Genomic DNA, 71,345 nt, shown 5'->3' on the forward strand with positions numbered 1-71,345 from the left:
CAGCAGTGGTCTGTGCTTCTGCTACCTTTCCTGAAGCTCCACCAGATGCCTGAGCGTGTCACTTTGCTCCTGCATTAGCCTCAGCATTGCATCCTGCCTCTTCTCAGTGTGCTCCTCCCTCCTCTCATCACGTTCATTTAATGCTTTCCTGGACTCTGCCATTGTTTGCCTCCATGCATTCTGCTGAGCTCTTTCAGTGCAGGAGGACTGCATGAGCTCTGAGAATATTTCATCACAACTGTGTTTTTTCCTCTTCTAATCTGCACTAGCTTCTGGGACGGAGATGATAGGGGGAGCATAGAAACATTTGCAGCTGCGGGAGGAAAAAAAGGGAGAGTAGTATTTAAAAAGATACATTTTAGAGAACAAAGAGAAGACTATTTCACACTGAATCAAGCGATTCACATTACATAGCACATGTGCTTTTGGTACAAGGTTGCATTTTGCCTCTTATATTGAGTGCCTGCCAGTTTAGTGTGAGACATCACACATGCTCGGCTGGGCAACAGAATTCAACTTGCAGGCAGCCATGGTAAGGCAAAGGGTTTCAGCTTCTTTAACCTTCATAACATGTGGGAACAGTTTCAAACAGCAGCACCCTCCTTTCCCATACCAAGCAAAGCCCATTGGGTTGGCCATTTAAAAGGAGGGGCTGTGGTTTTAGGGTGAATGTACAGCACAACCCAACCCCCCCACACCCCAATTCTCTGGGATGATCACTTCACACACACACCACATGGCTAGTATCAGGGAAGATCCCTGTCAGCCAAACACAAACAGCTCAGCATGAACGGGCCTCCCCCTACCACGTGGCTAAAACAGCAGGGATGATTTCTTTTCAGCCAAAGGCAAACAGCCCAGCAGGAACAGGCACCTCTGAATGTCCCCTTAAACAAATTTCCCATATTTGAATGAGGTGACCATGAATGATGTCACTCTCCTGAGGCTAACACAAAGAGATAAAGAACAGATGTTGCTTGAATGCCACCAGAGCCCAGGCCCATTTGCTGCAATGCTTTGTTCTACAACGATTCCAGACTACTTGCTACTGGCTTGGTGTGTCCTACCATGGAGGACTGAATAAGGCTTACCTCCCCAGAAACCTTCTGCAAAGGCTTTTGGAGTACCTCCAGGGGAGCTTCATGGAGATGTCCCTGGAGGATTTCTGCTCCATCCCCAGATACATTAACAGACTTTTCCAGTAGCTATACTGGCCACGAATGCATCCCAAGTCTTCAGGGCATATTAATCATTAAACATGCTCGCTTTTAAACCCTGTATTATATTTACAAAGGTACACTCACCAGAGGTGCCTTCTCTGGCTTCATGGTCCTGGAGCCCGCCTTGGGAGGGTTGGGAGGGTTCATCCAGGGTGATGAACAGTTCCTGGCTGCCGGGGAGAAGGGATTCTCCACTTGCCTGCTGTGTGCTATCCTCAACCTCCTCCTCATCTTCCTCATCCGCAAAATCCTCATCCCTGTTGCGTGAGACTCCCCCCTTGCAGGTGTCCACAGACAGTAGTGGAGAAGTGGTAAGGATGCTCCCTAGAATTGCATACAGCTCATCATGGAAGTGGCAGGTATGGTGCTCTGACCTGGAGTGACTGTTTGCATCCTTTGTTTTTTGGTAGGCTTGCCTCAGCTCCTTAACTTTCACTCGGCACTGCTGTGTGTCCCTGTTGTAGCCTCTGTCCATCATGCCCATGGAGATTTTGGCAAATATATTGGCATTTCATCTTTTGGAACGGAGTTCTGATAGTGTGGATTAATCTCCCCATACAGTGATCAGATCCAGTGTCTCCCGTTCGGTCCATGCTGGAGCTCTTTTGCGATTCTGGGACTCCATGGTCACCTCTGCTGATCAGCTCGCCACGCTGGCCAAACAGGAAATGAAATTCAAAAGTTCCCAGGGCTTTTCCTGTCTACCTGGCCAGTACATCTGAGTTGAGAGTGCTGTCCCGAGCGGTCACCATGGAGCACTCTGGGATAGCTCCCCAAGGCCCATACCATCAAATTGCATCCACACTACCCCCAAATTCGACCTAGTGAGGTCAATTTTAGCGCTACTCCCCTCGCCCAGGAGGAGTACAGAAATTGATTTTAAGAGCCCTTTAAGTCAATAAAACAGGCTTAGTTGTGTGGACGGGTGCATGATTAAATCGACCTAACACTGCTAAATTCTACCTAAACACAATCAGCACAATGGCTGACCCCGGATTTGGTACCATCCTTCCACCAAAATCTGTCTCTCTCTACTTCTCTGCAAGGATCAGGCCCCTTTCTCTCTGCCTGGACCCGGTGAAAGTCAGTGAGCGGGAAGCTCTGCTCTTTAGCTACAACTGGAATCCAAAAGAGGGTGTGACTGTGAGTGACTCCTAGAGCCAAGCAACATTAACTTGTCTCTCTGTCTCTGGGCATGGCTACACTTGCAGCTGTAGAGCGCTTTGAGTTAAACCAGCCTTCAGAGAGTGCAGCAGGGAAAGAGCTGCAGTCTGTCCACACTGACAGCTACAGGTGCACTGGTGAGGCCACATCTGCGGCACTTGCCACAGTATTGGGAGCGGTGCATTATGGGAAGCTATCCCACAGAGCACCTCTTTCCATTCTGGCACTGTGGCTTGTGGGAAGGGGGTGGGAGTGTGGGGCATTCTGGGTCCTGTCCCAATGCCCCGTGATGCATTGGTTCATATCCCAGCAATCCCTGTGCTTCCATCCACATTTGGAACCATCTTTCAATGTGTTTTTGTACTGCATGCTCTGTCTTCCCTTTTGGTCTGCAGGAATGGAGCCCGAACTGCTGAGGAGAATGCTGACGAGTCTCGCCAGCACATCACGTTTGGCGGTCGGGTTACTCCTTAAGTTCCAGACTGACAGTGAGGACTCCGCCGATGAGATCGACTCAAGTAACACGTACAACACGAGATTGCTTGAGGTATTCAAGGACATGCTCACCACCGTGGAATGCTGCTTTGGGGCTTGGGAAACAAGCACTGAGTGGTGGGATCACATCGTCATGCAAGTCTGGGATGACGAGCAGTGGCTGCAGAACTTTCGGATGAGAAAAGCCACTTTCATGGGACTGTGTGATGAGCCTGCACCCACCCTGCAGCACAAGGACACAAGATTGAGAGCAGCCCTGCCAGTGGAGAAGCGGGTGGCTATTGCAATCTGGAAGCTGGCAACTCCAGACAGCTACCGATTGGTCGCTAGCCAGTTTGGAGTGGGGAAGTCAACCGTTAGAATTGTGTTGTTGCAAGTTTTCAGGGCCATTAATCGCATCCTGCTCAGAAGAACCATGATTCTGGGTAACGTGCAGGACATTGTGGCTGGCTTTTCACAAATGGGTTTCCCTAACTGCAGAGGGGCGATTGATGGGACGCATATTCCAATTCTGGCACCAGCCTACCTAGCCTCAAAGTACATTAATCGTAAGGGCTATTTCTCTATGGTTCCCCAGGCACTTGTGGATCAACAGGGGCATTTCATTGATATTAACACAGGCTGGCCCAGAACGGTGCATGACGCACACATCTTTCAGAACACTGGCCTGTTCAGCAAGCTGCAAGCTGGGACTTTTTTCCTAGACCAGAAGATCACCGTAGGGGAAGTTGAAATGCCCATTGTGATCCTTGAAGACCCTACTTACCCTTTAATGCCATGGCTCATGAAACCCTATACAGGGAGCCTTGACAGCAGCAAGGAGAGGTTCAACAACAGGCTGAGCCAGTGCAGAATGACTGTGGAGTGTGCTTTTGGCTGTTTAAAGGGCCGCTGGTGCTCTCTGTATGGGACGCTGGACCTGGTCGATGACAGCATCCCCGTGGTTATAGCCACGTGCTGTACCCTCCATAACATTTGTGAAGGGAAGGGTGAGAGATTCACTCAGGCATGGAACTCGGAGGTTCAACACCTGGAGGCTGAATTTGAACAGCCAGAGAGCAGGGCTATTAGAGGGGCTCAGTGTGGGGCTGCAAGGATTAGGGATGCCTTGAGGGAGCAATTTCAGGATGAAAGCCACCAATAATGTCTGGTGCCCTGCATGGGAGTGAAGTGCAGTGGTTCCAATGTTACTAGGAATCTGTGTTTGCTACGCTGACTTGCAGTGCCTGTAGCTTTCCTGGGCTAAGGTATCTTTTACATTATGCAATAATAAAGAATGTTTTCAAAGCCAAAAAATCCATTTATTGAAAAGAAAATTCATTTATTGAAAAGAAACACAACTGCTTGGGAAACAGAAAGTGCAAGGGTGTGGGGTGGGGAATGGTACAATCACAGATTTGCGTATGGCCTATCTGGAGTGCTGAACAATGCGAGCTGCACTTCAGGATGGCTATACTGCATGGTGATGGGGGTTGAGTGCAGTGGGTAAGGGTCGTAGTTTTCAGGGCTGGGTGGTGAAGTTACAGCTGCTGGAAGCAGCTGGTGGTGATAAGAACCCAAATGTTGGGGAAAGTTGGTTGGAGGCAGGGCTGAAAGTAAGTTAGAGGACTTACCGGTATGTCGGAGTCCTGAGCAGGGGGCGTGGCCTCAACCGGAAGAGGCAGGGCCTTAAATCCTCGGGCCCTTTAAATCTTGATTTAAAGAGCCAGGGCTCCAGCTGCGGTAGTGGCGGATGGGAGCCCGGGGCCCTTTAAATCACTCCCCGAGCGACCAGCTACAGAGGAGGCTGGGAACCCCGGGGCTCAGGGGCGATTGAAAGGGCCCCGGGCTCCAGCTGCCGCTACCGCAGCAGAGCCCTGGGCCCTTTAAATCACTGAGGAGCCCTGGGGGCTTCTGGCTGCCACCACTACCCCGGGTCTCTGGGCTCTGGCAGAGCTTTAAAGGGCCTGGGGCTCTGCTGTGGTAGCAGCTGCTGGAGCCCCGAGCCCTTTAAATCCCCGCCGGAGCCCTGCTGCCCAAGCCCTGGGGTAGTGGCAACCGGGCTCCGTCGGGGATTTAAAGGGCGCCAGGGCTCCAGCTGCCCCTACCGCCCCGGCCCTTTAAATCCCCTCCGGAGCTCCGCGGCCGCTACCCCAGGGCTTGGGCAGCAGGGCTCCGGCGGGGATTTAAAGGGCTCCGGGAGGGTAGCGGGGGCTGAAGCTCCAGGGCCCTTTAAATCCCCGCCAGAGCCCCGCCACCGCTACCCCAGGGCTCAGGCAGCAGGGCTCAGGCTGGGATTTAAAGGGCCCCGGGGGGGGGGGTAGCAATGGCTGGAGCTCTGGGGCCCTTTAAATCCCCGCCGCAGCCCCGCCGCCACTACCCCGGGGCTTTAAATTGCCCTCTCGGAAAGCCGGTCCTGGTACAGCTCTTACTGCCGGGTCACTGCCGGGGCGTACCGGGGCGTACCGGCTTACTTTCACCTCTGGTTGGAGGTGACATGGGGGCACAAGAGAAAGAGTTTTGGGGCAAGGGAGGGAGAGAGAGGGTGGGCACAGTAGTGCTCCACCTGCATGGCTACGACTGCCTGGATCAAGTCCGCTTGGTGCTTCATGATGCTTATCAGCTGATCTGGGCTTTGCTACCGGAGCTTCGTACTTTTGTGCCGGTGCTCCTCTTTCTGCTGGTGGATCCTCCTTTCACTCTCCCTCCACTCCTGAGCTTTTAGATTCTCATTAAGGCACTGCTGCATTACTTCATGCAGCATGTCTTCGTTGCTTCCATGTGGCCTCTTGTGAATTCCTTGGAGTCTTTTGGCCAGTGATAACACGAACAGCTGAGTTCTCAAGGTTGCATCTGTAAAGGCAAAATGCAACACTTAACAGAGGCAGCATTGTTCACACCAGACAGAGTAATGGTTCCCCCATACTCAAGGGCAAGCACAGTGTACACAATAGCATAATCTGCCCATCCCAAAGCAAGCACGCACAACCCATGGGAGCCCCAAAATGGTGAGTAAGCACAGGGTCAAGGGGAACTGATTGTTTCACGGCCGTACTGTCCTCTGGGTTTCTGTGCCTTGGGGAGAGCCAATAGCTGCAGGGGGCCCCTATGCTGAACACTGTCCCCACATTTTCCACAGAAGTTCGTCCTGGGAGAGATCTCGCTGTTGATGGTGACCTGGGAAGCAAGGGCGGGTCTTCTACTACAATGCAGCTTCCACCCTGGCCCATATGCAGCTTGCCTGTGTGCAGCAATGGTCCCCCCACCACTCACAGCACAATGGTGTGGACATGTTAGCCTGACTGGGACAAGGACCACACTGGCTCTCCCGAGAAACCTGAGCAAGCGCATTGCCCAGGTTCTGGATGAGACCTTTGAAGAGATCACTGAGGCCGATTACCGTGATGTGAGAGAGAACATCAATGCCCTATTCCGCATCAAGGCATGCATGCAGCCCTAATCCTCCTCGCCCCAAGACCCCGCACTGAATAACTTCCTTCCCAAAATAAAAGCCACTTACCGGGCACCTCCTCTGGTGTTTGTCCTTCCCCAAGCACCAGCCACCGTGACTGGCTACCTTCCTCCTGGCTGAAGAACAGCTCCTGGCTGCATGCATCTAGGGATGCCAGGGTGTCTCCTGCCTCCTCAGCACCCTCACTCCCGCTTTCCTCCTCCTGCTCCTCCTGCCTTGTTGAACTGGGCTCTAAAGTGTCCATGGTGGTCCTTGGAGTGTAGATGGGGTCGCCCCCAAGTATTGCATCCAGCTCTTTGTAGAAATGGCAGGTAGCAGGGGCAGCACCAGAGCCGTTGTTTGCCTCGCAAGCTTTGCATTAGGCACTCCGCAGCTCCTTCACTTTAACCCTGCACTGCTGTGCATCCCGGTCATGGCCCCTTTCCATCATGTCCCCTGATATCTGCCCAAAGGAATGGTAATTCCTATGGCTGGAGCACAGCTGGGGCTGGACAGCTTCCTCCCCCAAAACACTGATGAGGTCCAACACCTCACCATTGTTTCATACTGGGGATCGCCTGGCATGTGCAGGCATGGTCACCTGTAAAGATGCACTGAGAGCACTCCACGCCTGGCTGAGCCAACAGGAAGGGGACTTTCAAAATTCCCAGAAAATTTAAAGGGCAGGTCTGACGGTTGGTCACCTGAGGACAGGGCAGTAGAGTTCAAAGTGATGACCAGAGTGGCTAGAACAGGCATTGCGGGACACTTCTGGAGGCCCATCAGAGCGCATTAATAGACCAGGGCGTCCACACTGGTGCCGCGGCACTCCAGCCGGGGCACAGCAAGCATTATACCATTCGCCGAGGTGGAGTACCAGAAGCGCCGTAGCCGCGAAGTCAGTGCACTCTAAGTGCCTGGCCAGTGTGGACGCGTTGTGAGTTAGGGTGCCCGGATCTGCTTTAATGCACTCTAACTCACAAGTGTAGCAAAGCCCTTACTCTGTTCTTTAACTGAGTCTCCAAACCGCCTCCCCATGTCCGGGAGGAGGAAGTCCCAGAGGGGTCAGAGAGAGTTACTTGAGAGGAGGTCCTCAAGGAATCCATTTTGAAGCACTTGGAGGAGGGGAAAGTGATCAGGAACAGTCAACATGGATTCACCATGCCTGTCCAACCTGATTGCCTTCTATGATAAGATAACTGGCTCTGTGGATATGGGGAGAGTGGAGGACGTTATATACCTTGACTTTAGCAAAGCTTTCGATACCGTCTTTCACAGTATTCTTGCCAGCAAGTTAAAGAAGTATGGGCTGGATGAATGCACTATAAGGTGGATGGAAAGCTGGCTAGATCATCGGGCTCAACAGGCAGTAATCAACAGCTCAATGTCTAGTTGGCAGCTGGTATCAAGCAGAGTGCCCCAGGGGTTGGTCCTGGGGCTAACTTTGTTCAACATCTTTATTAATGACCTGGAGGATGGTGTGGATTTCACCCTTAGCAAGTTCACAACTGACACTAAGCTGGGGGGAGAGGTAGATACACTGGAGGGTAGGGATAGAATCCCATGCGTGGTTACAGGCTGGGGACCGACTATCTAAGCAGCAGTTCTGCAGAAAAGGACCTGGGGATTACAGTGGATGAGAAGCTGGATATGAGTCAGCAGTGTGCCCTTGTTGCCAAGAAGGCTAACAGCACATTGGGCTGCGTTAGTAGGGACATTGCCAGCAGATCGAGGGACGGGATCGTTCCCCTCTATTCGGCACTGGTGAGGCCACATCTGGAGTACTGTGTCCAGTTTTGGGCCCCCCGCTACAGAAGGGATGTGGACAAATTGGAAAGAGTCCAGCGGAGGGCAACGAAAATGGTGAGGGGGCTGGAGCACATGACTTACGAGGAGAGGCTGAGGGGACTGGGATTGTTTAGTCTGCAGAAGAGAAGAGTGAGGGGTGTGGCAAAATACCTTGTTCGCCTCAGTAGGCTCAGTCCTTTTTAGCCTTGGAGACTCAGGTTTGGGGCAAGGTGAATCCTTATAGGTGGCACAGGGTCCTACTATTCCTCTCCTCAGTCAGTCCCTTGGGCTTGTTTTCCTTCCCTTCTGGGGAGCGAGCGCAGCCTCCCTACTGGGAAGGTCTGGTGTCTTGCTCCAAACAGCCTACTGCCAGCTTCCCTGCTCCTCTCACTCCCTCACTCTCTCCCTCCTACCACCCAGAGGAGGGTTTAAAAGGTCCCAAGTAGTTGGAGTCAGCTGAACCTAATTGGTTCCCTAGCAACCCCTTTTCCAGCTGAACCTTACTGCCCTGTGGTTCTCTCTCCTCAGTGGGTAGGGAGGGGCCTTTTAATCCCCTGGGACTAATCACTACCCCTCCTTTTGTAGCTGTTTGTCCTGGGTTTACCACATATTCCACCCCCCGCTCAACACTATAGGGTTGAGCTACTTGGGTCGGCAAACAGTGCACTCTCGACAGGCCATCCGCATTGCCATGTTGGATTCCAGTCCTATGTTGTACTCTGAAGTGGAAGGGTTGAAGCTACAGGAACCATCTCGTCACTCTGGCATTTTTGTCTTTATTTTGCTGCATCCACTGCAGAGGGGCACGGTGGGTGACAAGGGTAAACCTCCACCCCAGTAGATAGTAGCGGAGGCTTTCTACGGCCCATTTTACCACCAGGCATTCTTTTTCGACAATGGCGTATTTCCGTTCCCTAGGCAGGAGCTTCCTACTGAGGAAGAGGACGGGGTGTTCGTCGTCCCCAACCATTTGTGAAAGTACCGCCCCCAACCCTACATCAGAGGCATCAGTTTGTAGGATAAACTCCTTCCCCCAGTCTGGGGCCATGAGTATGGGCTCAGTGCAGAGGGCTGTCCGTAGATCATAGAATCATAGAATCATAGAATATAAGAGTTGGAAGGGACCCCAGAAGGTCATCTAGTCCAACCCCCTGCTCGAAGCAGGACCAATTCCCAGTTAAATCATCCCAGCCAGGGCTTTGTCAAGCCTGACCTTAAAAACCTCTAAGGAAGGAGATTCTACCACCTCGCTAGGTAACGCATTCCAGTGTTTCACCACCCTCTTAGTGAAAAAGTTTTTCCTAATATCCAATCTAAACCTCCCCCACTGCAGCTTGAGACCATTACTCCTCGTTCTGTCATCTGATACCATTGAGAACAGTCTAGAGCCATCCTCTTTGGAACCCCCTTTCAGGTAGTTGAAAGCAGCTATCAAATCCCCCCTCATTCTTCTCTTCTGCAGGCTAAACAATCCCAGCTCCCTCAGCCTCTCCTCATAACTCAAATCAGATCCGAAAAAGCATCTTCAGCTGCGGTCATCCATCTTACTATATCTGGGCCCTGAGCTTTCATTAGGTCCGTTAATGGGCATGCCCTGGTGGCAAAGTGGGGAATGAACCGTCTATAGTACCTCACTAGTCCCAGGAATGCCCTGACCTGTTTTTTTCAGAGTGGTCGGGGCCACTTCTGTATAGCTTCTAACTTGTTGAGTTGGGGCCTCACCGCACCCCTCCCCACTATATACCCGAGGTATTTGGCTTCAACTAGCCCGAGCGAACACTTGGAGGGGTTTGCCGTCAACCCCGCCTTCCTCAGGGTATCCAGCACTGCCTCCAACTTCTCCAAGTGTGTCTCCCAGTCGGGGCTATATATGATAATGTTGTCCAGATCGGCTGCTGCGTACTTGCCATGTGGTCGCAACAGTTTGTCCATGAGCCTTTGGAAAGTAGCGGGCGCCCCATATAACCCAAAGGGGAGGACTGTGTACTGATGTAGTCCCTCTGGAGTTGCAAAGGCCGTCTTCTCTTTGTCGGCCTTGGCCAGGGGGATCTGCCAATAGCCCTTGGTCAGGTCAAGGGTAGACATAAACCGTGCTTTTCCCAATCAGTCAATTAGCTCATCTATCCGGGGTATAGTTTACGCATCAAACTGGGACACCTCATTCAGCTTTTGGAAGTCATTGCAGAACCTCACGCTGCCATCCGGCTTAGGCACTGAAACCACTGGGCTTGACCATTGGCTGTGAGAGTCTTCAATGACTCTTAAGGCCAGCATTTTCCTGACCTCTGTCCTGATCTCCTCTCTTTTTGCCTCCGGGATCCGGTAGGGCTTGACGTTCACCTTCACTCCAGGCCCTGTGAGGATGTGATGGTGAACCTCAGTCGTCCTGCCTGGCTTTTCTGAGAACACATCCTGGTTGCGTTTAATCAGGCTGATCACTTCAGATCGTTGCTCTGGAGTCACCTCCGGGGATATTCCCACTCGGTCGGGCTGGTCGCTTTTAGGGGATGGTGCCCCTAGTGCAACCACATGCGCTTCTCTATCCTGCCATGGCTTCAGCAGGTTTATACGGTAGATCTGCTCCAGCTTCCGGCGACCCGGCTGTCGGACCTTATAGTCGACTTCTCCTATGGCTTCTATTATCTCATATGGCCCCTGCCATCTGGCCAGGAGCTTGCTCTCTGCCGTGGGTATGAGCACCATTACCCGGTCTCCCACTTAGAATCATAGAATCATAGAATCATAGAATATAAGGGTTGGAAGGGACCCCAGAAGGTCATCTAGTCCAACCCCCTGCTCGAAGCAGGACCAATTCCCAGTTAAATCATCCCAGAGAGGACTTTGTCAAGCCTGACCTTAAAAACCTCTAAGGAAGGAGATTCTACCACCTCGCTAGGTAACGCATTCCAGTGTTTCACCACCCTCTTAGTGAAAAAGTTTTTCCTAATATCCAATCTAAACCTCCCCCACTGCAGCTTGAGACCATTACTCCTCGTTCTGTCATCTGATACCATTGAGAACAGTCTAGAGCCATCCTCTTTGGAACCCCCTTTCAGGTAGTTGAAAGCAGCTATCAAATCCCCCCTCATTCTTCTCTTCTGCAGGCTAAACAATCCCAGCTCCCTCAGCCTCTCCTCATAACTCATGTGTTCCAGACCCCTAATCATTTTTGTTGCCCTTCGCTGGACTCTCTCCAATTTATCCACATCCTTCTTGAAGTGTGGGGCCCAAAACTGGACACAGTACTCCAGATGAGGCCTCACCAATGTCCAATAGAGGGGGACGATCACGTCCCTCGATCTGCTCGCTATGCCCCTACTTATACATCCCAAAATGCCATTGGCCTTCTTGGCAACAAGGGCACACTGCTGACTCATATCCAGCTTCTCGTCCACTGTCACCCCTAGGTCCTTTTCCGCAGAACTGCTGCCTAGCCATTTGGTCCCTAGTCTGTAGCTGTGCATTGGGTTCTTCCATCCTAAGTGCAGGACCCTGCACTTATCCTTATTGAACCTCATCAGATTTCTTTTGGCCCAATCCTCCAATTTGTCTAGGTCTTTCTGTATCCTATCCCTCCCCTCCAGCGTATCTACCACTCATCCCAGTTTAGTATCATCCGCAAATTTGCAGAGAGTGCAATCCACACCATCCTCCAGATCATTTATGAAGATATTGAACAAAACCGGCCCCAGGACCGACCCTTGGGGTACTCCACTTGATACCGGCTGCCAACTAGATATGGAGCCATTGATCACTACCCGCTGAGCCCGACAATCTAGCCAGCTTTCTACCCACCTTGTAGTGCATTCATCCAGTCCATACTTCCTTAACTTGCTGACAAGAATACTGTGGGAGACCGTGTCAAAAGCTTTGCTAAAGTCAAGAAACAATACATCCACTGCTTTCCCTTCATCCACAGAACCAGTAATCTCATCATAAAAGGCGATTAGATTAGTCAGGCATGACCTTCCCTTGGTGAATCCATGCTGGCTGTTCCTGATCACTTTCCTCTCATGCAAGTGCTTCAGGATTGATTCTTTGAGGACCTGCTCCATGATTTTTCCAGGGACTGAAGTGAGGCTGACTGGCCTGTAGTTCCCAGGATCCTCCTTCTTCCCTTTTTTAAAGATTGGCACTACATTAGCCTTTTTCCAGTCATCCGGGACTTCCTCGGTTCGCCACGAGTTTTCAAAGATAATGGCCAATGGCTCTGCAATCACAGCCGCCAATTCCTTCAGCACTCTCGGATGCAACTCGTCCGGCCCCATGGACTTGTGCACGTCCAGCTTTTCTAAATAGTCCCTAACCACCTCTATCTCCACAGAGGGCTGGCCATCTCTTCCCCATTTTGTGATGCCCAGCGTAGCAGTCTGGGAGCTGACCTTGTTAGTGAAAACAGAGGCAAAAAAAGCATTGAGTACATTAGCTTTTTCCACATCCTCTGTCACTAGTTTGCCTCCCTCATTCAGTAAGGGGCCCACACATTCCTTGGCTTTCTTCTTGTTGCCAACATACCTGAAGAAACCTTTCTTGTTACTCTTGACATCTCTGGCTAGCTGCAGCTCCAGGTGCGATTTGGCCCTCCTGATAACATTCCTACATGCCCGAGCAATATTTTTATACTCTTCCCTGGTCATATGTCCAACCTTCCACTTCTTGTAAGTTTCTTTTTTATGTTTAAGATCCGCTAAGATTTCACCATTAAGCCAATCTGGTCGTCTGCCATATTTACTATTCTTTCGACTCATCGGGATGGTTTGTCCCTGTAACCTCAACAGGGATTCCTTGAAATACAGCCAGCTCTCCTGGACTCCTTTCCCCTTCAAGTTAGTCTCCCAGGGGATCCTGGCCATCCGTTCCCTGAGGGAGTCGAAGTCTGCTTTCCTGAAGTCCAGGGTCCGTATCGTGCTGCTTACCTTTCTTCCCTGTGTCAGGATCCTGAACTCAACCAACTCATGGTCACTGCCTCCCAGATTCCCATCCACTTTTGCTTCCCCCACTAATTCTACCCGGTTTGTGAGCAGCAGGTCAAGAAAAGCGCCCCCCCTAGTTGGCTCCTCTAGCACTTGCACCAGGAAATTGTCCCCTACGCTTTCCAAAAACTTCCTGGATTGTCTATGCACCGCTGTATTGCTCTCCCAGCAGATATCAGGAAAATTAAAGTCACCCATGAGAATCAGGGCATGCGATCCAGTAGCTTCCGTGAGCTGCCGGAAGAAAGCCTCATCTACCTCATCCCCCTGGTCCGGTGGTCTATAGCAGACTCCCACCACTACATCACTGCTGTTGCTCACACTTCTAAACTTAATCCAGAGACACTCAGGTTTTTCTGCAGTTTCGTACCGGAGCTCTGAGCAGTCATACTGCTCCCTTACATACAGTGCTACTCCTCCACCTTTTCTGCCCTGCCTGTCCTTCCTGAACAGTTTATAACCATCCATGACAGTACTCCAGTCATGTGAGTTATCCCACCAAGTCTCTGTTATTCCGATCACGTCATAGTTCTTTGACATCACCAGGACCTCCAGTTCTCCCTGCTTGTTTCCAAGGCTTTGTGCATTTGTATATAAGCACTTGAGATAACCTGCTGATCGCCCCTCATTCCCAGTATGAGGCAGGAGCCCTCCCCTCACAGACATTCCTGCCTGTGCTTCCTCCCGGTATCCCGCTTTCCCACTTACCTCAGGGCTTTGGTCTCCTTCCCCCGGTGAACCTAGTTTAAAGCCCTCCTCACTAGGTTAGCCAGCCTAGTGAGGACTTGGTACTTCTGGGTCATTGCTTGGCGATCATAGTATGCCTGTTGGGCCCCTTGGGCCTTCTCCAGGTGTTCGCGCACAAGGGGAGCGATTTGGGCTATCCTGTCTTTCATTTGCAATACATATTCAACGATGTTTCTTCCGGGGTTCGGCTGTTCGTCCCAGCCCTCTTTGGCCATGTCCAGTATGCCCCTGGGGTGGCGACCATATAACAGCTCGAATGGGGAGAATCCACTGGAAGCTTGGGGAACCTCCCGTACAGCAAACAGCAAGTAAGGCAGCAGGGCGTCCCAGTCTTTCCCGTCGCAACTAACTACTTTCCATAGCATGTTCTTCAATGTTCTATTGAAGCGTTCAACAAGACCATCAGTCTGGGGATGACAGACTGACGTCCTGAGGGTCCGTATATGGAGCATTGTACATAGCTCCTTCATTAACTTAGACACAAAGGGGGTCCCTTGGTCCATCAGGATCTCTTTAGGTATCCCTACTCTGGAAAAAACCCGGACTAATTCTTTGGCTATGGTCTTGGACATGGTGTTCCGTACGGGTATGGACTCAGCATATCAGGTGGTATAATCTAGTACTACCAGAATGTACTGATGACCCCGGGCTGACTTCTCCAGTGGCCCTACTATATCCATTTGCTCGTATGGGATTTCAGTAATTGGTAGAGGTACCAAAGGGGCCCTTAGGTGAGGTCGGGGCCCATGTAACTGACATTCTGGACAGGAGGTACAATATCGCTGGTCCACCACATAAATGCCAGGCCAAAAAAACCTCTGCAGAATCCGATCAAGGGTCTTATCTACCCCTAGATGGCCCCCAAACAGATGGCTGTGGGCCAGATCCATCATGCGCCTCTGATGCTTCTGTGGGACCAAGAGTTGTTCTACGACTTGCTCTTGGACCTGGACTACTCTGTATAGCAGATCACCCTTAATCACATCATATGGCCCTGGGCCCTTGACTCTCTCCTCCACAGGGATCCCGTTTACCTCGACTACTTTTTTATGAATATTGCTGTATATTGGATCATTGGCCTGATCCTGACCAAAATTCCAGAATGAGGTCCCTATTTGTCCAAACTCAGGGGGATCTACCTCTGTCTCCCCCTCGGGGAAAACCCCCGGGGAACAAGGTCTGGCTATTGGGTCATTGATCTCCTGCCCTGTCCCGCTGTCCATTGAGCCACCTCTTTCCCCTACAAGCATAGATTTCTGGTACTGGGTCAAGATCCTCGTTCCCCTCCTTTTATCCGCCCTCCATTCCCTCCGAGTCTTCCGGGGCTTTCCCGGCGGGGAGAACAAATCCTGGCCAAATTTTATGGGAGGCCGGGGGGGGGTTATCTATCTGGGCTGCCCCCTGGGTCCCGGGTTCATTATTTTCTTTCACCTTCTCCCCAGGGAGTAGGCTTTCAAATCCTGGGAAGCCTCGTCCGATAAGGGCTGGGTAGGGGAGTTTCTGAACTACTCCAACCATCACCTTAGTGGGGTTTCTGAGAACTTCTATTTTTATGAGGATGGTCAGGTAGTAACTGACATCCCCATGCACACAGGATATTCTTGAGCATTTGGCCTGGGATAGTTGGTCCTGCCCGACCAGCTTTCCCGAGACCAGCGTGATTGTACTTCCAGAGTCTACTAACGCGGTGGTCTCTATACCATTCATCTTAATGGGTTTAGTGTATTTATGAGGGACCATTGCAACCCCTACTAGACTTATTAGATCACATGGTCCCCCTATATCTTCCAGTTCACATTGCACGGGCTCTTCTAGATTTGGGCATTGGGCAGCGATATGCCCCAATTTGCCACATGCATAACATCGGTACCCTGCTCGGGCTACTGGGCTTTATCCCCCAAGCCTTTCTCCCCCAGTCCTCAAACCTCTCGGGGACCTCTGGCTTCTCTTCAGCCTCCTTCCGCCCCTCCATAGTCCAGCCTGGTGCTAGGGCAAACCGGGGCCTTGGCGCAGAGACTTGTCTCCGATTCTGGCGCCTTCCCTGATGGTCTGCGAAAGTTCTTGGGCTGCTAGGTGTCTCTCTACGAGGGCAACTAGTTCATCATAGGAGGAGGGATCATTTTGCTGGACCTACCCCCATATGTCCAGCGGCAACCCCCTCATGTACCTGTCCAATACAAGGATTTCCACTTTCTTCTCTGGCCCATGGGTCTCAGGGAGGAGCCACTTCCGGGCAAGGTGGATTAAATCAAATAGCTGGGACCTCGGCGGTTTGCTGTCCCAGTATTTCCACTCATGGAAGTGCTGGGCCCATATGGCTGATGTCACACCTGACCTTGCCAGGATTTCCGCCTTCAGCTGGGGGTAATCCATAGCCGTCTCTGTGGTCATGTCGAAATAGGCCTTCTGGGGCTCCCCACACAAAAGTGGAGCCAGGATACCTGCCCACTGGTCTTGGGGCCAGGCCTCCCGCAGTGCCGTCCTCTCGAAGGCGAGGAGATATGCCTCTATATCATCATCTGTAGTCATATTCTGTAAATAGTTGCTTGCCCGCAGTGGCCAGATCCCCTGGGGCCCGTGCATCAGCATGGTCAGGGCTTTTAACTAGTTCACTACTTCATTCAGGGTGGCTCGATCTTGGGCCGCCTGGTTCATCAGTAATTGGTTGGTCTCCTATTGAACGCGTACTGACTCTTCCTGGGCAGCCATCTGCACCCTGGTAGCCTCTTGTTGGGCCGCACTGGCCTGTACCAACGCCTTCACTACATCCTCCATTTTATTTTATTTTGTGTGTGTGTGATTAACCCTGCCCTGAGATGGCTTGCCACAGAGCCTTACTCACTCACCACATCCCACTGCTAACACCAAGTGTGGCAAAATACCTTGTTCGCCTCAGCAGGCTCAGCCTTGGAGACTCAGGTTTGGGGCAAGGCGAATCCTTATAGGTGGCACAGGGTCCTGCTACTCCTCTCCTCAGTCAGTCCCTTGGGCTTGTTTTCCTTCCCTTCTGGGGAGCGAGTGCAGCCTCCCAACTGGGAAGGTCTGGTGTCTTGCTCCAAACAGCCTACTGCCAGCTTCCCTGCTCCTCTCACTCCCTCACTCTCCCCCTCCTACCACCCAGGGGAGGGTTTAAAAAGGTCCCAAGTAGTTGGAGTCAGCTGAACCTAATTGATTCCCTAGTAACCCCTTTTCCAGCTGAACCTTATTGCCCTGTGGTTCTCTCTCCTCAGTGGATAGGGAGGGGCCTTTTAATCCCTTGGTTCTAATTACTATCCCCCCTTTTGTAGCTGTTTGTCCTGGGTTTACCACAAGGGGGATTTGATAGCAGCCTTCAACTACTTGAAGGGGGGTTCCAAAGAGGTGGCAGATGATGGAACGAGGAGCAATGGTCTCAAGTTGCAGTGGGAGAGGTCTAGGTTGGATATTAGGGAACACTATTTCAGTAGGAAGGTGGTGAAGCACTGGAATGGGTTACCTAGGGAGGTGGTGGAATCTCCATCCTTAGAGGTTTTTAAGGCCTGGCTTGACAAAGCCCTGGCTGGGATAATTTAGTTAGGGTTGGTCCTGCCTTGAGCAGGGGGTGGGACTAGATGCCTCCTGAGGTCCCTTCCAACCCTGATATTCTGTGATTCTGTGGAAATTCATTGGTCAAATGCAAAGGACGGGAGTTATCAGACTGCAGTGAGACCTTACCAGTTACGACTCAATATGCGCTATGGGGTGGCGGGTGGGGAGGGAGGAGAAATCAATTGGAAGTCGCTGCTATAAGGTTTATCTGTCTGACCGTCTATCGACCCCCCATCATATAAACTTTGAAGTATCTGGGAATATTGTGGTTACCTTCCTGGTTTCACCTTTAAACCTGCTTCATCTTTTTTTTTCTGAATTTGGTTGCCTTATAATACTGCCAAAGAGTCCAACTTTCTCATACTGAAGGAACAGCCAATCCCTGTATGGTGCGGTAAGAAAGGGGAGTTTACTAGTACCTTTTTTAAAAGACTAGGCTATTTTACACTGTTTGCCTACAGGATGTAACTGCTGAAATACTACGGTTCTGGCGGACATTATAAAACTGATGATAGATAGATGGGTATGTATGGAGAAGGATGAATGGGTATGTATGGGGCGGATGGACAGATAGATGGGTATGTATGGGGTGGATGGATAGATAGATTGGTATGTATGGAGAAGGAAGGATGGGTATGTATGGGGACGGATGCATAGATAGATGGGTATATATGGAGAAGGAAGAATAGATAGATGGGAATATGGGGAAGGATGAATAGATAACTGGGTAGGATAAACCAAGGAGGATCCACGTGACAGGGACGCTCACAGTGTGACCCAAACCACATTGACGTCAATATGAGTCCGTCTTTTGAGTTAAACTATTTCTGGCTCAGGCCCTAAATTTGGATTTTCCAAGGAGCCTGGGGGAGTTAGGTGCCCAAATGCCACTGAACTGCATCTGTCTCAGGACTTCTTTAGAACCCACCCCGCTTATATGTTCTCTTCCTCCTTTCTGGCTTCTTAGTTTGCCCTTCTCCTCTCTCTTCCAGTACCCCCTTGTCTCCCTCCCCACGGACACACACTAGCACCCAGCTCCTGAGTAGGGGATTTCTTGTAGGGGGGCTGCCCCTGGCTATCCCACTGTGTCTCTCCGAGCACAGTAATACACCGCTGCGTCTGCCAGCCTCAGCCTGCGCAGGGCGAAGGTGCTGTTTCTTTATCCTTGGAGATGTGCAAAATTCCCTCTGGGTCGGGGCTGTGAGCGGTTTCCCTGAATCCAGTCACTATAAATTCGGGTCCTCGGTTCGGAAACTGCCAGTACCAGGCTATATTATCACGGCTGGCTGAGGGGTGAGAGCAGGTGAGGTTCAATTCAGCTCCCTCCAAAGCTTCTGCTGAAACCAGCTGCTGGATTTTAGCTCTGCCTGGGGCACCTGGGAAGGAAGACCAGACAGGGAATTAAGTAAGTGAGAATTAAATGTCTAAGGAACTTTAGGGGGTAAATTCCCGCACCACAAACCCCATCCTTCCTGGGACTGCCATGCCTGTTTAATGACAGGTTTCAGAGTAACAGCTGTGTTAGTCTGTATTCGCAAAAAGAAAAGGAGGACTTGTGGCACCTTAGAGACTAACCAATTTATTTGACCATAAACTTTTGTGAGCTTATGCTCAAATAAATTGGTTAGTCTCTAAGGTGCCACAGGTATGCCTGTTTAAGACAGCTAGAAAGAGAGTATGCAGTAATGGGGGAGGGGGGAGACAGGGGTGTATTGGGTTAGATGGATGGGTGGATATTGGAAACACGAGATCTTACTCAAAACAAGGACCAGCACAATCGCTGAGCCCCTGATTGTTCCCATCCTCGGAGAAATCTAAGTGTCTCTACTCTTCTGCAAAGATCAGCCCCTTGTCTCTCTCTCCAGCCCCGAAGACAGTCGCTGGGACAGAAGCTCGCTCCTTTTTCCTGCAGCTGCAAACCAAAGAGAGTCGCAGGCAGTGATGCCAACCACATAAACCTCTCGCTCGCTCGCTCGCTCTCTCCTTGGCAACTGCCCTTCAGCTGAGCGGCCAGGCCGCAGAGTGCCTCGCTCTGTCCGCCAGGAGGCGGGCTCGGAGCGGTGACAGGACAGCATGGAAAGGCCAAGGGGTGAAATGGACCCAGGGTCACCATTTCCACACGGAGCGCTCCTGCTTGTACCGCAGCGCCCTCTGCCGGCCAATGTCAGAAGTGTTCAACAGAAAACCTCTCCGGTTCCCCAGCTTTCCCACGGGAGTTCGTCCCTGCAGCATGGGCGGATGGTTTGCAAAAGGCGGGTCTTGTTAGCCAGTCCCAGTGCAGTACTTATTGACGCTGAATCCGCGCTGAATCTTGAGACATTAACAAAGTAGAATGGGATTTACTAACTAATTAGTCAGTTGTTTTTTTTACAGTAATATTTTTGGCCAGTTGCACGGTAAAGGAGGGTATAGTAGTGTCTATCGATCTTTCAGGACATTGTTCTTGCAGCTGCAGTGGGACGGGATTTGTTTGTTGGTTTGCGCCACGGTTTTACCGTTTTACTGGGCTTCAGATTTCTCTCCGAAGCGGATTTTCTTAGACCTTTGCCAAAGTATCAGATCTCACCAGTCGCCTCGGTTAATAATTAGGCGCACAGAGAGACCTTTGTAGATTTGGCCCTAATTGTTTTATTAATTTATTTTTTCTTCTCTGGCCACCTTTGCTTCCCACCCTCCACCCCCCGCCCCGGAAACACACCCCACATCCCCACATCCCCCCCTCCACCTCCCTCCCAGTGCGATACTTATTGCACGGGGGCCGCTCCTGGCTCTCACACTGTGTCTCTCAGAGCGCAGTAATACACCGCTGCGTCTGCCAGCCGCACCCTGCGCAGGGCCAAGGCGCTGGATTTTCTGTTTTCCGGAATGTGCAAAGCTCCCTCTGGGTCGCTGCTGTTAACGATTCCCTGGTATCCCGAGACTATGAACTGGGGCCCTCGGTTCGGGAGCTGCCGGTACCAAACTATAGTTTCAGTGGTGATGGAACCGTGAGAGCAGGTGAAGTTCAGTTCCGCTCCCTCCAAGGCTTCCGCGGAGCCCGGCTGCCGGATCTCGGCTCTGACCGGGGCGCCTAGGGGAGAGAACGCCGCAGAGAATTAATCTAGTGGGCACGAAACTTCTAGAGGTGTTATGTCGCCAAACCCCATCCTTTCCCTGTGACTGCCAGGTGTGGTTAGAAGAGCTCAGAAGGGAGAACGCGCAAGGGGAGAGAGAGACTGGAAAATTTGTAATCTTACTCACTGGAAACAAAAATCAGCACAAGCGCTGAGCCCAGCATTGGTACCATGGTCACAGGAGAATCTCGGTGTCTCTGCTCCTCCCCAGGGATCAGTCGCTGGTCTCGCTGCCTTGCCCCTGTGGAAATGGGCGAGAGGGAAGAGTTGCCCATTTCCTATAGCGGTGAGGACTAAATAACAGGCAAAGATGCTCCTGCCGGAGCTGGAGGTGTGAGTGAGGGGGGAGGGCGGAGGGGAGTAACCGTATAAACACCCTCCCCATCTGCTTTGCTGGGTAACTGCCTTTCTACCAGTGTGATATATGCCATCATATGCCAGCAATGCCCCTCTGCCATGTACATTGGCCAAACTGGACAGTCTCTACGTAAAAGAATAAATGGACACAAATCAGATGCCAAGAATTATAACATTCAAAAACCAGTTGGAGAACACTTCAATCTCTCTGGTCACGCAATTACAGACATGAAAGTTGCTATATTACAACAAAAAGACTTCTAAAACTGACTCCAACGAGAAACTGCTGAATTGGAATTAATTTGCAAACTGGATACAATTAACGTAGGCTTGAATAGAGACTGGGAGTGGATGGGTCATTACACAAAGTAAAACTATTTCCCCATGTTTATTCCCCCCCCCCCCCCCGTTCCTCAAGCATTCTTATCAACTGCTGGAAATGGCCCACCTTGATTATCACTACAAAAGGTTTTCTACACCCCCCCCCCCCGCTCTCCTGCTGGTATTAGCTCATCTTAAGTGATCACTCTCCTTACAGTGTGTATGGTAACGCCCATTTTTTCATGTTCTGTGTGTATATAAATCTCCTCACTGTATTTTCCACTGAATGCATCCGATGAAGTGAGCTGTAGCTCACGAAAGCTTATGCTCAAATAAATTGGTTAGTCTCTAAAGTGCCATTAGTACTCCTCTTCTTTTTGCCTTTCCTTTGAGCCTCCAAAACTGCATCCCTGTGTCTGGCAGGAGGCGGGCTCAGGATGGGGACAGTACAGGAGAACCCGACTTCATGAAAAGCCAGGTGAAGGAGTAGAGTCCGAGGTGTCATTGTGTCTAAATAGGGACCATTTATGCTTGTATTGCAGCGACCCCTGGTGGGAGACGGCCTGAGTTCCCAGCAAATGAAACCAGAAAACTGTCCCCATCACATTCCCCAAAGGAGTTCGTCTCTGCAGAATTCACCGGCAGCTTGCGAAAGTGAGGAAGAAGTTATCAGGCTCTGCAGTGAAATCTTACAAATTAATTCCGAATTCGTGCTACATGGTGGGAAATTATTAAATCACATTCTGCTTTATGAGCCAATCAGTGGGTAAATCGTCTTTTCCAGTAACACAGAATCATAGAATATCAGGGTTGGAAGGAACCTCAGGAGGTCATCTAGTCCAACCCCCTACTCAAAGCAGGACCAACCCCAGCTAAATCATCCCAGCCAGGGCTTTGTCAAGCCGGGCCTTAAAAACCTCTAAGGATGGAGATTCTACCACCTCCTTAGGTAATCCATTCCAGTGCTTCACCACCCTCCTAGTGAAATAGTGTTCCCTAATATCCAACCTAAACCTCCCCCACTGCAACTTGAGACCATTGCTTCTCGTTCTGTCATCTGCCACCACTGAAAACAGCTGAGCTCCAATCTCTTTGGAACCCCCCCTTCAGGGAGTTGAAAGCAGCTATCAAATCCCCCCTCATTCTTCTCTTCCGCAGACAAAATAATGCCAGTTCCCTCAGCCTCTCCTCATAAGTCATGTGTTCCAGTCCCCTAATCATTTTGTTGCCCTCCGCTGGACTCTCTCCAATTTTTCCACATCCTTCTTGTAGTGTGGGGCCCAAAACTGGACACAGTACTCCAGATGAGGCCTCACCAATGTCGAATAGAGGGGAATGATCACATCCCTCGATCTGCCAGAAATACCCCTACTTATACATCCCAAAATGCCATTGGCCTTTGTCATAAATATAAAGGGAAGGGTAAACCCCTTTAAAATCCCTCCTGGCCAGAGGAAAAATCCTCTTACCTATAAAGGGTTAAGAAGCTAAAGGTAACCTCGCTGGTACCTGACCAAAATGACCAATGAGGAGACAAGATACTTTCAAAAGCTGGGAGGAGGGAGAAAAACAAAGGGTCTCTGTCTGTCTGGGTGATGCTTTTGCCGGGGACAGAACAGGAATGGAGTCTTAGAACTTTTAGTAAGTAATCTAGCTAGGTATGTGTTAGATTATGATTTCTTTAAATGGCTGAGAAAATAGCTGTGCTGAATAGAATGAATATTCCTGTCTGTGTGTCTTTTTTGTAACTTAAGGTTTTGCCTAGAGGGATTCTCTATGTTTTGAATCTAATTACCCTGTAAGGTATTTACCATCCTGATTTTACAGAGGTGATTCTTTTTTACTTCTATTAAAAGTCTTCTTGTAAGAAAACTGAATGCTTTTTCATTGTTCTAAGATCCAAGGGTTTGGGTCTGTGGTCACCTATGCAAATTGGTGAGGATTTTTACCAAATCTTCCCCAGGAAGTGGGGTACAAGGGTTGGGAGGATTTTTGGGGGAAAATCGTTTCCAAACTACGTTTTCTCAGGAACCCAGATAAAGTTTGATGGTGGCAGTGGAAGTCCAAGGGCAAAGGGTAAAATAGTTTGTACCTTGGGGAAGTTTTAACCTAAGCTGGTAAAAGTAAGCTTAGGAGGTTTTCATGCAGGTCCCCAAATCTGTACCCTAGAGTTCAGAATGGGAAAGGAACCTTGACAGCCTTCTTGGCAACGAGGGCACACTGTTGACTCATATCCAGCTTCTCGTCCACTGTAACCCCTAGGTCCTTTTCTGCAGAACTGCTGCCAAGCCATTCGGTCCCTAGTCTGGAGCGGTGCACGGGATTCTTCAGTCCTAAGTGCAGGACTCTGCACTTGTCCTTGTTGAACCTCATCAGATTTCTTTTGGCCCAATCCTCTAATTTGTCTAGGGCCCTCTGTATCCTATCCCTAACCTCCAGCGTATCTACCACTCCTCCCAGTTTAGTGTCATCTGCAAACTTGCTGATACTGGCAAGAATTCTGTGGAAGACCGTGTCAAAAGGTTTGCTAAAGTCAAGGAGCAACACATCCACTGCTTTCCCCTCATCCACAGAGCCAGTTATCTCATCATAGAAGGCAATTAGATTAGTCAGGCATGACTTGCCCTGGTGAATCCATGCTGACTGTTCCTGATCACTTTCCTCTCCTCTAAGTGCTTCAGAATTGATTCCTTGAGGACCTGCTCCATGATTTTTCCAGGGACTGAGGCGAGGCTGACTGAGGTGAGGCCTGTAGTTCCCAGGATCCTCCTTCTTCCCTTTTTTAAAGATGGGCACTACATTAGCCTTTTTCCAGTCATCTGGGACCTCCCCCAATCACCATGAGTTTTCAAAGATAATGACCAATGGCTCTGCAATCACATCCGCCAACTCCTTTAGCGCTCTCGGATGCAGCGCATCAGGCCCCATGGACTTGTGCTCATCCAGCTTTTCTAAATAGTCCCGAACCACTTCTTTCTCCACAGAGGGCTGGTCACCTCCTCCCCATGCTGTGCTGCCCAGTGCAGTAGTCTGGGAGCTGACCTTGTTCGTGAAGACAGAGGCAAAAAAAGCATTGAGTACATTAGCTTTTTCCACATCCTCTGTCACTAGGTTGCCTCCCTCATTCAGTAAGGGGCCCACACTTTACTTGACTTTCTTCTTGTTGCTAACATACCTGAAGAAACCCTTCTTGTTGCTCTTAACATCTCTTGCTACCTCCACCTCCAGGTGTGATTTGGCCTTCCTGATTTCACTCCTGTATGCCCGAGCAATATTTTTATACTCTTCCCTGGTCATTTGTCCAATCTTCAACTTCTTGTAAGCTTCTTTTTTGTGTTTAAGATCAGCAAGGATTTCACTGTTAAGCCAAGCTGGTCGCCTGCCATATATACTATTCTTTCTACACATTGGGATGGTTTGTCCCTGTCGAGGTTCCTTCCCCACTCTGAACTCTAGGGTACAGATGTGGGGACCTGCATGAAAAAAAACCCTAAGCTTATTTTCACCAGCTTAGGTTAAAACTTCCCCAAGGTACAAACTATTTTTTCTTTTGTCCCTGGACTTTATTGCTCCCACCACCAAGCGTCTAACAAATATAACAGGAAAAGAGCCCACTTGGAAAAGTTTTTCCCCCCAAAATCTCCCCAAGCCCTACACCCCCTTTCCTGGGGAAGGCTTGACAAAAATCCTCACCAATTTGCATAGGTGACCACAGACCGAAACCCTTGGATATTAAGAACACGGAAAAAGCAATCAGGTTCTTAAAAGAAGAATTTTAATCGAAGAAAAAGTAAAAGAATCACTTCTGTAAAATCAGGATGGTAAATACCTTACAGGGTAATCAGATTCAAAACATAGAGAATCCCTCTAGGCAAAACCTTAAGTTACAAAAAGACACAAAAACAGGAATATGCATTCCATTCAGTACAGCTTATTTTATCAGCCATTTAAACAAAACAGAATCTAACGCATATCTAACTAGATTGCTTATTAACCCTTTACAGGAGTTCTGACCTGCATTCCTGCTCTGGTCCCGGCAAAAGCAACACACAGACGGACAGAGAGAACCCTTTGTTTCCCCCCACCCCGCCCTGCCCTCCAGCTTTGAAAGTATCTTGTCTCCTCATTGGTCATTTTGGTCAGGTGCCAGCGAGGTTATCTTTAGCTTCTTAACCCTTTACAGGTGAAAGGGTTTTTCCTCTGGCCAGGAGAGATTTAAAGGTGGTTAGCCTTCCCTTTATATTTATGACAGTCCCTGTAACCTCAATAAGGATTCTTTAAAATACAGCCAGCTCTCCTGGACTCCTTTCCCCCTCATGTTATTCTCCCAGGGGATCCTGCCCATCAGTTCCCTGAGGGAGTCAAAGTCTGCTTTTCTGAAGTCCAGGGTCCGTATTCTGCTGCTCTCCTTTCTTCCTTGTGTCAGGATCCTGAACTCGACCGTCTCATGGTCACTGCCTCCCAGGTTCCCATCCACTTTTGCTTCCCCTACTAATTCTTCCCGGTTTGTGAGCAGCAGGTCAAGAAGAGCTCTGCCCCTAGTTGGTTCCTCCAGCACTTGCACCAGGAAATTGTCCCCTACACTTTCCAAAAACTTCCTGGATTGTCTGTGCATCACTGTATTGCTCTCCCAGCAGATATCAGGATGATTGAAGTCTCCCATGAGAACCAGGACCTTTGATCTAGTAACTTCTGTGAGTTGCCGGAAGAAAGCCTCGTCCACCTCATCCCCCTGGTCCGGTGGTCTATAGCAGACTCCCACCACGACGTCACCCTTGTTGCTCACACTTATAAGCTTAATCCAGAGTCTCTCAGGTTTTTCTGCAGTTTCATACTTGAGCTCTGAGCAGTCACACTGCTCCCTTACATACAGTGCAACTCCCCCACCTCCTCTGCCCTGCCTGTCCTTCCTGAACAGTTTATATCCATCCATGACAGTGCTCCAGTCATGTGAGTTATCCCACCAAGTCTCTGTTATTCCAATCACATCATAATTCCTTGACTGTGCCAGGACTTCCAGTTCTCCCTGCTTCTTTCCCAGGCTTCTTGCATTTGTGTATAGGCACTTGAGATAACTCGCTGATGGTCCCTCTTTCTCAGTATGAGGCAGGAGCCCTCCCCTCTCACGCACTCCTGCTCATGCTTCCTCCCGGTATCCCACGTCCCCACTTACCTCAGGGCTTTGGTCTCCTTGCCCTGGTGAACCTAGTTTAAAGCCCTCCTCACTAAGTTAGCCAGCCTGCTTGTGAAGATGCTCTTCCCTCTCTTCATTAGGTGGAGCCCGTCTCTTCCTAGCACTCCTCCTTCTTGGAACACCATCCCATGGTCAAAGAATCCAAAGCCTTCTTTCTGACACCACCTGCGTAGCCATTCGTTGACTTCCACGATTCAACGGTCCCTACCCAGGCCTTTTCCTTCTACAGGGAAAATGGACGAAAACACCACTTGTGCCTCAAACTCCTGTATCCTTCTTCCCAGAGCCACGTAGTCTGCAGTGATCCGCTCAAGGTCATTCTTGGCAGTATCATTGGTGCCCACGTGAAGAAGCAGGAAGGGGCAGCGATCCGAGGGCTTGATGAGTCTCGGCAGTCTCTCCGTCACATCATGAATCCTAGCTCCTGGCAAGCAGCAGACTTCTCAGTTTTCCCATCGGGGCGTCAGATAGATGACTCAGTCCCCCTGAGGAGAGAGTCCCCGACCACCCCACCCGCCTTCTCCTCTTGGGAGCGGTGGTCGTGGAACCCCCAACCCTAGGACTGTGCATCTCATGCCTTCCAATTGGCGGAGTCTCCTTCTGCTCCCTTCCCTCAGATCTATCATCTAGTCCACTCTCCGCATTAGTACCTGTGGAGAGAACATGAAAACGGTTACTTACCTGTATCTGCCCTGCTGGTACATGGACGCTCCCATTTCTTCTTCTGGAGGTCACATGCTGCCAAATTTCTTCACCGTCCTCCTGTCCCTGCTGCGCAGCCTGCTCTGAATCTTCAGAACCTTGTGCCCGTAGAAGCATATCCTGACGTCTGTCCAGGAAATCTTCAGTTTCTCTTACGCAACGCAAGGTCGATACTTGTTTCTCCAGACCTTGAACCTTCTCTTCCAGTATGGAGACCAGCTTGCACTTTGTACAGACAAAGTCACTTCTGTCCTGTGGAAGAAAGACAAACATGGCACATCCAGTGCAGGTCATAACAGCTGAACACTCCCCATCCATATTACCTTCCTTCTACGAGCTTCCTCAGGAGTTGTAGAAACTACTCAGAGAAGCCGGCAAGATGTAAGCCTCAGTAGCCTCTCCCTGGGCAAACTCCCAGGCAAACTCCCTCTGTTAGCCTCTCTACCGTTCGCCGCTCAGCTGACTGGCTTTTTATAACAGTCAGGCCCACTCAAGGCTCACCTGGAACAAAGCACTCCCAATTCACACTTTTCAAACAACCAATCAAGCACATGGTCAAACTGTCCACACAACAGACACTCAGATACTCACCAACACAGCCTCCCTAATGCAGCCCTTAGCGTACCTCCTCTCAGGGATATCCAAGGCAAACTCCCTCTGTTAGCCTCTCTGCTGTTCACCACAACCCCTCAGATCCAAGACAAGGATGGTGTTGACTTGATAGATAGATGGATGGAGAGATAGATAGATGGGTGCATATGGGGATGGGTAGATAGATAAGAACATAAGAACAGCCACACTGGGTCAGACCAAAGGTCCATCTATTCTGTCTTCCGACAGTGGCCAATGCTAGATGCTTCAGAGGAAATGAACAGAACAGGGCAATAATCCAGTGATCCATCCCCTGTCATTCAGTCCCTGGCAAACAGAGGCTAGGGACAACATCCCTGCCCATCCTGGCTGATAGCCATCGATGGACCTATCCTCCATGAATTTATCTAGTTCTTTTTTGAACCCTGTTATAGTCTTGGCCTTCACAACATCCTCTGGCAAAGGCTGATGGTGCGTTGTGTGAAGAAATACTTCCTTGTGTTTGTTTTGTCTGCTTCCTATTAATTAATAGATAGATAGATAGATAGATAGATAGATAGATAGATAGATAGATAGATAGATAGATAGATAGATGGGTCCATAGGGGAGGAGGAGGGGGAGAGAGAAAGAGAGAGAGAGATGGCGGCATATGGTGATAGATAGTTGGCTAGATAGATAACTTATCTATCTATCTAGATAACGTGCTTGCGGATATCTTGGAAGGGTTTATTTACTTCCATGGTTTTACCCTTCCTTTACTGTTCTTCTTAATTCCCTCTTAAGGGGGACTTTCTTAGAAATTTTCCAAAGTATCAAATCTCACTAGTTGAATGTGTAAATAATTAGGCACATAGAGACATTTTTGTAAATTTGGCCCTAAGTGTTATTGTCACGGAGTCCCTGCGCGATGCTGTGGAACTGCTCCCTATGAAGCCAGGCAGGACTCTGGGGAAGTCACCTTTCTGTGAGCAGACTGTCTGCATGACATACAGCTCACACAGCTTCCACTTTCCTGGGTCTGACCTCGGAGCATTCAGCATCCTCTGCCCCTCCCTGCGCTTCCCCCAGCGAGTCCACTCAGGCGGGGCTCCTGGGGAAGCCAGAGGGTCCTGCCCCCAACTCCGCAGTCAGACATGACTCTCAGCCAGCCAGTAAAACAGAAGGTTTATTAGACGACAGGAACATGGTCTAACACAGAGCTTGTAGGTGCAGAGAACATGACCCCTCAGCTGGGTCCATTTTGGGGGGCAGTGAGCCAGACAACCACGTCTGCACTTCACTCCATGTCCCAGCCAGTCCCAAACTGAAACTCCCTCCAGCCCCTCCTCCTCTGGGCTTTGTCCCTTTCCCGGGCCAGGTCACCTAATTCCTTTGTTCTCCAACCCTTTAGCTCTCACCTTGCAGGGAGGAAGGGCCCAGGCCATCAGTTGCCAGGAAACAGGGTGTTGGCCATTCTCTGTGTCCAGACCCCTGCACACACCTGCCCTCTAGGGCTCTGCAGTGATCCTACACCCTTACCCCACCACCTAGATACTTAAGAACTGCATAGGGGAAACTGAGGCACCCCCACACTATTCAGAGGAAACATTAAGAACAGTCCCACTTCGTCACAGTTATATTCCTCTCTTTTTGTTCTCCCTGGTCGCCCCTCTCCCCTGCACCCACGGAAGCCCCATGTTCTGCTCCTCTCCCCTCCCCAGCCCCAGAGTAGGGGTGGGATATTTATTGCACTAGGCCCCTCCCTAGCTATCACACCTTGTTGCTCCGAGCACAGAAATACACTGCAGCATCTGCCAGCCTCACCCTGTGCAGGGCCAGGGTGCCGGACTTTCTGTCGGCAAAGATATACAGAAGGGATTTCCCTACACCCCCCGTATGGGGGGTGTTTATTCCCTCCCCCTGAATTTCCCCAACACCCCCCCCCCCAGTTTTATGAACTAGTTACATGCAGTGTTGCCAATTTAGTGATTGTTTGGAAATTTGAATTGAAATTGAAACATTAATACACACTTTAAAAGCATATGCAGTGTATGATAAAATACATGTATCTGAAAAAGTATAATAGATTTGAAAAGTATGAACATAGACTAGCTTCCTTACACAGCTGTTGGTTTTATTACCATCAGTGCATTCATTTTGGTGATGTTGGCCAACCTAATAATTTCAAATGATGATTTGTAAGCAAAGTCTTGTTGGGAACACTGGGGCATGGCCACTAGGTACCTCGAGGGGATGGAAGACCACAAGTGTCGATGAAGCCCCCTCGCACTAGGCCCCGGTGTCCTTGGCCCCCCTCCTCCTGCCTGGAGGCACTCGCAGCAGCTCTGCGTGCTAGGCCCAAGTGTCCTTGGCCCCCCCGCCTGGAGGCACACACAGCAGTTATGCTGAGAATCTGCAACAGTATGTTGCAGAGTCAGACTGCCTGAAACTAAGCAAGGCCAAACAGGGGAGATATGGAAGAACAATGCTGAATAAAGCAGCTTTATGTATAGTTTAACAAATGATACAGAGAATCAGGGAACTAGCTGGGAACTGGATTGGCTAGCTATATGGATACTTGGAGCAGCTTGCTATTGGATAAGTATGCTGGGAAAAAGGATGTATAAAAGCCTGTGTAACTTCCTGCTCTGGTGTGCAGGATTTGAGATTTTATTCTCCCTGTACCTTTTTGCAGCTGCAAATAAACTTTTCTGCTTCTCCACCCCGTTGTGATTATTGGGTGTAGCACACCGGGTAACGAACCAACTCAAGCTGTTGTTCAGCCTCTCGGCACTGGGTGCCGGCAACAGCTTTTGGCGTCCCTGGGTGGGCGACGAGGCTGCAATTTAGCCTTGCCCGGACCCCTCCTGGAGGTCGAGGATTGCGGCGAGAACCGACGCCCAGCGCGCACCGGTGAGTTCATCGGGGGCCTCGGAGGAGACGCGATTTGATCGACCCCAGAGGGCACAATGGTGCAACGCACTCATATAGTGGAGAAGCTGTTGTGGATGGCGGTGAAGAACCGGTCCCTTAGACATGGGGGAGGAGCAGCTGCAGGCCACGGTGAAGAACCGGTCCCTTGGATAAGGTAGGAACCTTTTAAAATCCGGATTATATGCTCTGTTGGAACCTGGGGACGCCCAGAGTTACCCTGTAGGTATGGGACAGGGACAGAGCTCAGAGGTTAGGGCACGGTGTACGCCCCTAGAGTGCATTTTAGCAAACTGGAAGGTATTTGGTGCGGATCCGATGACTAAGAGCCAATTAAAACGATTCTGTACAGTTGACTGGCCTCAATATCAACTAGAGGACCAGGAGTGGTGGCCACCAGGAGGGTCAATTAATTACAACACGATCCTTCAGTTACTCCTGTTCTGTCAGAGAACAAGGAAATGGAATGAACATATGTATGCGCATTTGTTTCTGACATTATGTACTCGACCAGATATTTTACAGCACTGTATTTTGACTCCGACTGGTTCGGTAGCAGCTAATGTTAGTCCCCAGACCCCCACCCCCACTGTAATGGCAGAGCCGGTGTCCCCTTCGGCCCCTACACCCACACCCACACCTTGTAAGTCCCCCATGGTTGGCCTATACCCCTTAATCACCGAAACTAAAGTCGCCCGGTCTGGATCAGACAGGCGTCCTGCCACAACTATGCAGGTTTATACTCATGTGCCCTTTAATCCTGTGGATTTGGCTGCTTTCAAAGCACAGGCAGGAGAGTTTTCCACCAACCCAAGCAGGTTTATATCAGTCTTTGAGGGGTGCCTTAGTAGTCACAAGCCGGACTGGGATGATTGTAACGTCCTCCTGCGAACCCTATTGTCTGAGGTTGAAAGACAACAGGTTGTGTCCAAGGCAAGGGAGGAGGCGCAGAGACGGTACGACCGGGATCATATCAATGTCCCTGACCCGGATGCACAAGTCCCCCGAGCAGACCCCAGGTGGGATCCAAATGATCATGGGGATATGACCCGCCTTACCTCCTATAAGGAGTTGCTTTTACATGGACTCCGTCACTCGGCTGTCCGACATAATAATTGGGCAAAGCCATATGAAGTAATGCAGGATTTAAAAGAAAGCCCAGGGGCCTTTCTACAGCGTATTCGGGACACCATTCGACAGAACACTAATGCAGATCCCGATGATCAGGCAACTGAGTCAATTATTAAGGGAATTTTTACGAGCAGAGCAGCCCCTGATATTAAGAGAAAGTTACAAAAAAAGGAAGATTTAATGGGTATGACCATGGCACAAATTTTAGAGACTGCAAACCGAGCTTATAGTCTGAGAGAGACAGAGAAGGAGAGAAAGCAAGTGAGATTGATGGTAGCAGCGGTACAGGCCGGCACTAAGAGAAGTGGCCGGGGAGGAAGGGGCCGTGGACGCGACCGTCCGGGCCTGCAGGAGAGACGACTGGGTCGCAACCAGTGTGCCCTGTGTCGACAGGAGGGACACTGGAAAAATGAGTGCCCAAAGAGGAAAGAACAGGGAGGTGCCCCTATGATGGCGATGGTGGAGCAGGAATAGGGGTGTCAGGGGAGACGGACCACCCTACCCCCGGAACCCCGAGTAAAGATGCGGGTGGGAAGCTCAGAAATAGATTTTTTAGTGGACTCTGGAGCGGCCCGAACTGCCGTAAATCAGCCTCTTCAGTTGCCAGTAGCAGATTCCCTTACTGTGGTGGGAGCCACAGGCAGGGACACCAAGTGCCCAGTGTATGCCCCAGCGGAATGTGCTTTGGGAAACAGGACTATATCCCACAAGCTGGTATACCTCCCTGAGTGTCCAACACCTCTGCTGGGACGGGATCTACTTTGTCGCCTCGGTGCCACCCTGCATTTTACTGAGGACGAAATAACCCTTACCTTACCCCCTGAGAATGCCTGGATCATGACCCTTGCAGTTGAGCCCTCAGCCATGCAAGCCCCAGAATGGAGTCCGTGGGAAGACCAGGTGTACCCCCTCGTGTGGGCATCAGGGATTCCAGGAAAGGCCACCCACCAGACCCCTATTACTATTCAGCTCATACCAGGGAAAGGCCCAGTGCAAGTAAAACAGTATCCAATCAAGAGGGAAGCCAGAGAAGGTTTACAGGAAACTATAGATCGATTCCTAATGTATGGTATTCTCCGGGAATGTCAGTCAGCCTGGAACACTCCCATTCTACCCGTACAGAAGCCTGATGGCACGTATCGGCTGGTACAGGACCTAAGGGCAGTCAATGAACGGGTTAAGACTCTGCACCCTCTTGTCCCTAACCCGTACACCTTATTGGCTTCTATAGGGGGACAGTATACCCATTTTTCAGTCCTTGATCTGAAAGATGCTTTCTTTACCATCCCAGTTGCCACCCCATCACAGGAGATCTTCTCCTTCGAGTGGGAGGACCGAAAAAGGGTTAAAAAGCAACTTTGCTGGACAGTGTTGGCCCAGGGATTTAAAAACTCTCCCACCCTTTTTGGCCAGGCTCTGGCCAGGGACCTACAGGAGTGGGATAATGAGGAGGCTCTCCTTCTGCAGTATGTAGATGATTTGTTAATTGCCACTGTGGGCCAAAAACCCTGCCTTAAAGCCACCGTGAGCCTCCTGAATTTTATTGGACTCCGGGGATATCGTGTAGCACAGAGTAAGGCTCAAATTGCCCTCCCAGAGGTACGGTACCTCGGGTTTCACATACGGCAAGGGGAGCATCAGCTTTCAAGCGAAAGAAAGGAAGCTATCTGTCAAGTTCCTACCCCAAGTAACCGTAAGCGGCTCAGGGCATTTCTGGGTATGGCAGGCTTTTGCAGGATATGGATCCCAGAGTTTGGACTGTGGGCTAAACCCCTGTATGACTGTGTAAAAGGAGCGGATCATGACCCCTTCTATTGGACCCCAGAGGCTGACAGGGCATTTAAAATTCTGAAAAGAAAATTGATGGAAGCCTCAAATTGATGGGCCTGCCAGATCTCTCTAAGCCGTTTCAGTTGTATGTACATGAACGAAGGGGGGTGGCCCTAGGAGTGCTTACACAGCTGTTAGGAGCATGGAGACGTCCCGTGGCTTATTTTTCTAAGCAATTGGATCAGGTTGCAAAGGGTTGGCCGGCATGTTTACCGGCGGTCGCAGCTACTGCCCTATTGCTTGAGGAAGCCGAGAAGCTAACATTGGGAGGGGTTATGCAAATCTATACTCCCCATATGGTCCGAGCCTTATTGGATGCAAAGGGAGGGCTTTGGCTCACCCAGGCTCGGATTGCTCAGTACCAGGCGAAGCTGTTAGAGAACTCTGAAGTCACCCTACAGCCTTGCCCCTCCCTTAACCCAGCCACTCTCTTGCCAGAAACAGAGGAACAGAAACATGACTGTTTAGAGATCATAGATGTCCAGTACTCCAGCCGTCCGGATTTAAAGGATGTACCTCTCCCAAATGCAGATCATGAGTGGTACACTGATGGTAGCAGTACTGTAATAGATGGGCAAAGGAGGGCGGGTTATGCTGTTGTGACCCTCCATGACACTGTGGAAGCTGAAGGTTTGCCTGCTGGGACCTCTGCCCAGCTTGCCGAACTAATAGCCCTGACCCGTGCACTTGAACTGTCAAAAGGAAAGCGGGTCAACATTTTTACTGATTCAAAGTATGCTTTTGGTGTGCTGCATGCTCATGCTGGCCTATGGAAGCAAAGGGGAATGCTGACAGCCCAAGGCTCCCCAGTCAAGTACGGGCCCCAAATCCTCCGGCTCCTAGAAGCCGTACAACTCCCCTCGGAAGTGGCGGTGGTACATTGTAAAGCCCATCAAAGGGAGGATCAAGATGTGGCCAGAGGTAACGCCCGGGCAGATAGAGAGGCTAAGCATGCTGCCACCCTGCCATCCCCTCAGGCTGAGAACGCCCATATACATGCCCTTATCCCATCAGTAGGGGAGCTTCCAACCCCTCAGTACTCTGCGGAGGAGAGACAGCTAACTGACAAACTCAGTCTCCGGGAAAAGGAGGGATGGCTCCATTCCCCAGAAGGGAAGGTCCTCTTACCAAAGGGCCCAATCCGGCCAGTGCTTCAGAAACTACATCAAACCACTCATGCTGGCAGGGAAGCACTTATCCAGCTAATGGGAAAATACTTTATCACTTCCGGACTCCGACCCCTGGCTGCCCAGGTACAAGCAGACTGCTTAGTCTGCCAAAAGAATAACCCCCGACTGGGACATCCTGTGCCACCAGCTGCCCTAGAACCCACTCCGGGCCCCGGACAAGTGTGGCAAATAGACTTTACTGAGTTTCCCCGGACCCAAGGGTTCAAATATCTCCTTGTTATAGTGGATCGGTTCAGCGGATGGCCAGAAGCCTTCCCATGCCGTAACTGCACTGCCAGGACAGTGGCCCTCAAGTTTGTTAAGGAGCTCATTCCTCGCTTTGGACTCCCCCTGTGGATGGAATCTGACAATGGGACACACTTCACGTCAAAAATCATTCAAAGCATCTCACATGCCTTACAGATCCCCTGGAAACTCCATACGCCCTGGAGACTGCAAGCCAGTGGTGTAGTGGAGCATACCAATCAGACCCTTAAACGGCATCTCTCAAAAGTGTGCCAAGAAGCCTCACTGCGATGGCCTGATGCTTTGGCCCTTGTCCTACTCCGTATCCGCGTTCTCCCAAAGGGTAGATTAGGGCTCAGTCCCTTTGAAATTATGTTTGGAAGGGCATGGCCTATGAATGGCACCCCGGTTCTGTCAGGGGAATGGGAGTTGGGTAATGGCTTTTTGTCACAGTATATGTGTTCCCTGTCTGCTGTTCTCTTGTCTTTTCACAGGTATACCAAGGATTCCCAGCCTCTCCCCTTGGACTCTCCCGTTCACTCCTTACAGCCTGGTGACTCTGTGCTTGTTCGCACCTGGAAAGACGAGCCTCTCTAGGAAAAGTGGAAAGGACCCTATACCGTCCTGCTGATCTCCCACACAGCGGCAAAGATCGAGGGACACAAGAACTGGATCCATCACTCTCGTCTGAAGGCAGTAACCGCCCCCTCGTCAGCAGGACAGTGGACCATCCAACCTGCTGACTCCTCATCTAGTGACGATCTCGGGCTAAAGCTACTGTTTAAAAGACACAAATAGCGGGCACCTTAATGCTAAAATGGGCCCACCCAGGTACTGGAGACCCTGGGTTGGGAAGACTCTGGTAATAATTAATTGGGTAACATTGTTATTCTCTGTATTGGTATTTCCAAACTGTGCATATCGGGAGCATAACTCCTTTGTTTTGCTTGCGCACCATGTTGCTAATTTAACAAACCAGACTGATTGCTGGGTATGTGCTCCAACTCCACTATCCCCCAAGACGGGAATGCCCCTTGACATGCTGCCCTTGACCCTAGCAGAATTAGCCACCACCAAAGAGCAGGAAAGAACGGACTCACCGTTCTGGAACAAGACCTCTTTACAGCAGGCCACCTATCAAGACCAGGAGTATTCAGTTTCAGTACTCACTGAGGGAGTGTTATGTTTTACCCGAAACCAATCTGATCCCTATGGGCATCCTGTGGGAAAGAGCTCCTGTGTTATTACACAGTGGGCTGATGGGTATTGGATAAAAACCAACAGGGGAGGCCAACAGTGTGGGTGTAGTGGTTCCTCCCCTTTTAGGGAGACACTTACAAATAATCTTACCACAAAAAAGGGGTTTGGAAATGTAACTTGCCATCCAGTTAATATCTCCAATGTAGCAAGCCAATGGTGGGTTTGTAGTGGTCCCTATGGCGAGTGTAATTTAAATGGCACAATTAGAAATGCCCCCACTTGTACCCAATCAGGAGGATGGGATGCCCCCCTAGGGGCATATGACCTGTTTGGAAAAGCAGCCTTAAATATCCCAGGAATCCCCTTAAGAAACAGTCCTTACTGGGCCCTACAGGGTCACTATTTTGTATGTGGCCGAAAGGCTTACAAGGTGCTGCCAGCCAACTGGACAGGTAGCTGTTATATAGCTCATGGAGTTCCTCATCTTTCCATAACTGTCACACTGCCCAAAGGAAAGATTAGAAATGCCCGAGACACCTCTGTTGAGTCACGAGAAAAGACCCTGCGGCGACTGACTATGGCATTAGAGGGCAATATGAAGAATCCCCTCACAACCGAGAAGCTGGTAGGGTGCTCTGTACTGGGAATAGCGCCACTGTTTACCGGGCCAGCCCTGGCATGCATAGGCCGCTATACTGTAAGGCTGCAGATGGTACTTGAGAAAGTGGCCTTAGAGTTAGAGGACTCGGTTAGTGATTTAGGGTCAGCAGTAAAAACATTAAATAAAGAGGTACAGCAGCTCAGGACGTTTTCCCTCCAAAACAGGCTGGCTTTGGACTATCTCTTGGCATCCCAAGGAGGGGTGTGTGCCCTCATCGGGCCCCGATGTTGTGTATATGTAAATGATAGCAGTTATGAGATCTATGAAAAGGTGGTACAGGCTGAGGCCCATGCCCGAGCCGGAGCACAGGTTGCCTATACTGCCCCAGAAAACAATTGGTTGCAAACCTTGTTTTCAGGCTGGGGTTTGTCGTCTTGGCTTGGTGGTTTATTTAGCCTGCTATTGAAATTTTTCTTTCCTGTATTGCTTGTATTACTGGTATTATGCTGTGCGGTATCATGTGTTAGGGCCCTTTTGCAAAAGTTAATAAGTCATTCTCTTCAGGGCTATCACAAAGTGCTTATGCAAAGTCATATTGTAAAGAAATAAGTAGCCCAAGTGAGAAAACTCAGAGCCAAGGCTGTTGAGTGTTCTCAAAGGGGGGAGTTGTTGGGAACACTGGGGCATGGCCACTAGGTAACTCGAGGGGATGGAAGACCACAAGTGTCGATGAAGCCCCCTCGCACTAGGCCCCGGTGTCCTTGGCCCCCCTCCTCCTGCCTGGAGGCACTCGCAGCAGCTCTGCGTGCTAGGCCCAAGTGTCCTTGGCCCCCCCGCCTGGAGGCACACACAGCAGTTATGCTGAGAATCTGCAACAGTATGTTGCAGAGTCAGACTGCCTGAAACTAAGCAAGGCCAAACAGGGGAGATATGGAAGAACAATGCTGAATAAAGCAGCTTTATGTATAGTTTAACAAATGATACAGAGAATCAGGGAACTAGCTGGGAACTGGATTGGCTAGCTATATGGATACTTGGAGCAGCTTGCTATTGGATAAGTATGCTGGGAAAAAGGATGTATAAAAGCTTGTGTAACTTCCTGCTCTGGTGTGCAGGATTTGAGATTTTATTCTCCCTGTACCTTTTTGCAGCTGCAAATAAACTTTTCTGCTTCTCCACCCCGTTGTGATTATTGGGTGTAGCACACCGGGTAACGAACCAACTCAAGCTGTTGTTCAGCCTCTCGGCACTGGGTGCCGGCAACAGTCTAAATGAGCTCTCCCTGACAGCTAGTGATGAGCTGGGGGTGGGGGAAAAGGCTTCAGGACCAGATTGTATTTACAGTCACACCTAATCTACCTAGGTATCCAGCAAAGAGAGCTGTGTTGCCCAAGTGATAGATTTTGGCTGGGGTTGGGTTACAAATCCCTTGAATGCGGGGTGGGGGGGGGGGAATGAAATGTTGTTATTCTTATTGTCTGAGTAAAGGGCAGTAGAACTGCCCTTAGCCTGTGCTGATTGAGGGCATGGCGAGGGGAGGCGGTACAGTTGTTTTCCTTGATGGTCTGCCTGAGTCACAAGTACTATTAGACCTGCCCCTCTCCACTCTTTAAAGACAGAGCTGATTAGGCTCCATAGATAGTCTTTGTTTTGTTAAGTGACCGCTACAGCTGAAATCACTGATAATCAGGTCTAAGTGCTTAGACCTGCTGTGGGACAGTGTTTCTGTGGAAGAGACGGCCCAGTCTGCACTAGCAGCGAGGTTCCCCCACTGACAGCTCAGCTGAAATCACGGAGAGCCGGTGGAACCTCAAGAGACCCACTCGCAGAGGTCACAGTGGAGGTGGCAGCCGAAGGTGACGGCTCAGGGCCATTGACAACAGAGCGAAGGAGTGAAAGGTGGCACAGCGAACAACAGTGTCCAGAGCGAACAGTGAGCAGCTGGAGGAACAAGCAAGGTGCCTTCTTGCCCCCACCTGGGAGGTGAACTCATGTGAAAGCAGCTCTGAACTGTTGTGGTTCAAATAAAAGACAGCACAAAGCTTTTAGCAAGCAAACAGGCTGGTCTGCCAACGGACTTCTCCCTGTCAGCTTTCCACCCTCTCCTTTATTCTTTCTCTCCCCACGCTCATTACATTCTCCAACAGATAAAAGGAATACACTGGCTTTGTTTAACATTCTTATTTACCAATTTCTATCTACCGCATTCCTTGCTCTCAGGCCTTGAGCCCAGTCCTGGGAGGCTTCCCATGGTTCATGTCATCTGGGCGAGATTCCAAGGTTCATGCCCTTGAGAGGAGCTGTGTGTGCACAGCTCCTGCACAACACTCCGGGTGTGCCCTGAATGTTGCCGAGTGCCTGAACCTTGTATGAATCCTACATCCCCTCCTTTTTTGTTTATTTGTGCTCGGCCATCTCATGGTAGCCATCAATTTGCTTTTGCAAGCCAATTAACTCCCGGATAGACAAGGTCATAACTCGTGGAGCCTGCCAGGGTGGGTCTTGACAAAGCCTTAACAAAAAGGAAATACATTGCACACAGCAATAGCAAAAAATAAGCTTAAGAAGGTAAAGTGTAATTGGCCGGGCCCCAATTAGCCATGCTAGAGTACTGGGAAGAGAGGTTCGCGTAAGCAGCGAGCATCATCTCATTCCCAATTTCCTCAGGGTGATGACATACTGGAATAAGGCACATACCTAACAATTCTTCAGCTGCTACAAAATCAGATAAACAGAAGTGGGTAACATTTGCTATTGAAGCCAATCTTTCCCACAGGTTATATGTCATTCGGGCCCGTAACAGAGGAAGCACTCCCGAGCCAACCCCTACAGGGAATAGCAGGCACAAAAGGCATACAATCAATACAGAATTAGCAGTAATTTGGGTGAGAATTGCCACAAAGTCTCAGGAGTCTCTAGCTGTTGATTTGCTGCCAGTCTTCGCTGAGCCATGGCGACCAATGCTTTTACTTCTCCCCATGTCACGGGCTGGCTTGGGACGCTACGCCTCGTCCGTTTCCGTCCCGCCATTGTCGACCCAGGAGGCACTGCGTTCTCCTCCAAGGTCAGCTGAAACTCCGGTATGGGGTTCGATATCCCCTGGTGCCACGCCATGCTGCTTCAGTGCCGGTCGCACACACCGGGCCGGAACCCACAACGGTCCTGTAGGGAGAGACACAGCAGCATATCCCCGACCCCAAGTGATTAGAGGTACTGGGCCCAGTCATTGTGGATCAGGCAGCTGACGGTAATAGACACGCGGTCTTTCCAGTACCTCGGACTTATGAAAATGCCAATCCGTGGGGGTCTGCTGATCTGCGTTCAGCATTAAATTATTTAAAGTAAACAAAAGGATATGCATTTGTTGCTGAATGTCTCCTAAGGTTCGGAGACGCAGCTCCCCTTGTTTTAATTGTTTGTTGAGCAAGGTTTTTAGCGTGCGATTTGCACGTTCAACAATAGCTTGGCCTGTGGAATTATAAGGGAACCCGTGTTTGAGACGGACGTCCCATTGGGCACAAAAGGTGGAGAGGGCTGTGGAGCAATAGGCTGGGGCATTATCCGTTTTTATCTGGCTCGGGCGACCCATAACAGCAAAACAGGCTAGCAAATGGTGACTAACTTTGGGAGTGGCTTCCCCACGCTGTGGGGTCACCCAGAGGAATCCCGAATAGGTATCAATGGAAACATGTAAAAACGAATAGGGGCGGAATTGTGGCACGTGAGTGACATCCATTTGCCACAGCTGATTCGCTGCGGTACCTCTGGGGTTAACGGCATAAGAAAAGGTAGGGGCAGCAGCGGCACAGTGGGGGCAGGAACGAACAATGGAACGGGCATGATCAGCAGGAATGTAAAACTGTCGGGCCAAAACAGAGGCAGACTGATGAAAAAAGAAATGGCTTTCAGTGGAGTCAGAAAAAAGGGAATTTACCTGACCACGTAAAGCGTGATCAGCGCGCGCATTGCCTTCAGTGAGTAGCCCAGGCAGACGGGTATGACTGCGAATATGAGCAACAAAATAAGGGAAATTACGAGTGGTGAGGAGATACTGTAAAGACAAAAACAGGCGAAGAAGGTCCACATCAACCTGAGGAGTGATGAGGGCAAGGGGTAAATGATCAATTACCTGATAAACATAATGCGTGTCCACGATCAAATTAAAGGGACAGTCAGCAAAAAGTTGAAAGGCCAAAATAACAGCAGCTAGTTCCAAGGACTAGTGGAGCTCTCCAAGCGCTGTGCGTGCAAATGTTGTTGTACAAGTGAATGAAGCGCTTTCAGCTTTTCTAGGGGGAGGGGCCACTGGTCAATCCATACGGGCTCTAAGGATTGCCATACCAATGGTAATGCGGATGGCAAGGTGGATGAGGGAGGATTTTGGGCCATTATATACTAATATCGAGGGTGGTGTCCAGCTTTACAAGTAAGTCGCGGCCCCAAATATTGAGGTGGACAGGGAGTACAAAAGGGCGGATTGTAGCAAGGGCACGGCCTCCTGGTTTAGAGACCGTGACTGTCAAGGTTCCTCCCCCACTCTGAACTCTAGGGTACAGATGTGGGGACCTGCATGAAAAACCTCCTAAGCTTATCTTTACCAGCTTAGGTCAAAACTTCCCCAAGGTACAAAATATTCCACCCTTTGTCCTTGGACTGGCCGCTACCACCACCAAACTAATACTGGTTACTGGGGAAGAGCTGTTTGGACATGTCTTTCCCCCCAAAATACTTCCCAAAACCTTGCACCCCACTTCCTGGACAAGGTTTGGTAAAAAGCCTCACCAATTTGCCTAGGTGACTACAGACCCAGACCCTTGGATCTTAAGAACAATGAACAATCCTCCCAACACTTGCACCCCCCCTTTCCAGGGAAATGTTGGATAAAAAGCCTCACCAATTTGCATAGGTGACCACAGACCCAAACCCTTGAATCTGAGAACAATGAAAAAGCATTCAGTTTTCTTACAAGAAGACTTTTAATAAAAATAGAAGTAAATAGAAATAAAGAAATCCCCCCTGTAAAATCAGGATGGTAGATACCTTACAGGGTAATTAGATTCAAAACATAGAGAACCCCTCTAGGCAAAACCTTAAGTTACAAAAAAGATACACAGACAGAAATAGTTATTCTATTCAGCACAGTTCTTTTCTCAGCCATTTAAAGAAATCATAATCTAACACGTACCTAGCTAGATTACTTACTAAAAGTTCTAAAACTCCATTCGTGGTCTATCCCCGGCAAAGACAGAATATAGACAGACACACAGACCCTTTGTTTCTCTCCCTCCTCCCAGCTTTTGAAAATATCTTGTCTCCTCATTGGTCATTTTGGTCAGGTGCCAGAGAGGTTACCTTTAGCTTCTTAACCCTTTACAGGTGAGAGGAGCTTTCCCCTGGCCAGGAGGGATTTCAAAGGGGTTTACCCTTCCCTTTATATTTATGACAGTGACCCAAGACAAACTTTGGCACCCGGGTTTGCTACCCCCGATCCCCCACAACTCTTTAGAAGGAACTGTTGGCCAACCGACCGGCGACTCCGGATCACGAATCACCATAACGTCAGCTCCAGTGTCCACCAGCCCTGTAAAAGGAACATTATTTAAGAGAAGTGTTAACTGAGGTTTCGAGGGGCGGACCGACATTGTTAGAGCAACAAGTGGAGAGGACGTGTCGTGAGAAGGCAACTGAGACAGCGTCGATCCAAAGCCGTTCCTGCCCCGGGCTCGATCCTCTGCGGCTGGCACCTGATAGGGGACTAAAATCAATTGCGCAATTGACCGTCCACGCGGGAGCGACTGCGGAAGATGGGTCCACACCTGAACCTTAATAACGCCGGTGTAATCGGCGTCAATGACCCCTGGGATAACAAAAAAACCCTGTTTCCCAGCGTGTGAGCGAGGGAGAACCAGACCCACAAATCCGGCAGGGAGAGGTCCCGTCACCTGTGTAGGTATGGTGCAAACCTCCCCCGGCAACTGAAAATCAGCATCCTCCTGCATAATCAAATCAAGACCTGCACTTCCAGCAGTCGCTGCCCTCATGGAGTCTATGGATTTTAAGGCAGAGGAACAGTTGTCTGAGTGGGAAACACCCCCGTTTGGCCCTGGGTTCGGGGGAGACCCGTCGTGCGGTTTCCCGACCCGCTACGACACTGATTAGCCCAGTGATAGCCCTTCCGACACTTGGGGCACTTCTTTGAGGGGCGGGCGGGCGCCGTCGATGAGCGGCACTCCCGCTGAAAGTGACCCTCCTTACCACAGCGGTAACAACGCTTCCCCTCCTTCCCGCTTTTCCGCAGGGCGGCGGCCAGAACTCCAGCCTTATGGGCTTGGGTGCCGATGTTTTGGCACGCCCGCAGCATGTCCGACAGCTCTAGAACGCCAGTGGCTTGTGCCGCCTGGAGAGCATGGCGGCAATCCTCATTCGCATTTTGAACCGCCATTTTTAACAGGATCTCCTGAGCTGCCGCAGGGTTATCCACCTGTCGGAGGATAGCCTCCTGCAATCTGTTGGTAAAATCCATAAAGGACTCTGACGCACCCTGACGGATACTGGCAAAGCTTTTGGTAGGCTTGCCTGAATCCGGGACCTTCCAGAAAGCATGCTGGGCGCAGGTGGAAATAATGGGGAAGGGAGTTGAGACTGCATCTGAACGGTAGCAAACTGGCCCTCCCCTGCCAAGTGCTCATAAATGATACCTTGCTCTCTATATACCTGGGCTTGGCGTTCCGCCATCTGCCGATACTCACTAAGCCAAATAACATACTGACTGGGCGTCAGCATCATGCGCAACAGCGCCTTCCAGTCTTCAGGGACCAGGGTGTACCCAGTACCTAGCCCTTCAATGAGACCACGTACATACGTGCTAATCAGGCCGAACTCGCGAATCACTTTCTTTACCTCTCGGATCACCGAGTAAGGCAAACTGACCCAGTTTGCAACCTGGTTGCCCTGGCCATCATCCTGCCAGGTCACCGGACAAACTGAGACCAGATCAGCTAGCTCCTCTGCTGTAATATCTGAGCGAGTCTTCGCTGCGTGAACCATTTGTTGCACCAGAGAAAGCCCCTGAGCAGACGCGGACGACCCCCCGGGGGGCCCCGGAGCATGGGGCCCCACGAGGGGATGGCGATCACACACCGGCTCCAGTGGGGAAGGCCAGGGAGGCGGTGGTAATAGAGGCACTAGGGGCGAAGCAGGGGGAGGGATGGTTGCAGGAGCGGACGGGGGTGTCAGGATCGGCAGCCCCTCTGTTGGCGCGGGAGAGGGTCTTTCCGAGGCGACACGTTGTGTCTCATCGCCAGGAGGGGGGATGGCTGCAGGAGCGGACGGGAGTGGCGAGAGCACCAGCCCCGCGAGGGAGGGCCTGTCCGAGGCGACACGCTGTATCACGTCGCGGCAGAGGTGCCAGGCATGTAGAGCCTGCACGGGCGCCCGAGGCTCTTTGTGCAATGTCTGGCCCAACCACTCCCAGTCTGCTAGCTTAAGGGTTCCGGCTTCAGGGTACCACGGGCATTGGGCACTCACCTCCTGCAGCAGGAGAGTGAGTTCTCGAGTGGGGCAGTCATGCTGAGCCTTACGCAGCAAATACTGCATCTCATTGCGGTGTTGCACTTGCAAAGCAGAGAGGGAGCTTCCCATACTTACCACAATGAAAAATACTCACCGGGATCCGCGAAGCGGATGAGTGACGCGTCTGAAACCCTTGCCAGGCGAGGTGAGTGCTGAGGGCCCCACGTTTGGGCTCCAGTTGTTGCGGTTCAAATACAAGACAGCACAAAGCTTTTAGCAAGCAAACAGGCTGGTCTGCCAATGGACTGGTCCTGTCAGCTTTCCACCCTCTCCTTTATTCTTTCTCTCCCCCCGCGCATTACATTCTCCAACAGATAAAAGGAATACACTGGCTTTGTTTAACATTCTTATTTACCAATTTCTATCTACCGCATTCCTTGCTCTCAGGCCTTGAGCCCAGTCCTGGGAGGCTTCCCACGGTTCGTGTCATCTGGGCGAGATTCCAAGTTTCATGCCCTTGAGAGGAGCCGTGTGTGCACAGCTCCTGCACAACACTCCGGGTGTGCCCTGAATGTTGCCGAGTGCCTGAACCTTGCATGAATCCTACACTGAACTCTGAGTCTCCAGTCACCAAGGACAACACCGGTGAGTGTTAATGAGGCTGTTAAGAATGTTGGAGACACAACACAGTTTATGCGAACAAACATGGCTGTGGCATCCTACTTTCTATTTAAGCAAGAGATACCACACACTACAGACTGGAGGCCAATGTTAAGTGCATTGTCACTTGTTCATCCTGAAGTTGACCACTGTTTCTGAACAAGACCAGCAAATGCTCACTGTCTTTCTGCAAGAAACTCAAGTGACTGGCTAGACGCATGCGGTGCAACAGTGAAAGACTCAACAGTTGAAAAAGTGAAGAACTCTCTCATCACATTCAAAAAAATTGCATACATGGCTGATGAATGCACCAATGCAAATGGTCATCAAGTATTAAGTCACTGTGTATGTTATCTTGATGTCAGTGGTAGGCCAATAGATGCATTTCTAGATGTTCAAGTTATAGAAGACACATCGGCTGCATCTGTGACAACCCACATCTTAGAAGAGTTAAATGCTTGTCAGTGGGACCCCAAACACATGGCTGCTTGTGCATTTGATGGAGCTGCAAACTTCTCTGGAAGACATGGTGGAGCACAAGCTTTGCTCAGAGAAAAGTGTAACCCTGATCTCTCCTATACACACTGCAGAGGCCACCTACGCCAACTAGCGCTAGGACGAGCTGCAGAATCTTCAAAAGACATTAAAAAAGCTGTACATTTAATGTCTTCATTATATTCTTTTTTCAGCAAGAGTCCAAAAAGACTGAATATCCTGGAAAATAGACGATACACTGGGACTGAAGCTCAAATTACTCCAACCTGGGAAAACCCTCTGGCTTTCTCACGAGCGATCCTTGGCTATTGTCTTAAAATTTCTCCAGCCATTATTACTGGCTTTAGAAAATATCTACCAAGATGGGATGGATCTAAGTAGTGAGGCTTGTGGATTACTTTTGCTACTACATTTAGAGAAGACTATTGCCATTCTCTCTCTTGTGAGTCTACTGTTGAAATCACTTGGGTCATTAAACAATGTCATCCAGGTATCTGCTAGGACAGTAGTAGATCTTTGTCCAGCAATAGAGGCTACATTTGGATCAGAGAGCTATCCATTGAAAAAGTACTGGAAGAAGCAAAGACTTCAGTCCAGAAGTTGACTAATGAAGGCATTTATATAGAATCCTTAAGTGAAGAGGACAAGAAGTGTTTGTTAAGACAACTGAAAAAATACACAGACTTGATTCTTAAAAATCTATAACAGAGACTTCTAGATTCTACTCAACCACCATGTAGCTTTTACAGATGCCTGTCTTATAAAACACTGGCAGTTGAGTGGAGTGAGGCACGACCAGCAATGGGGCTGCCATGTGCGCAGGACAGAATAGAGAATTTGAACACAGAGTGGAATATCATACGACAAATGAATGAAGATTTGACTTCAACTTCTTTTTTATCATCACTAGTGGCTCGACTGGATCTTTGTGCTCTGTTTCCTGGGCTGAAAGAAGCAGGAATTCATCTCTTGCTACTCCCAGTCACAACAGCTACAGTTGAGCGTTCTTTTTCATCATTGAATAGAATTTTGTGTTTTGAAAGAAGTCACCTTCTGCCTGATCCTGTGAATGAACTAATGAGCATATCAACTGAAGGAATGGAAGTACCAGACACCCGAGAAGCCACCAAAGATGAATGCATTGCATTCAAGAAGTTCATTAACAGAGTTGTGCAAAACTATAACAAGAAACCAAAAAGTGAACAAGGTTCAAAAAGTGCTTCATAGATGGCTTGAGTAGCCAACTTTAATTTGTGTGATGATTTTAAAATCTAATAAAATGGTCATGAAACATTTTTCAGTTTTTACTATGGTGCCATACAGCCCACCTTCACCCTCATGATCTCACCCCTCATAGGCCCTGACCCTCCCTCCCCCAAGTAAATTTGAACACCCCCCCTAATTTGAATTCCTGGGGAAAACACTGCAAGCTCCCTTTGGCTCAGGGCTCTTGGCAGTTTCTTTGTATCTGGTAACTATAAAACGGGGTCCCCTGGTTTGCAAGCTGCCGGTACCAGACTGTGCTGTCACTCGCCTTGGTGGCGGGGTGAGAGCAGGTGAGGTTCAGTTCGTCTCCCTCCAAAACTTCTGTGGAGCCCAGCTGCTGGATCTTGGCTCTGCCCGGGGCCACTAGGAGTGAAAACCAGCAAGAGAATTGATTCAGTGAGCATGAAACTTCAGAGGGACCCTAGGGATAAATTGCCTTTCGCTGGCCCCCATCCACTGACTGCCCCCAGTGTTTCCAAGGGCCAGGGAGTGAAAGAATGTAGGGGGAAGGAGAAAGCGGTGCGGACGGATTGAGAGAGAAGAGGAGTGTCTGATAGAGATTGTGTGTATTTGTGAGATGGAGGGTGCGGAAGAGGAGAAGGGGTGTCAGGGTGAGATGGAAGGTGGGGAAGAGGAGAAGGGGTGTCAGGGTGAGATGCACGGTGGGGTAGAGGAGGGAGGTGTCAGGGTGAAATGGAGGGTGGGGAAGAGGAGAAGGGGTGTCAGGGTGAGATGCACGGTGGGGTAGAGGAGGGAGGTGTCAGGGTGAAATGGAAGGTGGGGAAGAGGAGAAGGGGTGTCAGGGTGAGATGCACGGTGGGGTAGAGGAGGGAGGTGTTAGGGTGAAATGGAGGGTAGGGAAGAGGAGAAGGGGTGTCAGGGTGAGATGCACGGTGGGGTAGAGGAGGGAGGTGTCAGGGTGAGATGGAGGGTGGGGAAGAGGAGAAGGGGTGTCAGGGTGAGATGCACGGTGGGGTAGAGGAGGGAGGTGTCAGGGTGAAATGGAAGGTGGGGAAGAGGAGAAGGGGTGTCAGGGTGAGATGCACGGTGGGGTAGAGGAGGGAGGTGTTAGGGTGAAATGGAGGGTGGGGAAGAGGAGAAGGGGTGTCAGGGTGAGATGCACGGTGGGGTAGAGGAGGGAGGTGTCAGGGTGAGATGGAGGGTGGGGAAGAGGAGAAGGGGTGTCAGGGTGAGATGCAGGGGGTAGAGGATTAATAGTAACATCAAGGAAGAAGAATTCTGGTTGGGTGGGTGATGGTGCTGGATAGAAGAGGGTCACTCTAAGTTGTGTTATTCTTGTGATGGAAAGGCGCTTTCTGAGAGCCATGAACGGAAGGATGGGGTGAAACTGGGCCATCGCTCACAGCCATGTAGTATCTCCAGAGTCACCCCGATGCAGTAACAGACCTACATCACTGCAGGTGGAACTACGCCCTTGGGGATTTGGGGCACAATTTTCAACAGTGCCTTCATGACTTAAAGGCTCAGTACTTGTTCAAACTGATGTGTGAACATGCCCTTCACTTAAGAGAGTTGTAAGAAACGCTTAAGGGATCACACCTAAAATAAAGCCTAGTAGAGTCTGCTCAAGTTGGGGTGGGGTGGTTCCAGTGGGTATTGTAAATAGATGGGGATTCGGGGGGGTCATTTGCTATGGGACAATTGTCCCCATAACCTTGGCTTGCCTCCTCCCAGACTTTTCCTAGGTGCTCCACTTCCTCCCCATTTCCCCAGTTTTGCAGGATATAATATAATTACATCTAATGTTTTGTATGCTCACACAGCTTCCCCCTGCCCCCGATTTTTCTGAAATGATTCCTGAGGGGGAGAGGAAGGGGAGGCAAGAACACAGAGAAACTGAAAACAGACAGGAACAGAGAGGACGCCGAAAGCCAAGCAGCAGCCTGGGTGGTGTGTGCATAGCGGGTCCCTGGGGAAAGCCAGCGAGAGCGCTTCGGAACCTGGTGTTGGCTGAAGCAAGAGAAGCTGGTTCCTGCTGTTTTATTCCCTCTGCATTCAGAGCTACAGGCTGTTAGAGAGCTTATTCCTTCACTCTCCCACTTCCCTGGTCCTTCTCACATGAACAGAGAGCAACAATACCCGAAGTCCGAAGGTGCAAACAATTCGATGTTTATTGGGGTGAACTTCCAGCAAGCTTAAATACAAGTTCCTTTTCCTTATTTCCGAATCCCAACTTACTTCCTGTTTGCCCCTAATTTATATAGTAATATTCTTAGCTATACCTTAACCAATCATTCTACTAAAATTTAACTAACCAATCCTAACATATTGTAACTTGATTATGTAACCAATTATATCCCACCACCTTAATTAGTTTACACCCAGCAAAATTAATTATACAGCAGACAGGAACAATCACAGAACCAGGCAGAGATTATACAGACAAACAATAGCAAAGTGGGAACTATAATGGCAAGACAATACAGAAGTGAGGATTTCACATCCCAGTATTGATAAGTGAGTTCTTGCCAGACAGGATGCTATCAAACTAAGTTTTCTTTTACATTTTCTAGGCACTTCCCTTTCTCTGGAGCTGATAGGCATTATCAGGACAGGATTGTATCCTAACAGCCCAATAGCACCTTCTTTCCATGTGACTACTTTGGAATGTGAGGATGTGACCGGTCGCTTCTGATGAAGTGAGCTGTAGCTCACGAAAGCTCATGCTCAAATAAATTGGTTAGTCTCTAAGGTGCCACAAGTACTCCTTTTCTTTTTCCCAGCTTATGGCTGCCTCTGCTGCTTAGCCAAAGGCCTGAGCCTAAGAACAGGGCCCCAGACTGTCACAGTAAGAGAAGGACCTTACATTGGCAGACAGTGATTTTGATTCTTTCTTTTATACCTCTAACTAGCCAAGCGATAAGAATACACCTAAATTCTTAAAGTACAGGCCTTTACAGACAGGCCTGAATATCTATATCCTAACACAGGCCTTTGCCAGTTCTTTGTAAAGCCGTAAAACCACAGCAAATAAATATCTATTACCAAGCCCCCCAACCCTGCACCTCGGCAGGCGGGAGAGTAGATGGCCGCTGCGACTCTAATTTCTGCTCCCAACAGGGACATCCACAGGGCCCCAGACTTTGACTATAAGCTCTGGTCAAAACATTATTTGGGAGCCCAAAGACTCAGAGGCCAGGTGCCTAATGAGGTTTCCAAACGCAGCTAGGCCCCTAACTTCCAGGGAAGCCAATGCGAGTTAGGTGCTTTTCAAAATCCTACTAGGCACCAGCAGATTCTTTAGGCACCTAAGTACCTCTGCAAATCTGATCCCTGGTGCCTCTCTGTATCTTTAGGTCCCTAAATACCTTTGCAAATCTAACCCTTCGGAGGCTTATTTTCATTGCAAGACCATAACAATTAGGCTTCTAATTGCCTGAGTCACTTTGGATGCAGTCATGAATTTCTATATGGTGTTGTTCAAAGCTGAGATTTTCAAAAGAGCCCAAGGGCATCAGGTGCTTATTGCTCACTGGGGTTCAGTGGGTTGAATCTCCTGGCTCCTCTGAGGATCCCAGCCCGCAATTTGATTATCTGTGTGGGAGTCCTGGGCAGGAAGAGAAGGAAGCTGAGACTCGGGGAGGTTTTTGTTCAGCTCGCCCTGCATTTCCTCTCGCTGTGCCTCTCACGGCGCAGTAATACACCCCCGAGTCCTCCACCGCCACCTCGGTGATGCGCAGCGGGGCGGACCGGCCGGAGGGGTCAATGGACAGTTCAAACCGCTCCGACGTCTCCGTGGACTTGTAGCCAGAGATCACAGCTCGAGGGGCAGCTCCGGGGCGCTGAGAGTACCAACAAATTCTCTCGTAGCCAGCGACACTGTGGTTACAGGGGAGCTCAGCCCTGCCCCCCGCCAGGAAAAGCAGCGCAGCAGGCTGAGAAACCTTCCCGTCCACCGCTCCGCCTGGGAATAAAATAATAATAACAGAGCATGAAAAATCCCCCAGACACACACAGGGAAACTGGCAGCAGCAGAAGCAGCAGCGTGAAGTGTCGCCGAGAAAGACACCTGGACACAGGTGAAAATTAATAAATACGGGGGAGGGGAATAATGCCCAGAAATGCCACGTGGGAATCTGACTCACTGGAGACAAGGAGCAGCGCAGTCATGGAGACCAAGGTTTTAAGCATCTTCTCAATGAAGATTCGGTGTCTCTGCGCTTTTGCAGGGAGCGGCTCCTTTTTCTCTCCACTCAGGCACCCCCGCCCGCCAGCAATGTCATAAGAAACTAATTAGGCCCTTTCCTCGCAGAGGGAAGCCGACCTCTGTCTTCTGAGGGCTGAAGGAATCCGGGAACGCTGCTTCCGCTCCGAATTAAATCGTGACTCTTGGCGTCAAGCCTCAAATCTCTCCGAGCTTGGTTGGTAGCTGCCTTTCCGCTGAGCTGCTAGAAAGTCTCGCAGGGTCCGGGAGGGGACGGCTGGGGGGCGAGCGGGGGGGGCGGCTGGGGGGACGGCTGGGGGGCGAGCGGGGGGGGCGGCTGGGGGGCGGCTGGGGGGCGGGGGGGGAGCGGGGCAGGGGGGAGAACTAGACGTCCAGAAACACCAGGGAGCGCGCTCGTTTCTGGAGCTCTCCGGTCGGCGCGGCAGCGCCCTCTGCCGGGCTGTTGTCTGAACTGCAGCGCGCTACGGGGGAGCAGAAAACTTTGTTCCGACTTTCCTAGAGGAGTCGCGGTTTCTGAGGGAAGGAGAGTGGGGGGAGGGGCTAGGTTAGTTTTGTTTGTTTACTGTTGCTATTGAAACGCAGGTGATTTTACAGCTTTGAAGCCAGAGATTTTTTGCATTCGGCTCCCTTAAGGGAATATGTTTTCCCACTGGAAATGTTTAGTAATGAACTTTCCTTTCGAAAGGTTTCAGAGGAACAGCCGTGTTAGTCTGTATTCGCAAAAAGAAAAGGAGTACTTGTGGCACCTTAGAGACTAACCAATTTATTTGAGCATGAGCTTTCGTGAGCTACAGCTCACTTCATCAGATGTTGATGAACATCCGATGAAGTGAGCTGTAGCTCACGAAAGCTTATGCTCAAATAAATTGGTTAGTCTCTAAGGTGCCACAAGTCCTCCTTTTCTTTTTGATTAACCTCAATCTCCTTCCTTCCACATCTGATGAAGTGAGCTGTGGCTCACGAAAGCTTATGCTCAAATAAATTGGTTAGTCTCTAAGGTGCCACAAGTACTCCTTTTCTTTTTCCTTTCGAAAGTGTCCCATAGGAAGAAAAGGGGAAAAAATGAACTCATGTATCGATTTTGTTGTAATCTAGTCACCACAATCAACACATGTGGAGTGACTCCGGATTTACGCTGATGTTCATACAGCTGTCCCAGGATCTGCAGACCTGGGTTCCAGTCCCCGGGTACTTATGATATGGCCCCCTTGACTCCGCTGGAGCTTTACACCATCTGAGGATCCGTCCCTGCATCTCCTCCCCTAAGCTGCCTGTCAGAGACTGAGGGTTTTTGCCCTGAGCCCAGCTCTGCCTGTGTCACTGTGCATCCACCGCGCAGAGGTAGCTGCCTGAGTCCCCCAGCTGGGAGTCGGTGATGTGCAGAGAGCTGCGTTTCCCACTTTCCAGGCGCTCGCCTATGAACCGCCCCACAGTGACATTGTCATTAGAGCTCGTGGTCAACAGGTGGGTCGGCCCTTGCCCAGGCAGCTGCTGGTACCAGTAGAAGGTTTGGTAAGCGCTGGTAAAAGAGCAGGACATGGTGGAGACCTTCCCTTCCCCAGTAACCAGCCACTCGGGGCTCTGAACCACTTGGGCTTCGCAGCAGGAGACTGGAGGGAAACAAAATCATAGCAGTTAACATGAAGAATATGAGAATGTCACATTGCCTGTTTTTCTATGGCTGTATCTATCCAGCCTTCTGTCTGCAGCCTCCCTCCATCCTTCTTTTGTTCCAGCCCCAGTATCTATATCTACATGTCTATATATAGATACAGATAGATATACAGATATAAATCCTTCCTTCAACATCTGTTTATGTAGTTCTGTTCTCTCCCTGAATCTTAAAATATCAGGACAAGAAAGTCTAACAAATAACTCCAAACCAAATTACTCTCCAAATAGATCAGAGGCTGAGATATGTCCCATTGGCATGGGTGCAGTAGCTCTTAGATAGATAGCTAAGATATATAGAGAGAGGAATGAAGAGCTAAGAGATCTTGACCTTCACTGACTTCCAAAAGTTTGCATCTTTTTACCCTTTAGAACGAGAAAATATTTGGTTCACTCACAGAGAAAAGCAAAGGTGAGGAGAAGGCTCCACAGAGCAGTTCCACTCCCTGAGGCCATGGTGAGCTCCGTTTCTTCTCTCCCTTGCAGAGGAATAAACCGAGGCAGAGTCAATCCGTGGAAGGTTTTCAGGAGGCCAGTGGAAATGGAATTCTCCCTCCCCTCAGGTTTCAGCCTTCTCAAGGGGAAGGATTCTCCGCCTACAGAGGCTGCCGTTTCATTGTGTGCCCCGGGGAGGAACGGCAGCTCTGTGACCTGGGCTGGGCTGGGGACATTGAGGACAGCCCGGACCTCAGGCTGCGGGAATTAACCAGGGTCTGCAGGGGAGGAGGGTGAGCCCTCTAGCGCCATCTGCTGTCCGGTTAGAGAAGGGAGCGCGGGGAAATTCTTGGCTTCAGGGGAATCCCAGCTCGAAGATGGTAGGAATGATTCAGAACCACGCACCACTTCACCCCTTTACTCCAATGGAGTTACCGCTGATTTACACCCCCTGAGGACCTGCCCCATTAGCTGCAATTGAGAGCATCTGAGTCGCACCAGATGAGGATCTGGCCCAGTGATGTGAATGAAGAGGTTGGGGACACTGGGCACTACACTAGGTAACTCGGGAGGGTGGAAGACCATGAGTGTCGAGGAAGCCCTCCTGCTCTAGGCCTGGATAAACCAAGGCCCCTTTGCTCCTCGAACCCTCTGTGATCCTGCATAACACTGAGGAAGCTGGCACACAAATAGACAGGTTTGCACATGGCTCGCCAGCCAAGGCCAGCTTCGGCCTGGGAAACAGATAGATAAGGCAGAAATGTTTAGCAAAAACCAGTAACAAATAGGACCAAATAAGGCAAGGCTCGGGCAATGCTACTGAGCAAAAACACAACTGGCTGCTTTAGCTGATTGGCTACGGTATTGTACGGGGCAACAGGTAATTGGTTGCATAAGCTTGTGTAGTGAAGTAGGAAAAGGTATAAAATGTATACTGGAATCTGAATGCGGGGCTGCAGGATTTGAGACAGCTCAGTCTCCCTGCGCCCTATTTGGAGCTCCAAATAAATCTCTCTGCTTCTCCACCCCGTTGTGGTCATTGGTGTGATGCATACCGGGCAACGAACCCAGCTGTTGCTTGCCTTGGGCACTCTGTGCCGGCAACAAAGATATTGCCGATTTGCACCAGCTGGGGGGTCTGAGTCAGTGACTCCAGTGGAGCAACAGCAGTTTACACCAGCTGGGGATCCGTCCCTGCAGCTCCTCAGCCCAGCTGCCTGTCAGAGGATGAGGGTTTTTGCCCTGAGCCCCGCTCTGCCTGTGTCACTCTGCTCTCACCGCACAGAGGTAGCTGCCTGAGTCCCCCAGCTAGGAGTTGGTGATGTGCAGAGGGCTGCGTTTCCCATCTTCCAGGGGCTGCCCCACGAACTGCTGCTCGGTAGCATTCTCCTGAGGGCTCACGGCCAGCAGGTAGGTCAGGCCTCACCCAGGGAGCTGCTGGTACCAGTGGAAGGTTTGGTACTTGGTGGTGAACGCGCAGGACAGGGTGGAGTAACCAGCGACTGGGGGCTCCGATCCACTTGGGCTTCACAGCAGGAGAGTGGAGAGAAACAAAAGAACAGTTGAAATGTAGCATTCAAGTGTAGGTGAGAGTGTGTTACTTTGCCTGTCTACCTATCTGACCATTCTTCCCTATGTGCTATCTCCCTATCCTTCCCTCTGAAGCACCTTTCCGTCCATCCATTGATCCATGCACCCTATCTCTCTCCACCTAGAATCTTCCCCAGTCTGAAAAGAGGCAAGAAATGCTAACAAAGAACCCCGAGACAAGATGACTCTGTAAGTAGATCAGACACGGAGTGTGTCCCATTGGCAGCCCCCTCTTTCCCATATATAGGTGGTGTAACTCTGAATCAAACAGAGCAGGGAACTGAATCAAATACGTCTCCACTCATTTCTGCCTCAATGTCCTACAAGCGAAGCAGCTGCCTTGGAGGAGCCCAGAGTGTTCTGAGCAGAAACTTACAGTGCAAAGGAAGAAAGACCCAGGGGCTTTGCAGCCTCTTGATTCCCAGGGCGGTGAGGTGAATTTCTGGCACTGGTAGCAGCCGGGCACTGGGGTGCAATGGTGCCTGGCTCATCTCGGCCTGATTTTCCTTTTCTCCTCAGACACAGCATGTGACACCCGCAGCCTAGGGTCCTGTGGCAGCCTCAGCTTGCTCCTGCACAAGCTCAGCTGCCCTCCCACAGCTGTACAGCCCCAGCGCGGACAAAGGCACCCAGCACGAGGGGCTTCCTTGGGAATATCTCAACAGCACCCGCTGCAAGGAGGCAGGAGGGTCCAGGGGCTCTAATGTTAGCCAAGGCCTGGGTTCGAGTCCTTCCTCCACCCCAGGCATTCTGGGGGCTTTGGGAACTGGGAAAGTCACTCAGGGCCATGTTTTTAAAGGAATGGCTAGTGGGGTTTTCAGACACACCCAGGAACCCTAACCCCCACTGATTTCAAAGGGTGTTTGGCACCGAGGCACTTCTGAAAAATCCCACCAGGTACCTAAAGACCTTTAAAAATCTGCCCTTCTCTTCCTCAGACCCCCAGCCATAAAATGGGGGTAACTTTCCCACCTCGCAGGGGTGTTGTATGGACAAATAAAGTGAAGATTGTAAGGTGGGTAGACACTGTGGTAATATGGTCAGAGAAATACCTAATGCAGGCAGTTTTAGGCTGGAATGGTCAAAGATTTCTGAGGGAATTCATAGCCCAATTTCCCTTGCATTCTACTGGGTTCTGAGCACCTAATTCCCTTAGGTTCATTTGAAAATACTTTAAAAGCTACCTGGGTGCTTTTGTCTCCCCCTTGACCCAACCCCTGCAGTATCTCAGCACCCCACAGACATGAATGGATTTGGCCTGGGATTTTCAAAGGAACCAAAGGGAGTTGGGAACCGATGTCCTGTTGAATTTCAGTGAAGTTTGGCTACCTAGATCCTATAGCTCTCTTTGGCAATCCCAACCTTGAATTCAACAGAACATGGGTTCCTAACCTGCTGCCCGTGAGCCCTCAGGAGAACGCTACCGAGCAGCGGTTCGTGGGGCAGCCCCTGGAAGATGGGAAATGCAGCCCTCTGTACATCACCGACTCCCAGCTGGGGGACTCAGGCAGCTACCTCTGAGCAGTGAGAGCAGAGTGAGTTTGTTGTGTTTGAATCTTAGGGAGTGTGCATTTGTGTTTGTTCTGCACGTGAGTGAGTTTGATATATGTGCTAGTTTGTGTGTGTGTGAGTGTCACCGTGAATGTATGAGTGAGAGAATTTGAGGTGTGTGTGTGTGAGTGACTGTGGGTGTCTGATGTATGTAACTTTGGTATATATGTGATTCTGGGTGTGAGTGGCTTTGTGTGTGTGTGAACTGTAAGTTCACATACATATGAATATGTGTGTGTGTGTGTGATAGAGAGAGAAGGCTAAAGAGAGAGTGGGACATGCATGTCTGTCTGTCTGTCTGTAAAATACATAAGTAGTTGTGTGTCTAAACAACATTTCAATGCCCAGGCTGTATCGAGGATGTGCCTTTATATTTAATAGTGAAACAGTGGTGGAAAACTCCTGCACCATTTTCCATTAGTTCCTGCAGCTGTCAAATTGGAACGAAATGGCCGCCAGATGGCAGCACATGATCACAAGCCTGTTGTTTGCTTTCAGCCCGGGGTTTGCCCCATTTTTATCACATTTTCTTTTCAGATCAACCCAGCAGGGCCTGAGGCAGCTCGGTTATTTCGCTCTCGGTTTTAGGTGATGGGGAACTGTCCACTTTCAGTGCATTTTATAGTTCCTTGTGACTTGAAAACACAGGCCGAGAGTTTGAAACCAGCCTAAGGGAATTAGATGCCCGATTCCCATTAAAATTCATGCAGATTGAGCATCCACATTTCCAAAGCAGCCTAAGGGAATTAGATGCCCAAATCCTATTGAATTTCAATGGAAGTTGATCCTCTAAATCGTCTAGGCCTTTTTGAGAATGCCAGCCTCAGTATAAATCTGGGAACTCTCTTTCCAGGAATAACTGAGCTCTTCTAACCATATGGTGATGTTTGCCCCAGTGCAGAGGGGCCAGTGCGAGCCCCAGGTCACAATTAAGTCCATAAATTGAAGGCAGAAGTGAGGGTTAAGCGTCACTTGGGTTAAGTGTCAACCCAGGATGGAATTTCAGCTGGGATTTCCGAAGGAGCCTAAGGGAGTTAGATGCTCAGCACTCATTGGTTTTGAATAGAATCAGGGTCCCTAACTCCACAAGGAACCCATTCCAACCTTCACCCCCCCCCCCAGTGAGATATTAATAGATTGCTTGATGCATGGATCCTAAAGTGAGAAGAGACCTTTGTGATCATCTAGTCTGACCTCCTGCATGAACACAGGCCAGATAATGATCCTCAAGGATTTCTGCACCCAGCCCATAGCCTGTGGTTGACATAGAGAAGAGACACCCAGTCATGATTTAAATATTTCAAATGATGGAGAGTCCACCATGTCCCTGGATCAGTTGTTTCAGTGTTTAATTACCCTCATAGTTAAAAATGTGCACTTTGTTTCTAGTCTAAATTTGTCTCACTCCGGCTTCCAGCCCTGGGATCTTATTCTGCTTTTGTCTTGTTCCATCTCCTCTTTGAGGCGAATTTCTGAGTCCCATTGTGGTGCTCCCTTTTCCCAGAAATCAGGAAGGGTTTTCATCTCCAGGAACACAGCTGTGGTAGGTCTCACCCCACTTCATAACCCTCTCCCCACGCCCCACCCCCATCCATTTCCTGCCCATGCTCGCCTCCTAACTTCACTTGCAAGAGTCAGTTTCTTACAGTAGTTGGAGAGGTGTCAGGTTTTTGTTCAGGGCTCCCTATGAATTTCAACATTGTGTGTGTCCCTACTGAAAGCGCAGAAGTACATGGCCACGTCCCCCAACTCCAGCTCTGTGATCCTCATACTGACGGAGCTTTTGGATTTCTCCAAATTGAAAAAAAATCTCTCTCCTGCCTCATTTGTCTTTTCTCCTCCAGAATGTTGCCAAGAAAGGAAAATAACCTTTTCTCTGGAGGGCTGTTTGTACCAATAAAAAATATAACTGCTCGCCACAGTTTCATAAGTGCAGTCCAGGGAAATGGACTCGCGCTCCGCCCCTGACACTGAAGGCTGGGTCTGAGTTACAGCATCTTCCATGCTGGAGCCTGGCACAAGAAGAGGGGGAAAGAGAGGTTAGTTGGAGGATGCTGTCACTGAGGGGAGTTCTTTGTTCTAGGATTTTCTAAGGATCTGCAGGGATTTCATGGAATCACAGAAATGTCAGGCTGACCTCAAGAGGTCATGCAGTGCTCCCCCCCGGCCATGAGACCACCCCTGACAGGTATTTGTCTAACCTGATCTTCAAACCCTCCAGCGATGGGGATCCCACAGCCCCCCTACTTAACGTGTCCAGAGCTCAACTCTGCTTATAGTTAGAAAGGTTTTCCTAACATCTAATCAAAATTTCCCTTCCTACAAACTAAACCACGTATTTCTTGCCCTGCCATAGAGAACAGATCACCCTCCTCTTTATTCAGGCCCCCAGATTCATTGAAATTCAATTCCTGTGGGATTTAGGCATCTAAATCCTTGCCTGAGAGCATCCCTTATTGCAGAGGAGGAGGAGGAGGAGGAAGGTCTGTTTAATCTCTCGGCGCCAGTAATGAAGGGGGAGGCATGTGGAGAATCTTTCAGAAACGGGATTTGGAATTGTACTCACTGAAAAGCCAAATCAGCACAATGGCTGAGCCCGGGATCGTGACCATCCCCCCAGCGTCTCGGCTCTTCTGCAGGGCGCCGCCGCTTTTCTCTCCAGCCAGCCTGGGAGAGAGTCACCCAGGCGGCAGCTCTTCTCCTCCACCCGCAGCCCTGGGCCGAGGGAGGCGAGAGAGCCGGTGTCTGAATGGTGAAGGTCAGACATCAGGCAGTGATGTCACAGCTGGAGGAGGGGCCAAGCATGAGCCTCCCCTCCCCTCAATACCTGCCCTGCCGCTGAGCCCACAGGTGCTGGAACTAAGGGCACTGGGGGGGTAAGGGGGGGCTGCTGCACCCCCTGGCTTGAAGTGGTTTCCATCAGATCCAGGGTTTACAGTTTGGTTCAATGGTTCTCAGCACCCCACTGTACACATTGTTCCAGCGCCCCTGGCTGAGCCCCCACATGCCTCACCACGTATGAGGGGCTGGCAGGAGAACTCGGCCATGGGACACCAGAGGCTGGAATAAACTGGTGCGCTCTGTCTATGGAGAGCCACGCTGACTGTGCTGCGGTGCCTTCTGGAGGAGAACAGCCCGAACCGCAGCCGGACCCAGGGCCAGCCGGAAACTGACCCATCATCTCTGTCCCAAAAGCTGGGGGCGTTTTTCCCTTCGCTGCCGGTGGATTCTTCCATGGCTGCAAACGGTGGATGATGCCAGGTGGTCCAGAGAAGGGACTTTTCCCTGTAAAATTCCATTTCCTAAAGAAAAGTTCCCCTCCAGGATTAACCCGTTGCTTTTAATGTGTGTGGCCATAGGTTTTAAGGAGTGTCAAGCAGGAAAGAAAAGCACTAGGACTCCCAGCCCTATATCTGGTTACGTCAGTGAATGTAAACCCACAGTGGTGCCAATAAAGTCAGTGCATTTGATAAGCAGTGTGGTCTGGTGGATAACCAGCTGGAATGGGGTTCAGGGCTGCTCGGTTCTTTCCCTCCCCCTCCCTTTGACTCTCTTTCCACTTTCTGCCTTTCTCTCTCTAGCCCCTATAGCTTGTGAGATCTTGGGGGCAGGGACTTTCTCTGTGTCTATATACACCAGCTGGGGATCTGGCCCATTGACTCCAGCTGAGCTGTGATGCATTCACACCAGCTGGGGACCTCTGCGCCTGCATCTCCCCCACCAAGCTGCTTTGCAGAGGATGAGGGTTTTTATGCGGAGCCCAGCTTGGGTCGCTGTGCTTCTGCCCCACACAAGTAGGGGCCTGAGTCCCGCAGCTGGGAGTCCGAGCTGTGACGAGAGCTGCTCTTCAAATCCTCCAGGTGCTCGCTCATGAACCACCCATCAGTGGCTGTCTCCCTAACATTGACAGTCACTGGGGGCCTAGCCCTCTCCGGGGGGAGCTGCTGGTACCACAAGAAGGTTTGGTAAGCGCTGGTGTAAGTACAGGTCACGGTGGAGATGTTGCCTTCCTAAACAACCAGTGACTCAGGTCTCTGAACCATCTGGGCCTCACAGCAGGAGGCTGCAGGGAAATACAATGATAGCAATTAAAACGATGTATATCGGAGTGTTACTGTACCTGTTTAACCTAATGTCTGTTTGTCTGCCAGAAGCTGCAACTGGGCGACAGGCAATGGATCACTTGATGTTTACCTGTTCCATTCATTCCCTCTGAAGCACCTGGCATTGGCCACTGTGAGAAGACAGGATACTGGACTAGATGGACCTTTGGTCTGACCCAGTATGGCCGTTCTTATGTTCTTATGTCCATCTTTGTATCTATTTACCTTTCTTTCTTCTGTTGACTCTAAGTTCTTAATTCTCCAATTGATCCATATCTATCTGTCCTTCCCTCTTCATCATCTATCTATACATCAATCTGTTGTAAAATGTAGTTTCCATATCTTTCCATCTCTCTATCTTGATGCTCTTCTGAAATCTTGAAAAAAGGAGGTAAGCAATGCTAACAAATGCTCCAAATCACTACAAATACTGAAATACAACAGTGACATGTCCAGTTGGCAGCCCCCTCTCTCTTTGTGTGCAGTACCTCTTACTCAAACAGAGCTATAAATGGAATCAAATGCTGCTTCAACCATTTCTGATTCAACGACCCACAAGCAAAGCAGCTGGATTGGAAGAGGCCAGAGTATTCTGAGCAGAAACTTACAGTAGAAGAAACCAAGGGGGGTTTCAGCCTCATGGCTCTCAGTTGAGTAGTGTTAATTTCTTGACACCTGAGACATTCAAGGTACTGAGATACACTGGCTGCCTGTCTCATCTCTGCCTCTGCTTGCTAGGCACCTAGATAAACCGCCTTCATACAGCTCTGCAACCCCGGCATAGACACCTAACTTAAAGCAGATCCACAGGGACTATTCCAGAAGCCTCAGCTGAGATAGAATGTCTTCAGGCCAGGATGGTGAACATTGTGGAGGCTGGAATGTAGGTGTTTGTGAATGACTGTGTGAGTACGTGAGAGTAAATTTGATGTGTTTAAGTTTGATTGTATGAGTGAATTTTATGTGGATGAGTGGATGTATCCAGAATATACTGGGTTATATTTCTAAATTACAGGTCACATGTCCTGGATGACATGAGGATGTACACTGATGTTTGACATCAGTCTAGTAGAACAGTGGTGGAAAACTTCAGGACAATTTTATACCATTTTTCTGTAGATGTGAACACTGGATGAAATGGCCATTAGGTGGCAGCACTTGAACACAAACCTGCTATTTCCTTCCAGACAAGGGCAGGTCACACTTTTATTAAATTTTCTGTATAAATAAACACACTGGGCCTTCAAACAGTTCTATTCTTTCTCTTTTGGTTTTGAGTTATGGGGACTCTTCTACTTTCAATCCATCTTATATTTCCTTGTGAGTTGAAAATGCAGGCTGCAACTGTGAAGACTGCCTAAGGGTAGGCAGGTTAATTAATATCTAAAATTAATGGGGATTGGGCATGCAGGATGGGATTTCCAAAGCAGACTAAGAGAATTAGGTGCCCAAATCCCTTTTAATTTCAATGGGATTTGACCATCCTTTGAAAATTCCAGAATCAATATAACTCTGGGATGTACTTTTTTCAGTTCTGCCTAAACACCTCTTTTGATACAGTGGTGTTTGCCCCTGTTCAGAAAGGCCAGCACACATTACATTATGCACTGAGGGTTGAACTAAGATTTAAGTGGTGCATAGGCCTTTTTGCTGATCAACTGCACAATTTCATCTGTGGGAAGTTAGCACTTAAATCCCCCTTGAGTTTCAATAGAATGTGGGTGCCTCACACCATGAGGAGCCTGTGACAGTTCCAGCCTTCACAACCAAGCATTTATTCAGCAGGTTGATGGATTTGTAAGGCCAGAAAGGACCATTATGATCATGTGATCTGCTCCCCTGTATTACACAAGACAGAGAATTTCAGCCAGTGCTCCCTATGGCTGAGCTATAGTATGTCTTTTAAAAAGAGAAATCCATTCTGGGTTTGAACCATACAAGTGATGAAGAACCCAGCACCCCAGTTGATAAGTTGATGCAATGGGTAACTGAAACACTCTGGAAATTTTTTGCCTTATTTCTAGCCTGAGTTTGTTCAGTTTCCTGACATTGGATCTCATTCTGACTTGCTCTACTAAATTAAAGACCCTATGTAACCATGCCTTTGTGGGTCACAACTGAGGATGCCAAATTCAGGACAAACTGCTGAGAAACAGGACAAACACAACCCAAAACTGGTGGTTATTCTTTTATAAAATATACCAAACCAGCCACAAAAGTAAACTCCTGTTTCACCATACTGGCTAACAAGAAAACATAAAGGCAGTTTCCTCAGGCATTCCAGTTCTTATATCACCACCAAAACCTCTGGATTCAGAGATGAGTGGTTCTTTACAACCAGTCTCATCAAATAATAGGTTCTTCTGATCCCAAGGGACCAGCCACACACCCAGGTCAATATGTAACTTAGATCTTACCCAAAAATCACGCTGATGCCAATCCTTTAGTATCTAAAATCTAAAGGCTTATTTATAAAAAGAAAGAACAAAAGGGGAGAGTTAAAAATGGTTAAAGGAATCAATTACATACAGTAATGACAAAGTTCTTGGTTCAGGCTTGTAGCAGTGATGGAATAAACTGCTGGCTTAAGTCAAGTCTCTGAAGCACATCCACAGCTGGGATGGGTCATTCAGTCCTTTGTTCAGAGCTTCAGTTTGTAGCAAAGTTTCTCCAGAGGTAAGAAGCAGGATTGAAGACCAAATGGAGAAGATGCAGCTGCTTTTTATAGTCTCTTGCCATGCGGCCTGTGCTTCCTTTGTTTCAAACACAAGCTGCCCAGCACATGGCTTGGAGGCCTTAGAGTTCTGTCCATGGGCATGTCCCTGCATCCCTTGCTGAGTCATAATGTGTACCTGCCTTCTCTCAATGGGTCAGTTGTGTAGCTGTTCGTCCTTAATGGGCCATCAAGCAGGCTAGGCAGTGCTGATGCCACACTGTCTGGCAGTGTCACCCAGAAGCATAGCACAAGTTTGAAATACAGATATACATACATACATAATACAAAGGTGATACAAACATATAAACAAGATTATCATATCTGGAAAATTATAACATTTTTGCAGAAATCTGGCTGTGACTGGTGTCCCCAGCAGGGGATAGCTATGGTCATTCAATTAGGGTTAACTGCAAAGAATGGGGTAAACAATCCCCATAGAGCTAGTGGATATTCCAATACTTATAACTTCACATACAAAAATGATACACACATACAGATAGCATAATCATAACCAGCAAATCATAACCTTTTCATAGACACCTCACTCGACAACATTTGTGCAAGATTTGCTGCAAATATATAACAGTGGTTGCAACAATGATTTATATGGTTATATTGTAATCAGATAATGTCACACCCTCTGCTACCAGAAATCTTCTCCCAATAAAGGTCCCTCCAGTCCTTGGGTTTCATTCTGCTGTGTTTCCTTCCAGCTCTCCCCTTTGTGGTGAATTTCTGACCACAACTGTGGTGCTGATTCCCAGAAATCGGTTAGAGGTTTTCGTCTCCAGGAAGCCAGCTGCAGCAGTACCCCCTCTCCTCTCATCTCCCCACCACCACCACCACATACACACACACACCCCTTTCCTGTCTGTGATCTACTTCTAACTTCGCATGTAGGAGTCAGTTTCTCAGGGAAGGAGAAAGCTGTAGGAGTTTTGTGCCAGGTTCCCTGTTAATCACATCACTGTGTGTCTCTATTGAAAGCACAGAAGTACATGGCTGAGTCCCTCAGCTACAAACCCATGATCCTCAAACTGATGGAGCTTTCAGATTTCTTGAAGTCCACAGAGACTCTTTCCCCAGCCTCATTGTTCTTTAATCTTCTGGAATATTCCCAATGTAGGAAAACACACTTTTCCGCTTTATGTTGTTTGTACCAATTGTGATGGGGCAAGGCCAGATGGCTATAGAAAAGTAGTGGGAGATAGATATATTAGCTCCAGGCTAAACAAATCCCTGGTACCAGGTAAGTGAAATGGAAGATGCTCTAGGTCAATTAAGACACCTGGGGCCAATTAAGAACTTTCCAGAAGGCATGGAGAATGCTAGGTTGATTGGGACACCTGAAGCCAATCAGGGGCTGGCGGAAACTAGTTAAAAGCCTCCCAGTCAGTCAGGTGGGTGTGCATGTCAGGAGCTGTGGGAGGAAGTTGCGCTGTTGGAGAGGCTGAGTAGTACACACCTTATCGGGCACGAGGAAGGAGGCCCTGAGGTAAGGGTGAAGTGGAGCTTGAGGAAGTGAGGTCTGCTGTGGAGGAAGTAGCCCAGGGAATTGTACATGTCATGTTTCTAAAAGGTCAGCTACCTTAGCTGATACTATTAGGGTCCCTGGGCTGGAGCCCGAAGTAAAGGGTGGGTCCAGGCTCCTCACCACCACCTTTGCCCCCTGATTAATCACTGAGACTGGGAGACAACAGAGACTGTGCAAGGAAGGATAACTTCTCCTCACCTCCCTTGCTGGCTTATGATGAAAATGGCTCAGTAGACTGTGACCCTTGTCTCTAGAGAAAGAAGGGTTACGTGGAGGGTCACAGTGAGCCTCTTAGGCTAGCAAAATCCTTCAGGAAACGCAGGACCCACGGAGGCAAAGACAGAGCTTTGTCAGAACTGGTGTAAGAAGTGGGATTTCGTTCACAGTGTGGCGGAACAAAGAGGTTTAAAAAAAAAGTGCACTGGGGTTTTGGATTTTTTTTGTTGTTTTCTTTTTGTTTGCTTTGTACCACAATGGAGGAGGTGGTCAGAGCTCTGGTACAAGCCACGGCAGCCCAGCAGGAGGCCACCCGGGTTCAGGCAATGGCACAACAGGAGTCTATGCGGCTACAGCAGGAAACCAATCAATTACTGATGAGCCAGGCGACCCAAGATCGTGCCCTCTTGAGAGAGGTGGTGGACCAGCTGAAGATCCTCACCACCCAGGCCCGGAGGTCTGACGGGACGCGAACCCTGAGGGCCACTGGTTGTCTGCCAAAGATGATGTCAGGAGATGACGTAGAGGCATATCTCCTCTCATTCGAAAGGACTGCTCAGCGTGAGGCGTGGCCCCAGGAGCAGTGGGCCAGCATTCTCGCCCCTTTTTTGTGTGGAGAGGCCCAGAAGGCCTACTTTGACTTGACTGCCAAGGATGCCACTGACAATAACCGTCTGAAGGCAGAGATCCTAGCACGATCAGGGGTAACGGCAGCGGTAAGGGCCCCAGAGGTTCCATGAGTGGAAATACCAGGAGAACAAACCCCCGAGGTCCCAGCTATTTGACCTCATACACCTCGCACGGAAATGGTTACAGCCTGAGGTGTGCAGGCCGGAGGAGATTTTGGAGACCCTGGTCATCAACCATTACATGCGGGGACTGCCGCCAGATCTCCGCAAATGGGCAGGCCAGAACGATCCATCCAAGTACGATGAGATGATCACATTGGTAGAAAGACGGATGACAGCCAGGGAACTGACCCAACTACCCAAGGAAGGCCCCTTTTGAAGCAAGCACCCGACCCTGACCCTGGAAGGTTGGGCAGCCAAACCCCTGGGGAGTCCTAGATAGAAGAAGGGGGGGCTGAAAACCAGCGGGAACCCCAGAGGGAAGGGATTGGCCTGAGTGGGGGGAACCCCGGGACTAAATCCCCTAACCCCCAGGATAGGGGAGTGATTAAAAGCAATTATAGATGTTATGCATGTGGGGAGTGGGGACACATAGCAGCATAGTGTCCCAGCACCAAGGAGCCTATGCAATGTAACTTGGGGGATTGGGAGGTCCCATGCTCCCTTATCCACCTCGCGGGGGTCACATTAACCCCACATAATTACTCCAGGCCAGTGAGGATAAATGGAGCAGAGACTACAGTGCTTGTGGACTCTGGGAGTGCTATCACCCTCATATTGGGTAAGCTGGTAAAAAACAGTCAGCTCCTACAAGCCAAACGCATAGCAGTGATGTGCATGCATGGGGCCGTGAGCCATTACCCCACCATCCCAGTGGAGAGAGAGGTTCAGGGAAACCCCATTGAGGTGACCGTGGGCGTAGTTCCTAAACTTCCATATCCTGTAGTCATTGGGAGGGACTATCCAGGGTTTGATAATTTACTCCCCCGGAGAGGCTGGAGGGAGGTGGGGACCCTGAGGACAGTAACTCATCACCGGGGGAATGTCAACCCCCAATGTTCGCTGAGATTTCTCAGGATCCGTTCTCAGCCCCCCGAAAGACCCAGAAGACAAAAAAAGAGAGGAAGGCCGCGAAGGCCTTGGGATCCCGGATCCTGACCCAGGGCCAGAAGACCTCCCTATTAGGCAGATGGACGAGAGCAGCCAACAGAGAAACTTCCACCACAGAAGGTGAGCCAGAAGCTGCCCCCAGGCATGACGGTGGCGAGCCATTGGAAGAAGCAGAAGCCGGCCCCTGGGAGCTTGGGCAGGTTAGTCCCGGGAGAGAGACTTTTGGGCGGGACCAGAAGGAGGACCCCAGATATGATAACGCCAGGAAAGAGGTGGCCGAGATCAATGGGATACCCATGGATGGGAAGGTCCGAGGTCCCGGACCTTACTTTATAGTGAAGAAAGATCTCCTGTACCGCGTGATGCAAATGCAGGAGCAAGAGATACAACAACTTCTGGTGCCACAAAAACATCAAAAAGCCATATTGAGTCTTGCCCACAGTCACCTGTTTGGAGGACACCTAGGGGTAGAGAAAACCCAGGCACAGATCCTGCGGAGGTTCTTCTGGCCAGGAGTACATGAAGATGTCCGTCGATACAGCACGTCTTGTCCGGAGTGTCAGTTACATAGCCCACGCCCGCACTTGCAGGCTCCTTTGATACCTCTTCCAATAATAGAGGTTTCCATTTAGTCAGGGATCAGTCCTGCTTTGAGCAGGGGGTTGGACTAGATGACCTCTTGAGGTCCCTTCCAACCCTGATATTCTATGATTCTATTCTATGATTCTATGATTCGAATGGATCGCCATGGATCTGGTAGGGCGCCTAGAGAAGACAGCTCGGGGCCACCAACATGTGCTTGTTGTACTGGACTATGCAACCCGGTACCCAGAAGCTGTTCCCCTGCGCAACACAGCTTCCAAGACAATAGCTAAGGAGCTAGTACAGATCTTTGCCTGGGTTGGGCTACCCAAGGAGATACTGACTGATCAAGGGACACCTTTCATGTCCAAGTTGATGAAAGATCTCTGTTCATTGCTCCATGTACAAGCCCTACGGACCTCTGTATCCCACCCGCAAACAGATGGCCTTGTGGAAAGGTTCAATAGGACCCTCAAGGCCATGATCAGGAAAGTGGTGAGCCGGGATGGGAAAGACTGGGACACCCTATTGCCTTACCTCATGTTCGCCATCCGGGAGGTTCCGCAAGCCTCCACGGGTTTCTCTCCATTCGAACTACTATATGGGCGCCACCCTCGGGGCATATTGGATATAGCCAGAGAAGCCTGGGAAGAGGAGCCAAATCCTGGAAGGAACATAGTTGGGCATGTTTTACTGCAGATAAGAGATCGGATAGCCCGAGTTACGCCCATTGTACGGGAGCACTTGGAGAGAACACAGGAGACCCAACGAACCCATTATAACCACCAAGCGAAGTTTCGACGGTTCCAACCAGGGGATTGGGTGATGATACTGGTGCCCACAGCAGAAAGTAAACTGTTGGCCCAGTGGCAGGGACCCTACGAAATAATTGAAGCCGTGGGAGAGGTGAACTATAAGGTGCGGCAGCCAGGCCGCCGGAAATCGGAGCAAATTTACCACAACAATCTTCTAAAACCTTGGCATGATTGAGAGGCATGCTTAGTCATGCAGGAGACCCTTCCCCAGGAGGATAACTTACATGAGCGAGTGAGGATATCATCCGACTTGACACCGATCCAAAAGATTGAGGCAGCCGACATGATTAATCGCAACAGAGATGTGTTCTCTACAAAACCGGGGCAGACGACTGAGACCTATCACCATATCCGCACGATCCCTGGAGCCAAGGTAACATTGAGACCCTACCGAATCCCAGCAGCCAAAAGAGAAGAAATCAAGGCCGAAGTAAAGAAAATGTTAGAATTTGGGGTTACTGAAGAATTTTACGGTCAGTGGTCCAGTCCCGTTGTTCTAGTGCCTAAACCTGACAGTACCACGAGACTCGGCAATGACTTTCGCCGACTGAATGAAACATCCCAGTTTGACGCACACCCCATACCGCCCATCGACGAACTGGGTGACCGGCTGGGTCGTGCCTGATTCTTGACTACACTGGATCTGACCAAAGAAGCTAAAGAAAAGACAGCATTCTCCACCCCGGATGGGCTATTCCAGTACACCGTCCTCCCTTTTGGGCTCCATGGGGCCCCAGCGACATTCCAGCACCTCATGGATAAATTGCTGCGCCCCCATACTAGTTATGCAGCTGCATACCTAGATGATGTCATCATCCATACGCCAGACTGGGGAACCCGCTTGGAGAAAGTTGAGGCAGTACTGCGCACCTTAAGGCGGCTGGCCTCACTGCTAATCCCGCTCAATGTGCCATAGGGCTAGCAGAGGCTAGGTACCTGGGATATATTTTGGGAAGGGGCATAGTGAAGCTCCAAATGAATAAGCTAGAGGCAATTCAAAACTGGCCCCGGCCGACCCGAAAGAAGCAGGTTCATGCATTCCTAGGCGTGGTAGGCTACTACCGATGGTTTATTCCCCACTTTGCCACTAGGGCAAGTCCCCTAACGGACCTGGTGAAGGCCCGAGGTCCATACATGGTAAAGTGGACCGACGCAGCAGAGGGGGCATTTACAGACTTTCGGACGGCCCTCTGTAATGACCCCATACTCATAGCCCCAGACTTTAACAGAGAATTTATTTTACAAACTGATGCTTCCAAGGTGGTAATGGGAGCAGTTCTGTCGCAAATGGTGGGAGAAGAGGAACACCCGATCCTCTACCTAAGCAGAAAGCTTCTCCCAAGAGAACAGAAATACGCAGTAGTCGAGAGAGAATGCCTTGCTGTCAAATGGGCTATGGAGACACTGCGTTATTATCTCTTAGGCCGGCGATTTACTCTTGTGACAGACCATGCACCCCTCCAGTGGATGCAGCGGAATAAGGGAAAGAATGCAAGGGTCACCAGGTGGTTCTTATCCCTCCAACCATTCCAGTTCCACATACGGCACAGGGCTGGATGCCACCATGGCAACGCTGATGGTCTGTCACGAGCATACTGCCTGGCGTCCCAAGTTGCCCAACTCTATGGTGTTGAGCGGGGGCGGGGGAGGGGGATATGTGATGGGGCAAGGCCAGATGGCTATAGAAAAGTAGTGGGAGATAGATATATTAGCTCCAGGCTAAACAAATCCCTGGTACCAGGTTAAGTGAAATGGAAGCTGCTCTAGGTCAATTAAGACACCTGGGGCCAATTAAGAACTTTCCAGAAGGCAGTGAGCTGAAGCCAATCAGGGGCTGGCAGAAACTAGTTAAAAGCCTCCCAGTCAGTCAGGTGGGTGTGCATGTCAGGAGCTGTGGGAGGAAGTTGTGCTGTTGGAGAGACTGAGCAGTACGCACCATATCAGGCACAAGGAAGGAGGCCCTGAGGTAAGGGTGAAGTGGAGCTTGAGGAAGTGAGGGCTGCTGTGGGGGAAGTAGCCCAGGGAATTGTACATGTCATGTTTCTAAAAGGTCAGCTACCATAGCTGATACTATTAGGGTCCCTGGGCTGGAGCCCGGAGTAGAGGGTGGGCCCAGGCTCCCCACCACTACCTTTGCTCCCCTGATTAATCACTGAGACTGGGAGACAACAGAGACTGTGCAAGGAAGAAGAAAAGGAGTACTTGTGGCACCTTAGAGACTAACCAATTTATTTGACCATGAGCTTTCGTGAGCTACAGCTCACTTCATCAGATGTTTACCGTGGAAACTGCAGCAGACTTTATATACACACAGAGAATATGAAACAATACCTCCTCCCACCCCACTGTCCTGCTGGTAATAGCTTATCTAAAGTGATCAACAGGTGGGCCATTTCCAGCACAAATCCAGGTTTTCTCACCCTCCACCCCCCCACACAAATTCACTCTCCTGCTGGTGCTAGCCCATCCAAAGTGACAACTCTTTACATAATCAAGTCGGGCTATTTCCTGCATAGATCAAGGTTTTCTCACATCCCCCCCACCCCCATACACACACAAACTCACTCTCCTGCTGGTAATAGCTCATCTAAACTGACCACTCTCCAGGTTTAAATCCAAGTTAAACCAGAACATCTGGGGGGGGGGGGTAGGAAAAAACAAGAGGAAACAGGCTACCTTGCATAATAACTTAGCCACTCCCAGTCTCTATTTAAGCCTAAATTAATAGTATCCAATTTGCAAATGAATTCCAATTCAGCAGTTTCTCGCTGGAGTCTGGATTTGAAGTTTTTTTGTTTTAAGATAGCGACCTTCATGTCTGTGATTGCGTGACCAGAGAGATTGAAGTGTTCTCCGACTGGTTTATGAATGTTATAATTCTTGACATCTGATTTGTGTCCATTTATTCTTTTACGTAGAGACTGACAGTCCAATAAATGATGTAGCTCACGAAAGCTCATGCTCAAATAAATTGGTTAGTCTCTAAGGTGCCACAAGTACTCCTTTTCTTTTTGCGAATACAGACTAACACGGCTGTTCCTCTGAAACCTGTGCAAGGAAGGATAACTTCTCCTCACCTCCCTCGCTGGCTTATGATGAAAATGGCTCAGTTGACTGTGACCCTTGTCTCCAGAGAAAGAAGTCTTACGAGGAGGGTCACAGTGAGCCTCTGAGGCTAGCAAAATCCTCCAGGAAACGCGGGACCCACGGAGGCAAGGACAGAGCTTTGTCACACAATACAAAGAATAATAGCTCGCGTCCGTTTTGTAAGCCCAGTCCAAGGTCACAGACCCACTCTCCACGCCTGATGCCGCCAGCTGGGTCTGCATTACCGCATCTTCCATGCTGGAGCCAGTTACACAGAGCGGGTGAGGGAGAGGTTAGTCATAGAATGTTGCCACTGACTTGATTTATGGAGCGTATCCCTCACTGATTATCCTGATGATGATAATAATCTTTGTCATCGTCATCTTGGATCAGGCACTGACACTTATTTTCTTTGCACAGCACCTACCCCGAGGTGGA

The 71,345-nt window shown here is 49.9% G+C and overlaps 1 protein-coding gene and 1 long non-coding RNA gene across 2 annotated transcripts; one reads left to right on the forward strand and one right to left on the reverse strand.

Moving 5' to 3' along the window:
* Nucleotides 1-29,857: 29,857 nt before the first annotated feature.
* LOC142068857 (uncharacterized) lies at nt 29,858-37,927 on the forward strand. Its single transcript, XR_012664778.1, has 2 exons — nt 29,858-30,729; nt 35,443-37,927. It is a non-coding gene; the product is annotated as an uncharacterized LOC142068857 (long non-coding RNA).
* A 10,861-nt stretch (nt 37,928-48,788) lies between these two features.
* On the reverse strand, nt 48,789-58,891 carry LOC125629058 (uncharacterized). The gene is made up of 7 exons (XM_075118980.1): nt 58,682-58,891; nt 57,985-58,127; nt 54,253-54,499; nt 52,938-53,018; nt 52,190-52,478; nt 51,309-51,319; nt 48,789-50,607 (listed from the first exon to the last, which is right to left on the reverse strand). The coding sequence occupies exons 1-7, from the start codon at nt 58,725-58,727 to the stop codon at nt 50,234-50,236; spliced, it is 1,191 nt and encodes a 396-aa protein (XP_074975081.1). The 5' UTR covers nt 58,728-58,891; the 3' UTR covers nt 48,789-50,233.
* Nucleotides 58,892-71,345: the final 12,454 nt, after the last annotated feature.

The sequence above is a fragment of the Caretta caretta genome, chromosome 13 (assembly GCF_965140235.1).
Source record: "Caretta caretta isolate rCarCar2 chromosome 13, rCarCar1.hap1, whole genome shotgun sequence".
NCBI lineage: Eukaryota > Metazoa > Chordata > Testudines > Cheloniidae > Caretta > Caretta caretta.

Coding starts and splice junctions, on each gene's coding strand:
- LOC125629058 (XM_075118980.1), bottom strand. CDS start 58,727: ATGGTCACGATCCCGGGCTCAGCCATTGTGCTGATTTGGCTTTTCA. Junction 54,500..57,984: donor AACAGCCCTCCAGAGAAAAG/GTTATTTTCCTT, acceptor CCTGCTGTGAAG/CCCAAGTGGATCGGAGCCCC. Junction 52,479..52,937: donor CCTCACCTTTGCTTTTCTCT/GTGAGTGAACCA, acceptor GTTTCCCTCCAG/TCTCCTGCTGCGAAGCCCAA.